At 38.3% G+C, this 72,089-nt stretch overlaps 4 protein-coding genes across 4 annotated transcripts in view; all 4 read left to right on the top strand.

The window, feature by feature from the left end:
* Nucleotides 1-42,388: 42,388 nt before the first annotated feature.
* LOC132284515 (profilin-3-like) lies at nucleotides 42,389-45,846 on the top strand. The gene is made up of 3 exons (XM_059786624.1): nucleotides 42,389-42,622; nucleotides 43,772-43,909; nucleotides 45,451-45,846. The coding sequence occupies exons 1-3, from the start codon at nucleotides 42,500-42,502 to the stop codon at nucleotides 45,583-45,585; spliced, it is 396 nt and encodes a 131-aa protein (XP_059642607.1). The 5' UTR covers nucleotides 42,389-42,499; the 3' UTR covers nucleotides 45,586-45,846.
* A 6,264-nt stretch (nucleotides 45,847-52,110) lies between these two features.
* Nucleotides 52,111-53,147, top strand: LOC132281245 (putative disease resistance RPP13-like protein 1). Its single transcript, XM_059782968.1, has 2 exons — nucleotides 52,111-52,821; nucleotides 52,920-53,147. The coding sequence occupies exons 1-2, from the start codon at nucleotides 52,111-52,113 to the stop codon at nucleotides 53,145-53,147; spliced, it is 939 nt and encodes a 312-aa protein (XP_059638951.1).
* A 4,825-nt stretch (nucleotides 53,148-57,972) lies between these two features.
* Nucleotides 57,973-60,204, top strand: LOC132281243 (putative disease resistance RPP13-like protein 1). Its single transcript, XM_059782967.1, has 2 exons — nucleotides 57,973-59,344; nucleotides 59,585-60,204. The coding sequence occupies exons 1-2, from the start codon at nucleotides 57,973-57,975 to the stop codon at nucleotides 60,202-60,204; spliced, it is 1,992 nt and encodes a 663-aa protein (XP_059638950.1).
* Nucleotides 60,205-69,679: 9,475 nt separating this feature from the next.
* The window catches only part of LOC132283581 (small ribosomal subunit protein bS6c), a 7,819-nt gene continuing 5,409 nt past the window's right edge, over nucleotides 69,680-72,089 (top strand). The window contains exon 1 of the mRNA XM_059785557.1: nucleotides 69,680-70,206. Coding sequence (XP_059641540.1) covers nucleotides 69,811-70,206 — 396 coding nt within the window. The 5' untranslated portion in view covers nucleotides 69,680-69,810. The remainder of the gene's footprint in view (nucleotides 70,207-72,089) is intronic.

Below are 72,089 nucleotides of genomic sequence, written 5' to 3'. Positions count from 1 at the left end.
CCAGGGGCAAAGGACTTGTTGACAATGTGCTTGTCATGAAAAGCTTTAGTCCTTGCCTTATAGATTTTGGCGCTTTCATACGCATCATTTTGAATTTCCTCAAGCTCATTGAGCTGTAAATTACGAGTAGAGCCGGCTTGTTTGAGATAAAAGTTGAGCCTTTTTATGGCCCACTAAGCACGATGCTCTAGTTCAACTGGGAGATGACAAGCTTTGCCAAAGACAAGTCGATATGGCGACATGCCAATGGGCATCTTGTACGCTGTCCGGTAGGCCCACAGCGCATCGTTCAGTCTTAATAACCAATCTTTGCAGTTTGGTTGAACTGTATTTTTCCAAAATATGCTTGATTTCCCGATTAGAAACTTCCACTTGACCACTCGTTTGAGGGTGGTAAGGTGTGGCAACCTTATGAATGACAGAGTATTTAGCAAGGACAGATTTGAGATAACGATTTCAAAAATGAGATCCGCCGTCACTGATGAGTGCTCGGGGCGTACCGAAACGACTGAAAATATTTGATTGACTGAATTTGACCACAACTTTATGATCATTGGTTTTGGTAGGCTCGGCCTCAATCCACTTAGACACATAATCCACCACTACAAGGGTATACTCGTAGCCAGAAGAATATGGAAATGGTCCAATGAAGTTAATCCCCCACACATCGAAAATTTCTGTGATTAAGATTGGAGTGAGGGGCATCATGTCTCTTCTAGACATGGATCCGAGCTTTTGGCAACGCTCACATGATTTACAGAAATTGTAAGCATCCCGAAATAGAGAAGGCCAATAGAATCCGCTTTGAAGGACTTTGTCAGTGGTCTTTTTGGCACAGAAGTGACCCCAATAAGCAAGGGTGTGGCAGAAATTTAAGACACTTGTGAATTCCTTTTCTGGAATACATCTCCGAATAATTTGGTCCAGGCAATATTTGAATAACTCCGGATCTTCCCAAAAGAAATGCTTAACTTGGGAGAAGAAATGATCTCTTTCTTGTTTTGACCAATTGGAGGGAATTTTTCCTACCGCAAGATAGTTAACAATATTCGCAAACCATGGAAGATTTGAATGAGAAATCTGAAACAGTTGCTCATCCAGAAAGAAATCACAAACTGCGGCAAATTAAGAAGATTTCTCAATGAGCAAACGAGAGAGATGGTCGGCGACAACATTGTCTGTCCCTTTTTTGTCCCGGATTTCAGTATCAAATTCTTGGAGTAAGAGTATCCATCGAATTAGGCAAGGTTTGGTCTCTTTTTTGGCGAGCAAATGCCTTAGAGCGGCATGGTCTGAGAAGACAATGACCTTGGATCCTAGAAGGTAAGAGCGGAATTTATCCAAGGCATACACCACAGCTAGCAATTCTTTTTCAGTGGTGGTGTAATTTAACTGAGCATCAGAGAGAGTCTTGCTAGCATAATAGATAACATGCGGAAGCTTGTCCACACGCTGGCCCAAAACCGCACCCAATGCATAATCGGATGCATCATACATGATCTCAAATGGAAGAGACCAATTGGGCGGTTTAATGATTGGGGCTGATGAGAGAAGAGAACGGAGCTTCTTGAAAGCTTCTAAACAGGTTCCATCAAATTGAACGGAACATCACTGGCAAGAAGATTGCACAAGGGCCGAGAGATTTTGCTAAAATCTTTAATGAAGCGACAGTAGAAGCCGGCATGTCCAAGGAAGGAACGGATTTGATGGACGGAATTGGGAGGAGGAAGGTTAGAGATTAACTCAACTTTAGCCTTGTCGACCTCAATTCCCCTTTTTGAAATGACATGTCCTAAGATAATGCTTTCTTGGACCATAAAATGGCTATTTTCCCAACTTAGAATCAAATTTGTCTCCTTGCATCTTTGAAGCACAAGGGATAGATTTTGGAGACAGGAGTCAAAGGAAGATCCAAAGACGGAAAAATCATCCATGAACACTTCCAAGAATTTTTCAACCATATCGGAAAATATGGACATCATGCACCTTTGGAAGGTTGCTGGTGCATTGCATAGCCCAAAGGGCATTCGCCTATAGGCAAATGTTCCAAAGGGACATGTGATGTGGTCTTCTCTTGATCTTGCAGATCAATTACCACTTGGTTATAGCCGAAATAACCATCAAGGAAACAATAGTAGCTTTGACCGGTTAACCTCTCTAGGATTTTATCAATGAATGGGAGTAGGAAATGATCCTTCCTAGTGGTAGAATTTAGCTTCCGGTAGTCAATGCACACACGCCACCCGGGGTGGTGCGTTGTGGCATGAGCTCTCCCGCAGAAGTTTCAACAACGGTGAAGCCAGATTTCTTAGGAACAACTTGAGTGGGGCTTTGTGATACCCCTCGGATCCGAGACATGGGTTGATCAGGCCCAGGCCCAAACCCGAGGGATATTAAACAATTAATATGTTATAATGAACACGGAATACAAAAAAAATGAATTAACAAATGAAATTAAAGCTGAAAGGAACTAAAAATAGAATCCGCAAAATATTATAATTATTAAAATCCATCAAACCCAAACTCCAAAACTCCATCAGTTTATAACTCGGGAATCCATCTCTAGTGGACCCCTATTAAACATCCAAACGAAAATAAAACAACTGTAATAAGTATCTAGGAATAAACTATGGAGAGAATCCTACATCGTCGGAAGAGTGAATAGCGACATCTGCTCAGCACGAACACGTCTAAGCCTGGAATTGTCGTGTACCTGAAAAATAGAAGTGGGTCAGGCCCACGCGCAAGTTCTATACTACTACAATCCAAACAGAGGCCCGATACGCATGTACATCCTAAACAATTCAACAATAGCTAATAGTCCGTAAATATATATATAGTCACACTAAAGGACTCTCACTGGACTACAGGCCGGTCAAAACCTGAATAGAGGTAACATGCTAAAACGCACAAAAAGTGGGCATATGTACCTATAACTAAACAGGGTACGCCTCTAACCATCGTATCCAGTTATGCATCCTAATGCATATACGCTCCCTAACCGTCGATCTTGAGACTCAAGCTCATATCGAGGTACCATAACAATATATTTAAAGTCCATCACGAATCCTAGTAGTGCCGCTCAACTAGTCGTTGCCATGACACTACAATTAATAGGACTTAACTTTTAGTTAATCCAATTCTTAATCCAGGGTAGGTAGGTTTTGGTATTTTAAAACCAAACCATCCCTAGCATACCACCATTCCATACAGGAGTATACTATCCAATCATCCAGCAGTTAATAATATCAACAATTAAAGTAAACATCAGCTAAATCCATATTTCCATTACTGATACTAACATACATAGTGTATGTATCAATAAAAAGAATCAGATATATACATAAATAGATTTAGTTTTATATCCAACACTGATACTAACAGACATAATGTAAGCATCAAGAATCGTAGTCACTGTATATACACAAACTTACTCAGTTTAGGTTGTTCCATTCAATCAGATATAATGATAATCTTGTTTTAAATTATCATTCAATACTCAGCAGTTGATATTACAGACATTTAAGATAACCGTTAACAAAGTTCATTCCTCCAACAGTTGATACTAATAGTATTAATGCAAGCATCAAGACAGAACCACAGTAGGTACATATACCTACTTAGTTTAGGTTGTTTTACAAAATCCCATTAGTGTTAATTTAAGAATTATTATTCTTCAACATAACCGTATTCTAAACAAGTGTAGTTCAGAGACATACTCATAATATAGAATTATACATGTTCCAATTATGTCATTCGTCTCAAAAAAATTTCAGAATTAAACACAGTGTACTTACAGAACTTAACACTATGGAACTACCTGTTTAGAACCCTACTGTCCAAACTTTTCTACGCAAGTGGACTTAGTTAACACCACCTTTGAAGCTTTAATTTATCTCTATACATTACTTAGACCTTCCACATTCAATTCTGCACTCAATTGAAAGCACCAAAATCAACCATTGCATGCAAAACTGACTGGAAACGAAGAAAATTACAAAAAATTGAGCAAGGAGACGTCTCCAAAAATTGGAGCCGCCTCCTTTAACCCTTGGAGCCGGCTCCAATTTCTTGGAGCCGCTTCCACACTAAGGGGAGCCGGATCCCTCCAAGGAAGAGCCGGCTCCTTCCCTCTCTGCTTCGTCATTCCCTCCTCCGATGAACTCTGTAGCCTCTACACCTCACCGTTATGACTTCTAAATCCTGTAACCTAACCCTAGTGTGTTCCCAGTCCGTGTTTAAGTCCTTATACCACTATTAATCATGAATTTAATTCAAGAATTATGCACACAACTATCAAGTTTTAACAGTTTAGTAACCATGCAACACAAACTGGTGTGTAACAAACTTTAGCACAAACATAAAAACTTTTTAAGTTACAATTAATCCTGGAACAGTTTAGGAATGCAAAGAACACGAAGCCTAAGGGAGAGAGTAAGGATAGAACTTGCCTTTGAGATCTTTGTTCAAAATCTCTACACCGTCTTCTAAGACCTCCGGCGAACACAATTGTTGTAAACCTCCTCTGTTTCCCTCTCTACTACTTCCACAGACGTGTGTTGGTTTTCTTTTCTTTGTGTTTTTTATTTGTTTGTATGAAAAACCCTAGGTAGCCTTATTACGTCTATTTATAAGGTTACACAAAACCTAAAGCTCACTGAAGCCCTAATGTGAAACCTATTCGGCCCATAACACCATCTAAGTGAATAAGCATGTCTACTACTTACCACCAATCCTACAGTAATGTGAATTTAGAAAAACAAGTAACTTTAATTTATTTTAATTACCAATTTACCAAAACTAAATAAAACAATTAACAAAGAATTAAAAAAAAAAAACACAATTAAGCAAACAAAATTAAACTAAGTAAAACAATTAAATAATTAAAGTCAATAAACAGGTCAACCAAACAACTAATTACAATTAAACCAATTAAAACATTAAATAAAACAATTAATGAAAAGAAAATAATTTATCAAAATATTGAGACTATCCTTTTGAAAATTAGGGGTATTACATTCTTCCCCCCTAACAAAAGGAATTCCGTCCTCGGAATTCGCTCTTACCTTCTTCCAAAATTTTAGGAAATTGCGAGCGAATGATATCCTCCCGTTCCCAAGTACACTCAGCCTCATTGTGATGACTCCACTGGACACGAACCAAAGGAATAACCTTATTACGAAGAATCTGATCTCGTCGGTCGACAATACAACACGGTGGCTCTAAATAAGTTGTATCCGGCTGCAACTCAATCTCCCCAACATCGATATGCTGATACCGATCCTCATCTCGCAGAAATTTTCGCAACATGGAAACATGAAACACGTTGTGGACGCGATCTAAAGTATCCAGAAGTGCTAACCGATAAGCAACAGCTCCAATACGATCCGTAATCATGAATGGACCGACAAATCGCGGTGACAACTTCCCTTTCTTCCCAAAGTGCATAACACCCTTCATAGGAGACACTTTGAGTAGAACCTGATCCCCAATCTGAAGCTCCAATGCCCGAGTACGACGATCAGCATAGCTCTTCTGCCTACTTTAGGCAGTACGCATGCGATCTCGAATAAGAGCTATCTTCTCAGAAGTATCCTTGATAAACTCAGGACCCAAGAATCTGCTCTCCCCAACCTCCATCCAACAAACAGGCGATCGACACGGTCGGCCGTATAACGCCTCAAATGGTGCCATCCCAATAGTCTTCTGGAAACTATTGTTATAAGCAAACTCTACAAGGGGTAAGTAATCCTCCCAGTGGCCTTTGAAATCAAGAACACACGATCAGAACATATCCTCCATAATCTGATTCACCCTCTCAGTCTGTCCGTCAGTCTGAGGATGATAAGCAGTACTAAGATGTAACTCCGTACCCAAAGCCTGCTGAAAGCTCTTCCAAAATCCAGATATAAAGCTCGAATCCCTGTCCGATATAACAGACAATAGAATGCCACGTAGCTTCACAATCTCCAAAATATATAGCCTTGCCAACTGCTCCGAAGTGTAGTCAGTGCAAATAGGCAAGAAGTGAGCTGACTTAGTCAACCTATCCACACTGACCCATTTGGAATTATGCCCCTTGAAAGAATTTGGCAAACCTTCTACAAAATCCATAGAAATGCTCTCCCATTTCCACTCCGGTATCGGTAGTGGCTGTAGAGCTCCTGGCGGCATCTGATGATCAATCTTGACCATCTGAAAAGTACTACATTACGAGACAAAAAGAGCAATGTCTCTCTTCATACCTGCCCACCAAAACTGCCGCTTCATATCCTGATACATCTTATCGCCTCCTGGATGAACAGAAAACTCAGAGTGGTGAGTCTCAGTCATCACATTTTTCCTCAAATCGTCAGCAGAAGGTACCAACAACCGTCCCTTGTACCTCAAACCTCCGTCAATCCCAACATGATAAAATGGAACCTCCTCAGAAGCTATCTCTGCAACTTTGTCGATACACTACTGATCGGTGAGTTGTGCTTGTAAAACCTTGCGAATGATGGAAGGTGTAACCACCATGCAAGCCATAAAAGCATCCGATAACTCATCTACATTCTTTAAAGCATTCCACTCAGTGGTGAATAAGGCAGAAAGACTACCAACAGGTCGGCGACTGAGTGCATCCGCCACCACATTCGCTTTCCCTGGATGGTACTGTATAGAAAAATGATAGTCTTTCACAAACTCCAACCACCTGCGCTGTCTCATATTCAGCTTCGGCTGAGTGAACAAGTACTGTAGACTTTTGTGATCACTAAATAACCTGAAGGACTCACCCAACAGATAATGCCTCCAAATACGTAAAGCAAATACCACAGCTGCCAACTCCAAATCATGTATTGGATAATTAAGCTCATGAGGCTTAAGCTTCCGAGATCCATAAGAAATTGGTCGCTCCTCCTGCATCAAAACACGTCCAAGACCCTGCAACGAATCATTCGTGTAAACAAGATACTCTATCCCGCTCTGCGGAGTAGCCAAAACTGGTGCAGAAGTTAACTTCCTTTTCAGCTTATCAAAAGTTCGCTGACAGTGTTCATCCCACATGAACTGTACACCCTTCTTAGTCAGATGAGTGAGTGCCCCTGCTATCTTGGAGAACCCCTGGATGAATCTCCTGTAATATCCTGCCAGACCGAGAAAACTCCGAATCTCAGTAGGTGATATAGGCTGTCCTCACTCAACCACCGCTGAAACCTTGGCTGGATCCACTGCTATCCCCTTTTCTGATACCACGTGGCCCAGAAATTTCACCTCCCGCTGCCAAAATTCACACTTCTCGAACTTGGCATGTAACTGGTGCTCACGAAGCGTCTGTAAGACTATGCAAAGATGTCTAGTATGGTCATCCTCAGACCTAGAATAGATCAAGATATCATCAATAAAGACGATGACAAACTGATCCAAATAAGCCCGAAAGACTCTGTTCATTAAATCCATGAACACCGCAGGTGCATTAGTCGTCCCAAACGGCATGACACGAAACTCATAAGAACCATATCTCGTGAGAAATGCTGTCTTAGGAACATCCTGCTCCCTAACCCTTAACTAATGATATCCAGAACGTAGATCAATCTTGGAGAAGTATGTGGCTCCCCTTAACTGATCAAACAAGTCATTAATCCTGGGCAAAAGATACTTGTTACGAATCGTAACCTTGTTCAACTCCCTGTAATCTATACACAGACGAAGCGAACCATCCTTCTTTTTTACAAACAGAACCGATGCTCCCCAAAGTGATGTACTCCTACGAATAAAACCCTGGCTGAGTAACTGCTAAATCTGATCCCTCAGCTCTCTCATCTCCACCGGTGCCATCCTATAGGGTGCCCTAGCAATAGGCGCAGTGCCTAGAGCTAAGTCTATCACAAAATCGATCTCACGACTAGGTGGCAACCCTGGAATCTCCTGAAATACATCCAAGAATTCCTGTATAATCGGTATGTTATCCAATGACACAGTAATCCCCTCCTCCTTTTCCTCCTCCACATGGAACAAATAGGTGCTACCGCCCCCTTTAGAACGTGGCATAGCTACTACATACATATCCTGACCAGGTATGGTAAAAATAATAGATCTATTAAAACAATCAACTTGGGCATGGTAATGAGACAACCAATCCATCCCAAGTATCACATCATAAGTGTGCATGTGCAGGACCAATAGATTGGCTAGAAATTTGAGTCTGCCAATATCTAGTGTCACAGGCCCATCACTCTCATGTATAATAGCTGTATCGCCCAATGGTGTAGAAATACCCTGAGGTCTAGTGCATACCCTCATCCCAGATAAAGCAACAAAAGTCTTAGCTACAAATGAGTGTGTAGCACCCGTATCAAATAAAACACGTCCATGAAAACCATGTATAGGAAACTTACCCTCAATAGCCTGAGGTGCCTGCATATCCTGTGGCTTAGGGTTGTACACCCTGTCATAATATAACTGCTGCGGTGCCTGTCCCTGAGGCTGCGGCGGTGCCGGTAAAGCCAGATGTGTCTGTCCCTGAATCCGTGGAACCTGTGGAGGTTGTAAAGGCACTGGCGCCCTCTGTCCCTGCAGCACATGTTGTCCCTGTCCTGTCTCTGTCCTTGTCCCTGTCTAACTGTAGGACACTGCCTGGAAGTGTGACCATACTCCCCACAAGTATAGCAACTACCCTGGAAAGTACCGAATGGCCTCCTCTGTCGGTTAGCCTGTGGCTGACCCTGTCCTGCCTGTGGTCCCCCATTCTGCTGTCGCTGAACAGGTGCCACATCCCTGGGAGCATCTGATCCACCCTTGTGCTTCTTCCAAGGCTGTTGTCCCTGGAACTTGCCCTTGTCATTCTGTCGGTGACCGTTCCCATTCCCTTTCTCAGCTGACTGATTAGCAGAGTCTCTGTCACCCCGCTTCTCACCCTTGGCCTGTCTGATATCCACAGTCAACTGATACTGCTGTAGCGCGGCGTCTACCACCTGAACATAGGTAGTATAAGCTGGACTACCTGTAATAGCTCTCTTGATAGACTACATCAGTTCCTTAATGAAACTGTTGCGCTTCTTTTCCTTTGTATCCACCTCCTCCGGTGCAAAGAGAGACAAGCGTGTGAACTGCTGCTCATACTCCGCCACTGTCATGTTTCCCTGCTGCAGATTTAGAAACTCAGTCTTCATAGCTGCCCTGACTGCATAAGGAAAGTACTTTTCATCAAAGTGTGCACTGAACTGATCATAAGTCAATGCCATCATTTCCTCTGCGGTGGTAACTGACTCCCACCACTGTAGTGCATCCCTAACTAGCTTGAATGTAGCAAGCATCTGCTTCTGAACCTCCGTGCACTGAACCAAACGAAGATGACGCTCAATATCCTGTTTCCACTGGTGAGCTGCTCTCGCATCGGTGGAGCCTATGAACTCAGGTGGGCTCCCCTTTGTGAAAGAACTCCTAGCCTTCTCCCAAGTATTAGTCTGAACAACCGATACTGGTAGCGGTGCCGGCTGTACTTGAGGCTGATTCCGAAGTACAGCTGTTACCCCAGTTTCTATAGCCCGAGCAACGAGGTTATTGAGGTGAGGAAGAATCTCTGGATCCCTGACCCGATCCTGAGCCTGTTGAACTTCCTCCTGTTCCTCCTGAAATTGACCCATGTTATCCTGAAACCCAAGCCTTTGCTGCTCTTCCTCCATTTGCTGACGCCATAGGAGATATTGTTGCCTACGTGCCACTCTCCTTTCCTTCCTAGTTCCTTGCATGTTCTGTCCATTTTTAGCGTTAACCATCTATTAACACGAAAAGACAGACATAAGTACCATTTCTATACGAACCGTAAAGAATACAACGAATCCAAACTTCAGCTCTAATCAAGAGAATGCTACGCAGAAGACTTAATACGAAAACATCCTAGAGACACTTGAACCTGGAGTGCTCTGATACCAACTGTGATACCCCTCGGATCCGAGACACGAGTTGATCAGGCCCAGGCCCAAACCCGAGGGATATCAAACAATTAATATGTTATAATGAACACGGAATACAAAAAAAATAAATTAAGAAATGAAATTAAAGCTGAAATGAACTAAAAATAGAATTCGCAAAATATTATAATTATTAAAATTCATCAAACCCAAACTCCAAAACTCCATCAGTTTACAACTCGGGAATCCATCTCTAGTGGACCCCTATTAAACATCCAAACAAAAATAAAACAACTGTAATAAGCATCTAGGAATAAACTATGGAGAGAATCCTACATCGTCGGAAGAGTGAATAGAGACCTCTGCTCAGCATGAATACATCTAAGCCTGGAACTATCGTGTACCTGAAAAATAGAAGTGGGTCAGGCCCACGCGCAAGTTCTATACTACTACAATCCAAACAGAGGCCCGATACGCATGTACATCCTAAACAATTCAACAATAGCTAATAGTCCGTAAATATATATATAGTCACACTAAAGGACTCTCACTGGACTACAGGCCGGTCTCAACCTGAATAGAGGTAACATGTTAAAACGCACAACAAGTGGGCATATATACCTATAACTAAACAACACCTCTAACTATCGTATCCAGCTATGCATCCTAATGCATATACGTTCCCTAACCATCGATCCTGAGACTCAAGCTCATATCGAGGTACCATAACAATATATTTAAAGTCCATCCCGAATCCTAGTAGTGCCGCTCAACTAGTTGTTGCCATGACACTACAATTAATAGGATTTAACTTTTAGTTAATCCAATTCTTAATCTAGGGTAGGTAGGTTTTGGTATTTTAAAACCAAACCATCCCTAGCATACCACCGTCCCATACTGGTGTATACTATCCAATCATCCAGCAGTTGATAATATCAACAATTAAAGTAAACATCAGCTAAATCCATATTTCCATTACTGATACTAACAGACATAGTGCATGCATCAATAAAAAGAATCAAATATATACACATAAACAAATTTAGTTTTATATCCAACACTGATACTAACAGACATAATGTAAGCATCAAGAATCGTAGTCACTGTATATACACAAACTTACTCAGTTTAGGTTGTTCCATTCAATCAGATATAATGATAAGATTGTTTTAAATTATCATTCAATACTCAGCAGTTGATATTACAGACATTTAAGATAACCGTTAACAAAGTCCATTCCTCCAACAGTTGATACTAATAGTATTAATGCAAGCATCAAGATAGAACCACAGTAGTACATATACCTACTTAGTTTAGGTTGTTTTACAAAATCCCATTAGTGTTAATTTGAGAATTATTATTCTTCAACACTACCGTATTCTAAACAAGTGTAGTTCAGATACATACTCATGATATAGAATTATACACGTTCCAATTATATCATTCGTCTCAAAAAATTTCAGAATTAAACACAGTGTACTTACAGAACTTAACACTATGGAACTACCTGTTTAGAACCCTACTGTCCAAACTTTTCTACGCAAGTAGACTTAGTTAACACCACCTCTGAAGCTTTAATTTATCTCTATACATTACTTAGACCTTCCACATTCAATTCTGCACTCAATTGAAAGCACCAAAATCAACCATTGCATGCAAAACTGACTGGAAACGAAGAAAATTACAAAAAATTGAGCAAAGAGACGTCTCCAAAAATTGGAGCCGCCTCCTTTAACCCTTGGAGCCGACTCTAATTTCTTAGAGCCGCCTCCACACTAAGGAGCCGACTCCCTCCAAGGAAGAGCCGGCTCCCTCTCTCTCTGCTTCGTCGTTCCTTCCTCCGATGAACTCTGCAACCTCTACACCTCACCGTTATGACTTCTAAATCCTGTAACCTAACCCTAGTGTGTTCCCAGTCCGTGTTTAAGTCGTTATACCACTATTAATCATGAATTCAATTCAAGAATTATGCACACAACTATCAAGTTTTAACAGTTTAGCAACCATGCAACACAAACTGGTGTGTAACAAACTTTAGCACGAACAGAGAAACTTTTTAAGTTACAATTAATCCTGGAACAGTTTAGGAATGCAAAGAACACGAAGCCTAAGGGAGAGAGTAAGGATAGAACTTGCCTTTGAGATCTTTGTTCAAAATCTCTACGCCGTCTTCTAAGACCTCTGGCGAACACAGTTGTTGTAAACCTCCTCTGTTTCTCTCTCTACTACTTCCACAAACGTGTGTTGGTTTTCTTTTCTTTGTGTTTTTTATTTGTTTGTATGAAAAACCCTAGGTAGCCTTCTTACGTCTATTTATAAGGTTACACAAAACCTAAAGCTCACTAAAGCCCTAATGTGAAACCTATTCGGCCCATAACACCATCTAAGGGAATAAGCATGTCTGATACTTACCACCAATCCTACAGTAACGTGAATTTAGAAAAACAAGTAACTTTAATTTATTTTAATTACCAATTTACCAAAAACTAAATAAAACAATTAACAAAGAATTAAAAAAAACACAATTAAGCAAACAAAATTAAACTAAGTAAAACAATTAAATAATTAAAGTCAATAAACAGGTCAACCAAACAACTAATTACAATTAAACCAATTAAAACATTAAATAAAACAATTAATGAAAAGAAAATAATTAATCAAAATACCGAGACTATCATTTTGAAAATTAGGGGTATTACAGGCTCACCCACTTGCTATCAAATATGGGGTAGATGATTTCCGCATCTAGTAGCTTGATCACCTCTTTCATGACCACTTCCTTCATGTTGGGATTCAAATGACGCTGCACCTCTCTAGATGGTTTGGCGTCGTCCTCCAAATGAATGCGGTGGATAGAAATAGAAGGGTCGATTCCTTTCAAATCAGCCACTGCCCAGCTAATAGCTTCTTCGTGCTCTTATAGCACCGCTAAAAGGCTATTTTCTTGATCCTTTAAAAGGTCCGAAGCAATAATGACAGGAAGAGTTTGACTTGCACCAAGAAACACATATTTGAGGTGGGCCAGGAGCGGCTTTAACTCAAGTTGTGGTGGAGATTTCAAGGAAGGGACCGGAGGAATAGTGGAAAGCTGAGGAAGTGGTTCTTTTGGCACCTTCCAAGGAGGACAATTCATGATAACATTAATGTCAACCAAAAAGTTTACTTCTTGGATGGATTGGTCAATATCAAAGTTGAAGAAGTCAAAGTGTGATATACAAGTTTCCAAAGGATCTTTGCTTAAAATAAAGGGAAGAGATTCTTCGACCACTTCATCTACCACATTAATAAGAAAACAATCATCCTCTTCGGAAGGATGTTGAGTGGCATAGAAAATGTGGAGTTTGACTTGCATATTTCCAAAGGCTATGTCCATCACCCTGGTTCGGTAATTAATTGAAGTGTTAGCCGTAGCTAAGAATGGCCTACCAAGGATCACGGGAATATGCTTCTTTGGATCATGGACCGGTTCCGTGTCAAGAACAACAAAATCTACCGGGAAGTAGAATTTATCCACTTTGTTTATGACATCTTCAAGAATGCCCCGTGGATGCTTGATTGATCTATTGGCAAGTTGCAAGACCACAGAGGTTGGCTTTAGATCTCCCAACCCAAGTTATAGATAAACTGAATATGGAATCAAATTTACACTAGCTCCCAAGTCAAGGAGGGCCCTCTTTATCTTGTTGTCGCCAATGACACATGAGATAGTTAGGGCGCCCGGATCCTTATACTTTAGAGGAGCACTGTGTTGATTGATTGCACTCACATTTTCAGTTAATCTTACCTTCTTTGGCAAATGATTTTTGGAAGTGCACTTTTGAGTGCACAAATCCTTGAGAAATTTTGCATAGGGAGGGATTTGCTTTATAGTATCCAAGAGAGGCAAGTTGATTTTTACTTGCTTGAAGACTTCCCACATGTCTTGAATTTTACAATTTTTGTTCCCAAAATGTGTCGACTCTTTGAGACATTGAGGAAACGGAGCCTTAGGCTCATAAGACGACTCCACATTTGGGTTGACAAGCTTGGAATTCTCAACATTAGACTTTGGATTTTCAGGAGTGAGATTTGGATTAGAAGAGTGGAGATTTGGATTTTTGGAAGGAAGGATTGTTCCATCTTTTCCTCCATCAACCTTATTATCCACAATTTGACCACTCCTAAGGGTGGTGATTGCTTGGACTTGTTCATGAGTAGGCCCGCTTGGAGGAAGGGCTTCGTCAATCGCATGCAAACCTCTAGGATTCTCAAATGGTTGAGCGGGAAGCTTTCCCTTATCTCTTTGAAGAAGTTGGTTCATTAAAGTAGCTATTTGTCTGACTTGATTTTCAAGCTTAGTTATGGACTGAGTATGAGAATGAACCATTTGGAAAGTGGGCTGCGATGATGTCAAGAGTTGCTTGTTGGATTCCAGCAATTGTTTGTTTAGAGATTCCATCATTTGCTTGTTTGCAGCGAGAATTTCATCCGTTGGGAACACAGGAGATGGAGTAGAAACATTTGGATTATACGAAAGACGGTAACTCGAAGAGGCCTGAAATTGTCTATTTTGAAATTGAGAAGAGGGCTGATTTTGCTGCCCTTGATTTTGGAATGGTGAATTGTGGGGCTTGTTGCTTCCACGAGAAAATCGGATGATCTCTCCATCCTGGATTATAGGTATTTGAATAAGGGTTGTTTCCGGGCCTGGAAAACATCGCATTTGCTTACTTTTGATTGGGATTAGGAAATTGCTCTAGTGTGGGGCAATCTTCCGAGAGATGGAAAGGACTCATGCATGATGCACATACCGCACTTGCAGAATTTTGAGACAATGAAGGAGAGAGGTATGATGCCATCAATTGATAGAATTTGTGAGCTATGGCATCCACTTGAGGGGATTCTTCTCGCATTGTTTTTGGTTGACAAGAGTTGGTGTTCTTTATACTGGTTGAGGTCGGAGCACTATGAGAATTATGTTGCAGTGAGTTTTCACTCAAGTTCTCAAGTAGGGTCCATGCCTCATCCGCACTTTTGGACATGAACATCCCTCCACATGATAAGTCAACCATAAATCTATGTGGGTCGGTTAACCCAGCATAGAACGCTTGCACCAATTGCCATTTTGGAATTATGTGGTGCGGGCATTTCCTAAGGAGGTCTTGAAGTCTTTCCCAAGTCTCATGGAGTTGTTCCCCCTCGCTTTATGAAAAGCTAAGAATGGAACGCCTCATTAGGTTGGTTTTACTCAGTGGATAGTACTTTTTTAAAAATTCTTGTTGCAATTGGGCCCATGTAGTGATGGAATTTGCAGTAAGGAAGTTCAACCAATATTTTGCCCTTTCTTTTAAGGAGAATGGGAAGAGATGCAAATGGAGAACATTGTCAGGGAAGCCCCTCAGCTTGATGGTAGAACATATTTTAAGGAATTCATCAAGGTACTTATAGGGGTCCTCATTTTTAAAGCCATCAAAAGATGGAAGCATTTGGATGGTGCTAGATTTGATCTCATATTGGGCTACCTCGATGTTTGGCATCACTATACAAGAGGGAGAGGCATAAGTTGTAGGGATAAAATGGTCCCTAAGAGTCATAGGAGCATTTAGAACTTCAGCCCTATCATTATGGATCCCCTCATTCCCGACATTTCCCTCATTGTTGGCCATTGTATTAATCTCAAGATCAAGTCCTCTTAAATTTTTTGATTCCCTAAGGTTTCTTCTAAGAGTTCTTTCAAGTGAATTTATATCAATTGGCACTTCAAGAGTAGGCAAGGATAGTGACTTACGACCCAACATCAACTACGCAATTCTCAATAAACATAATATCCCTTCACCATCACATCCACATACGATGTTCCCAATCTCCTCAATTATCAATCAAGACAGAAAAATAAATGGCCATGACAAGGACCGATACTTTGCAATATAGACAAACAATAAAATAGCCTCGACAAGGGCTCTACAAGTTAAGTATCTCCAAATTATACACATGCAAGATATTCACAACTTTAAAACTAGAACTTCGAAAACTTACCTGAAGTCGTCTAGACTTACAAATTTGCTAGCCTTCACTTAGTAAGCCTTGAGTACCTAAAATCTAACTAAAATACTTGAAACACAAATTAGTAGAAACCAACAAGAAAATATCCACAAGAACACAATATTCACAATCAAACCAAAGTTAATCCTAAAACCTCGGTTACAAAACCGTTTGCAATCCCCGGCAACGGCGCCAAAAATTGATCAGTTTGGGATTCGATCACTAATAAATCAACCATTTGCAATAGCACAAATCATTGTAAACTAGGGCTATTGGTCGAGTAAGTTGAACCACTAGGATTGCTAGTTTATGGCAACCAAGGTTTTTGAATTCACTTTTAGTTTGATGATAAGGGGTATATAGTTGTGTTTAGATTGTCACTTAAATTAAGAATTGAGAAATGCATAAAACAGTAATTGCAAGGAGTTTAGGAAAAGAAAATGAGTAAGGAGGACTAGGGAAGTGAATCCACTACCTATCTATAAGCATGCTAGAACATGATTTACTTGGGGAAACAACATATACATGTGACCATGGAATGCAACAACACAAAATTGCTACATTACCTTCAAGAAATTCATGAAATCAATAGGCAAGAATAACCTATCAAAGATTCAGATGCTTTGCCTACTTACACTAAGGTGTAACCTTAGACATGCTCACTAAGCTAGAGATTATCAAGCCCTCAATTAAATGATAAAAGCACATGAAATCAAGATTCAAGATTAATCCATCAAAGGGAGGCCCTAAGCCATGGACTAACAAGTTCTTATAAAACATGCCAATAAGAACATCTCCATAAACTCATCTCCATTGTCACTATGAAAATGCAAGCAATATAATCATAAGAGGAAACATTCTAAGACAAGATATTTAACTCAAAATGATCATTTATAGACATTGAAGTTCCTTACAACATGTAAGATGTTCTAGCTTATGGAAAAGCCACATATATATAGTATTACCCCAAAATTAAACCAAAACTAAGCCATACTTACACAATAGGGCTTCATCACCTCCCTAGAAAGGGAGTTAGTTACCCATGGAAGCAATGGGGGAAGGAGAAGAGATGAAGAAACTCCCCATTTTCGCTCCTAGAGGACCCAAAATACATAAACACCTCAAAACTCAATATTTCTCTCTCTAACCTTAGGTAAATGTGTGATCCTCTCTCCCCCTAGCCCCAAGCCCCTTATCTACACAAAATAATCTCCTTTTCCCTTCATTTTCGTGCCCCAACAACCCTAGGAGAAATCAGGAACACAGAAAAGGGTCAAGGGGACAATTTTCAGCACAAATTTAGGGGCAGTTGATCTGCTACCCGCAGATCGGCGGGCGCCCGCGGGTGCTTGAAATCCGAGGATGGCCACTGGAGTCTTTAGCGGGCGCCCGCGAATCTGCGACAGGCGCCCGCGGTGTTTGCTGGCGGGAGCCCGCGAGACACGGCGGGGCCCCGCTGTTGAAGGAATGCTACTGGAGTGATTAGTGGGCCCCCGCGGATCTGCAGCTGGCGGCCGCGGTGCTTGGCTTCAAAGCCTTCACTCCTCTCTTGAGCCACTCTGGATCGGTCTGTTTGACGCGGTCTTCATCCTGAGCGTTATGCCGTAAAAATCACACGCTTGATTGAATCAAACGGCTTGACCAAAACGACGGTCCCCAGCAATGGCATGCTTTGATTCTTCAAGAGTTTGTCAAGACCGTTCTTTTAACCATTTTTGGGGGAACCAACCTGAAAGAAGACGGAAATAAACAGATAAAGCTAAACTATAGATTATAATTAACTAATGTACTTAACCAATGCAAATATGGGCGTTTGAATATGCAATATTCGGCGCTTATTAATATCCATTTGGTTCTCCTCCTTATGTATAAGGAGTTCATTTCATCTCAGTGAGATTGGGTGTTCACAGTTGGACAATTGGTGAGTAGCGTGTGACGGGGTGTGTCAGGTGCATTCGGGTTCAAGTTGTTAGTCTCTGGTAAGTGCGGGGTTCATTACCCTTCCATTTATTCTGGTCCTAGCAAGGATATCGTTTGTTTTATGTCTCGTCCGCCATCTAGGAGTTATACGCGTCTGTGGATGGTCAGACCCGTGTGTGGTTTGTTATACTGTTAGAGTTCACCAGTAAAGGTTTAGTGGAATGGGTCAACTCACTCCCACAGAAGGAGGTGGTGTCTTTGATTTTTGTTGTGCTTATTTTGAGAATGGTCTTGATTAGTGGCGTGTAAGGCACGAGTTGTCTAATAGGGATTGTGTATTTCCAGTGTCTGGTACTATCGGTGATGGCTAGCGGATGTGTTGTGAACTGCAAGTTTGAGGATAATTAGGTGATGTGATGTGAGTCACACACTCGAATGTTTTTATAGACGTTTGATAGGAGCAATGTAATGTCGATGTCGCCTTAGAATACGTAATTAGAGAATGTGAAGGTGGGATTCTGTTTAGGAATAAAGGGAAAAATTGACTCTGGTTTTGAGATCTCAGGCATGAGATAGTCGAATTGTGTGTTTTGACGAGGTCAGAACTGAATTGAATGATGTTATGGAGTTGTCTACCTAGTATGGGTATTATGAGGAGATCGGAGAGCTCTTATGCTGGTCGATGATTATGGTAATTGGTGTTGTGTTGCTTTTCATTTGTTATGGGTTGTGTGTTCAAGGCATGGTTGGGATTTTAGAGTATGTATGTGACTGTATAGTCGTTAAGGTTACGTAGAGTGATGGATTGATAGTGAGTGGATCTCATGGTTGTCTTGTGGATTGTGTAAGAGTATGTTTTAGGTTGGACTTAAGAACAGGAACGACATCTGTGTTAAGACCGGATTGATGACGAGAATGGCCTGGCCAACCAATCCTCCTGAATCAATCCCTCTGTAGCACGATGTCGGGTCAAAGGTCAATGATTGTTTCAATTTGTCAAGGATAATGAGGGCACAGTATTGCGCGTTGTGTTGGTGTGACAGTGTGGATCCGGATGGTTTGTTTTGGGGTGACGGAGTGTGTTAGGTAGTACCAAGTGTCTGGTAAAGGGTTTGCGGTATGATCATTGATTATTGAAAATCTTGTTTTGAGGATTTGGGTTCTAGGTACAGGATAGTACGCTTTATTACTCTTGTGACTCATGATTATGCAGTCGTTGGGAGATTTTTTGTTTAGCCATCTTGAGGATGATAAGTTTGGTGATTGCTGTTTGGTGTGGTTGGTAGTCGTTGTACGGGTATGTAATGGTGTTGTTAAATGTTAGGTAGTGATTGTTCGGTCTGACAGAGATGTGTAGATTATAGTTAAGCTTGATTGTGAGATGGACAGGGTTCTTAGTTTGGAGTTTTGTGTGTCCTTTATAAGATGAGTTGAGATAGGATGTTGTTATGTTCAGGGGTCTTCTGACCATTTTTCTTTCAGGCTCCGAAGTTTTGCGTAGCAGTGTAGAGTGGACTAATGTCCATTGAGAGTTGGATGTAGGGCCTAGTTGGTCTCGTGTTCTGATGTCGTGAGTAATAAGTACCCTCATAGGGTGGTAAGCATTGTGTTTTTGTAGCAGTGGTGTGTGATTGCCTAGTGACGTCCGGTGTCAAAGGCAATAATGTTATTGAGTTCATGGTTTTGGGGTTTTGTGAGGTGTTCTCGGGAAGGTGTGTGGTTGTGGGTTTCCTTCTTTAAGGAGGGTAGATTTCGAGAACGAAATCTTTTAAAGAGGGTAGATTGTAATGTTTATGAAAAAAAAAAAAAAAAAGTTGGATATTTTGCATAGTGGTGGGACCCACTTCCCACTCACCTTTGAATTAGTGGACAAGAGACCAATTTGTGGTCTCATTCTACCCTCTCACCCGGCAATCTCTGTAATAACCCTAGTTTTCAAAATGATAAAATAGAAATTTAAATTTGATTTCTGGTGCATTTTTATTTGGTTATGTGACTGTTTATTTGCGTAATTGTCTAATTGGGTATTTATTTAAATTAATTGTTTAATTGTAATTGGTTATTTGTTTTGAATGATTTATTTAATTATAATTATTTATTTGCTATACTTTATTTATTTGTTGTAATTATTTAATTATTTATTTAATTGTAATTACAGATGTGCTTTATGGTGGACGTAATTGTTTAGTCCTTTATTTATTACATTGTTTGTGTTATACTTAAGTTTAGGGTTTATTTTATGTAAGTAGGTTAGCCGACTTATAATTAGAATGGAATTATGATTAGGGTTTTATGGGAGCCTATATATAACCTTTGGGTCTGCAAGGGTTTTAGAACCCTTTTCCCGTAACTGGAGGTAGAGAGAAAACAGAGAGGGAAAAACAGAGGGGAGCTTGAGAGGAAACTGTGAGAACCAGTTAGGATTTCGACCGTGGACTAAGGGTGTCAGATCAAGGAGGAAAGAATGGATGGCTTGTGGGACTGAACTTGAGCAGTAGAAGGTTTACCGTTAGTAGCAGTCGTTGGAGAATTTAGAGACGACGTTAAAAGGGTTTCAAACCGAAACCTAAAGGTAAGTTTCATTCTATCTCCTTCCTGTAAAATTGTATTCTGTGCATTCTTTATGGTCTCTAGGAAGTTAATTAAACTTTAAAATGGATGTTTATGCATAAAGAATCAAGCTGCAAACTGTTTTTACGTTTTGTGTAACTGTAATTGTTTTCTTGCATAAACTATTCCTATTCTGTTTTAATTTTTGTCATTCAATTTATAATTGAATTTGAGAAGTTTCTAGGACCGCTAAGACTTGAATTGAACTCTAGAATCTTAAAAAAAAAAATTAGAACAGACAACTGGAACTTCGCAGGAAGCAAAGAAGAAGACCAGAGGCGGAGGAGCAGGCTCTTAGGAAGAGAGAACCGGCTCCTTAAGTGAGGGAGCCGGCTCCCATGATGGGAGAGCCGACTCTCCATGAGGGAGAGCAGGCTCTAGAAGCCTTAGAGCGGGCTCCCATGGAAAAAAAAACCCCTATGGGGTGTTTTGCGACATTTTTCTTATCACAGGGGCTTAAATGTAGTTTCTGGAAAGTGAAGGGGGTTTTAAATGTTTAAAAATCAACGTATTAAAACCTTTAAATAGTTGGTTTATGCTAGGGTGCTAATCCTAAGGGGCATCATGAAACATAAGCGGATGATAGGCATGCTCTCAAGGAAAAAAGAAGGTTTAAATTGCTAGTTTGCTTTAGGAATTTAAACGGATTGGTGTTCAATTATTTATGGGATGTTATAAGAATAATATATATATATAATTTAATGAAGGCCAGGAAGGTTGGTTTACTTGGTTAATGGACTTCATGACATTTTATAATAGTTTGTATGTAGTCACGGAACATGGAAGTTATTTCTAGTGGTCGTTGTAATAAATTAAACGGAATAATAGAAATGTATTTTAGGATTGGAATGTAGGTGATCTGTATATACTTTTGAGCATCAATATATCTTGCTTTAGATTCATAATTGAGAATTTAATGAACATCATGAAAATTATATAATAAGTTGCATACTGTTAAGGATTGTGAAGAGTTTAAACTACTAGTCTTATTTAGTAAATTTAATGGACTGATATGAAAGTATCTTTGAGATTTTGCTTTGATATGCTTAGTTGATACCGCTGATTATCATTATAACATACTATGGATATTAATTGATGAACTGTTATATTTTCTGTTTTGTCAATTGGATGGATATGGATGGTTTAAATTGCTTATCAATACTTTAGCAATTTAAACGGAAGTTCTATAATTATAATCATATACTGGATGCATGATAGGATTTTAACTAAATCTGATTTTTATTATGTTGGTTTCTGGATGTATTTGATGTTCAATTGAGTGTGCATTATTTATGGATCATTTGCATTATATGCACCGGTATGGGACGGTGGCATATTAGGGATGGATTAGATAAAAACTCTAAGTCTAACCGATTTATACATACGGAATGGATTAACTAAAACAATTAAATCCTACATAGATACATGTCTTGTCAACTAAAACAGTTGAACGACATATTGAATGTATTGTTTTATATTCTGAACTTAGGAAATGGATTTAATTATAATATTTAAATCCTGATTAAATGTCGTGTCTTGGCAACGAACAGTTGAGCGGCACTTCATTGGTTTTGGATGGAATTTATATATATATTTATGTTACCACGATATGAGCTTGAGTCTCAGGATCGATGGTTAGGGAGTATATATGCATTGGGATGCATAACTGGCTATGATGGTTTGATGTGTTCCTTGCTAGGTCTAGGTACTTGTGCCCACTTCAGGTGCATTTTGCATGATGCCTATTAGTCAGGTTGAGACGGGCCTGTAGTCCAGTGAGAGTCCTGTAGTGTGGATATATTTATATTTATATTTATATTTATATTTACGGACTATTTAGTTATTACCGAGCTATCTAGGATGTATCTGCGTATCGGGTTTATGTATGGATTGTAGTAGGATGGAACTTGCATGTGGGCCTGACCCACTCTTATTTTTCAGGTGTTTGTCAGTACCAGGCTTAGAGCTTGATCGTGATGAAGCAGATACAGTCACTCACTCTTCCGACTACGTAGGACTTCCTTTCGTATTTAGTTTGGATTTTGGTTATGTGATTTATTTTCATTTGGAATTATTAGGGGTCCACTAGATGGATTCTCGAGTTGTATGGATTAGGAAGATTAAATAATATTAATTTATTATTTTGGAGGATTTTTATATTTAGAATTCTTTTCAGCGTATTATTTTATTTTTAAATTCTTTTGTACTCTTGCTTGTTTACATATTAATTGTCTGGTATCTCTCGGATCTGTGCTCGGACTTGATCACCCGTGACTCTAGAATCGAGGGGTATCACAGTCTCTCTCTCCCCTTGCTTTTCTTTTTCTTTTTCTTTTCTTCTTCAATTTTAAGGCTTGATTAAGCCTAGCAATTGTGGGAATTTGATAGCACTTCCTTGAACGAAGTTAGAGAGCTTATTGAGATCTTCATTTTGATAGGAACAATTCACACTTTTGGGCACCCTAGGAAGTTCAAATTTTAGGGCTTGGATTGGGCAAAATTGGGGGTTTTGCATCCTATGAGGTAGGTGTGCTCTAATCCACAATTTCTTAGATTTCTTGTGAATTTTTCCTTTAATTTGACTCTAAGCATGCTTAATTGTAATTATCTTGATTATGTTTGTTGTAGTTGTTGGTATTTAAAGTGATAAAGGTATGATATGTGTTAAGTGAGCTTATGAATATGATTAAATTCTTGTGGTGAAAAAGCATGCTTAGTGTTGATGTATTATATGTCCTATGATTTTAAATTGCTATGAAAAGTGATGTTGTAATTATGAAAAATAAATGACTTTACTTTATGCCTTATGTATTTAAGTTGTTGGATTTGCGAATTTAAAGTATGTAAAATGCCATGATTTAGAAATATGAGAATGTGATATTGTGTGGAAATTTATGTTTTAAATATGCTTGAATAATGTGAATGATATGTATGAAATTTCTATATTGTCATGGCATTGAAGGATTTGTACAATTCATGCATTACCATTAGGAAAGTAAAGGGAAAAGTTTGTTTTAAAAACAAATGAAATTGTTTTTGGAAAAAGTTTTTTTTTTTGAAAAGTGTTTGTGAAAACCGGACACCTAGGAGGCGCCTAGCGGTCCGTGTTGTTAGTGTAGTCTAGAAGGGAGTATTGTTGAGCTAGCTTGGCCGGATGCAATGCTTTGGAGGTGCCTTGTGGTCGTGAATAGTTAGTCAACCCTCCATTCGTGACGCCTTGGAGGTGCTTTGGGTTAGATTGCACTACGGTTTGGAAGTTGAAACGGTATTGTTTCGGAAATGGGGAGCGACATGGCATGGCAAGGCATTTCATTGGCATACATTGTACATTTGGTGGTTAAACGACTTACGTATATATATTTGTTGATATTATCGTTGTTTTACTTGTTTTCCTCAAGGTATGATCCTATTTACTTGTACTCTATTCCTTATGTGGATTCACGAGGTCCTAAGAAGTGTGTCTTAGACACTTCCTATTGAGCGTTTAGTTCACCCCATTATTTTAACATTTTTTAGGATACGGAAAGGAAGTGGCGGACGACGCTCCTCCACAGTTTTTAATAGGTTAGTGGACTGTTTTAATATACTTTGTAGCCATCATCTCATTTTATTATTGTTATTTATTTATTTTATTTTATTTATAACCCTTGGGATGACACGTATATTAAGTATTGACATAGGAAAGGACGGTAACGTCTTTAGTTGACCTCGGGTTCAGGTAAAGACCTGGTTAACGATTCAGACCCTCGGGTTCGGGTCGTTATAAGGTAAAAGAAAATGGCATCATAGCATAGGGGTACATGGCAACAACTACAGCGACAAGTATATAATAATTGCCACCCAAACACATATACACCATATATTCTAATGAAGTGCAATGTTATGCAAATGTCACTCCCCATATCCAAAACATTTTCGTTTCAACTTTCAAACCGTTAATGTATTCCGACCCAAGGCTCCTCCAAGGCGTCATGAAAGGAGGATTGGTTAACCATCCACGACTACAAGTCACCTCCAAGGCGTCACATCCGGCCTAGTTAGCTCAACCATAGTCCCCTCTAGACTACACTAACACCACGGACCACTAGGCGCCTCCTAGGCGTCCAGGTTTTCGCAAACACTTTTAGAAAACTTTTCCCAAAACAATTTTCACTTGTTTTAAAGACATTTTTCCCCTTTTTCTATCCCAATGAATGCATGGAATATTCTATACTTCAATTCATCAATTCCACCATAAAACTCTCACACATGCTAAATAAAGCAAATTTCTAAACTACATAACCAAAGTTCTCATTTAACATCAACTTTGCATAACAAGCATATAAGACATGGATTCAATTTCATGTAAGCATGTTTAAACACTATAAAACAACTAACAATTAGTCACATATATTCCATACTTATCATTTAAGCAATTTTTATAAGAATTTATACTAATTGAACATGCTAGACATCAATTCAAGTTAGAAAACTCACAAAAGTACAAAAAATCATGCATTAGAACACCCCTACCTCAATGGAGATGAAAACCCCCAAAACTCCAAATTAAAGCCCTAATTTTCAAAAATTCCTAGGATACACCAAAGTTGTAATTGCTTACATCAACTTGAAGATCTCGCCGAGCTCTTCGATTTGCCGCAAACGGCACCCAAAATTTCCAAGGGATAAGGGAGAAATCAAGGTTTGTAACTTGAAGCAAAGTGGGAAAAGAAAAAGAAAAAGAAAATGAGGGGAAGAGAGTTTTACGGGGAGAAAGAAAGTGGAGGCCAAAATGTGGCCTCTTGTTCACATAGATCATTAGTGGTGGGTCCCACCACACAATTTTCTTTTTGACTTTTCTTTTTCCCTTCTATTTTCCCACCACACACACATATATGCATACAGCTATACAAAATGGCACACAACCACATTAAATATGCATAAAATAATCACGTATGGTATGCAATGAACCCAAAATAAAATCTCTGTACACAACGATTTCGGTAGCGGGTCCCACCCAAGACTATCCGGCTCGAAAAACGGAGAAAAGTCAAAATGATAACTGGTGCATTTCTAAGAGTCCTAAACTCAAGGAAATGTCCCACCTAACTCTTGGACACAGCCGGCACTCCCCACAATGTTCGGCATGCAAAACGAGAAAAAGACGAATAGACCCTCGAAAATCAAAAAATTCCAGAAAATTTAAAAATGACAAAATTCAGGAACATTACAATCTCCCCAACTTAAAAGGATTTCCTCCCCGAAATCAAGCCATACCTGAGGGAGAAAACAACTCTAGATACTTGGAGCGAACCTCCTGTTCAAGCTCCCAAGTAACCTCCTCGACCCCATAATGTATCCAGAGAACCTTCACTAACAGTATCGTTTTATCCCTTAATACTTTCTGCCGTGTGTCAAGGATCTGAACTGGTCCTTCCTCGTAGGAAACATCCTCATCAATGTCCACATCAACCCAATCAAGAATATGGGACGGATCTGGCTCATATTTTCGCAACATTGATACGTGAAAGACGCTGTGGACTCTGTCCAACTGTAGTGGCAATGTAAATCTGTAGGTAACCTCTCCTACCCTGTCCAAGATCTCAAATGGTCCAATGAATCGTGGTGATAACTTGCCACTCTTTCTGAACCTTATCAACCCCTTCCGTGGAGAAACCCGAAGAAAAACGTGGTCTCCCACCTCAAAGGATAGCGGCCGTCTCCGTTTATCCGCATAACTCTTTTGTCGGCTTTGAGCCATGAGTATCTTCTATCTAATCAGCTTAATTTTCTCTGTAGTCTCAAGTACGATGTTGGGGCCTAAGACAGTTGTCTTGCCTACCTAAGTCCAACAAACAGGAGACCTGCAAGGCTTGCCATATAACGCTTCAAATGGAGCCATCTGAATGCTCGCTTGATAATTGTTGTTGTAGGCAAACTCAATGAGTAGAAGATGGTCCTCCCAACTACCTCCCAAATCAAGAATACAGGCTCAAAGCGTATCCTCCAGGATCTGGATGGTGTGCTCCGATTGGCCGTCCGTCTGTGGATGGAATGCCGTACTGAAGTGCAACGATGAACCAAACGCTGCTTGAATTCCTTCCCAGAACTTCGAGGTGAACTTGGCATCCCTATCCGTCATAATAGCCATTGGAACTCCATGTAAATTCACAATCTCTCTCACGTACAACACACCAAGTGCCTCCGCATCATCTGTTGCTTTAATAAGCAAAAAGTGAGCTGTCTTAGTCAATCTGTCAATAATGACCCATACCGCTTCATTTCTACGTTGTGACGTAGGAAGACCTATCACAAAATCCATGGCAATATGTTCCCATTTCCACTGCGCTACCAGCAATGGCTGCAATAAACCAGCTAGTCTCTGGTGCTCGGCCTTCACCTGCTAATAGGTGAGGCATTTGGCCACAAACTGTGCAACATCTTTCTTCATCCCACTCCACCAATACTGTCTTCTCAAATTGTGATACATCTTGGTACTACCTGGATGAACTGCAAAATGGGAAGTATGAAACTCCTGTAAAACGTCCTCACGGCAAACTGTGGGAACGATCAACAAACCCCTGAACCGTAAACCTCCATCTGCATGTAGGGTCCAATCTTTCACTGTCTCCCTACTGCAGATCAAAGTATGAATGGCATCCAAATCCGGATCCTGTCTCTGCAACCCAATCACTTGTCCCACAAGAGTAGGCTGAGCCACAAGACTGAACGAGAATGTTGATTCTCGTCGTCAAGGCAATACAATCCCATCTCTGCCAAATCCTCAAGCATCTTCCATTTCTGGATGGCTAATCCAGCCAAAATCCCACGTGATTTCTGACTTAAGGCATCAGCTACCACATTAGCCTTGCTCGAATGGTACTGTAATTCAAAGTTATAGTCTTCTAAGAAAAGGTATTTGAGACTCTTGTAGTCCGAGAACACCTTAAATTTCTCACCATACAAATAATGTCTCCAACACTTCAAAGCAAAGACGACTGCCGCTAACTCCAGGTCATGAGTAGGGTAGTTAAGCTCGTGAGTCTTCAACTGTCGAGACCTATAAGCCACCACTCTACCATCCTGCATCAGTACACAACCCAATCCATCACGTGATATGTCGCAATAAATCACATAACCCAAGCCACGCTCGGGTATCACCAACACTAGAGCTGAGGTCAACCTTGTCTTCAACTCCTAAAAGGAAGACTCACAGGCTTCATTCCATGTAAACTTAATCCATTTTCGGGTCAATTTGGTCATAGGAGCTACCAAACGGGAAAAATCCTTCACAAATCTTCGATAATAACCAGCTTGGATAAGGAAACTCCGGATCTTAAAGACATTCTTAGGTTGCTCCCAATTCAGAACTGCTTCGATCTTCGATGGATCAACCGACACTCCACCCTCTGAGACGACATGTCCCAAAAACTTCACCTCTTGTAGCCAAAATTCACACTTTTCATATTTGGCATACAAACGGTGCTCCCACAAAATCTGTAATATAGTACTCAAATGGACCTCATACTCCTTCCGAGTCCGTGAATACACAAGGATGTCATCCACGAAAACTACCGCAAACTTGTCCAGGTAATCATGGAAGACACAATTCATTAAATCTATGAATGCCGCTGGCGCATTAGTTAAACCAAAAAGCATAACAAGGAACTCATAATGTCCATAACGTGTATGGAGCGCTGTCTTTAGAATATCCTCATCCCTTACTCACAACTGATAATAGCCAGACCTCAAGTCAATTTAAAAAAAAAAAAAACGACTCCCTTCAATTGGTCAAACAGATCATCTATCATTGGCAAAGGATACTTGTTCTTGATAGTAACATGATTCAACTTCCGATAATCAATGGACAACCTCAAAGAACCATCCTTCTTCTTAGCGAACAAGACCGGTACGCCCCACGGTGACACACTCGGTCAGATGAAGCCTTTCACTCTCAAATCGTCAAGTTGTTTCTTCAATTCTTCTAATTCAATTGGTGTCATACGATACGGTGCCATGGAGATTGGCATGGTACCAGGCATCAAATCAATAGCAAACTCCACCTCTCAATGTGGAGGCAACTCTGTTAAGTGCTCCGAATACACATCCAGAAAATCCGCACAACCACTATATAATTGACCCTGCGAAACTCAACATCATTATTAGCAAAAAGACTAGCCAAAAAGAACCCCTATCGATCTCGACCTCTAACACCGTAAACTAAAGGAGTGAAAGAATCACACTGATCTCCCACAAAACAGAAACAATCCCCATCCGGGGTACACACTGACACTTTACCCCTGAAACAATCAATGACGGCTCTAAAAGATCACAACCAATCCATCCTAAGAATGACGTTAAACCCTGTCATCTCGAGAAAGATGAGATCAAACTCAAGAACATGCCCGACAATCGTAATGGAATAACCCCTATAAACTCTACTAAGAGTAACTGAACCCCGATATGTGTGTCAACACAAAGCGATCTGTCTAACTGACTGACCTCCAAACCCAATGCCCGTGCAAATAATGAAGCTATAAATGAACAAGAAACACCAGAATCAAACAACACCCAAGCCCAAGAATGGGACACAAGAAACATACCCCTAACAACTGAAGGACTGGATGATGGCTCAACTGGAGTGAGTGCAAACACACGACCCTGAGTCCTCTGACCCTGGGAACCAGCTATTTGATAATCGGACTGCTGAGTAAGTACACTCGAGGAAGCTCCTCTGCCTTGTCGAGAACTCTGAGCTGACATGGCTGGCTGAGACGGTTGAGGTGGTGGTGGCAGTCGAAACCCTGACTGAACTATGGTAGACTGCATCTGCTTCTGCTGTGAACTTCCACCTCTGCCTAAACCATTGCCCCGCTGTGGATAATCTTTTACCCTATGGCCCTGCTGGCTACACCTAAAATATCCACCAGACGCCACCTGAATCTGAGTACATTGAGACTTGTGGTGCCCTGACTGCCCACACTTGAAACAAATCACTTGAGCTACCTTAGCCTGAGTGCATTGGGATTTGTAATGTTCCGGCTGTCCGCATCTGAAACAAGTGACATTAGGTCTAAAAGACCCCATAGACACGGAAGCTGTGGGTACGAATCTGGCTGACTGTTGTCCCCTGAACCCTGACTGCTCATACTTCTGCTTCTTACTTGATTGACCCTCGGAGAAAGCACTCATACTCCTGTTGTGCTTATAGGACTCTTTGATAGCTTTGTTATCCTTGCTTTCAGCTTCAACTACTAAGGCCTTTCGCACTGTTTTCGCATAATCTATAGGTTCTGAATTGGCCACAATTGGCCTGATAATAAGATCGAGGCCATCAACAAACTTCTCTATTTTCCCTTCCTCATCATTGGCAATCCCTGGTGCAAACCTCAAAGCGATGTGAACTTGTTCTCATATTCAGTGACTGTCATATTCCCTTGTCTCAACCCATCAAACTCTTTCTTTAGCTCTCTCCGCTTGGGTACCAGGAAATACTTTTCATAGTACAACTTCATGAACGTGTCATACGTCGTGGTGTCCAAATTGTGGGTGTGAAAAACGGTCTTCCACCAAATCTCAGCGTCCCCAACAAAGTTATAAGTCGCTAATATAATCTTCAACTTATCCATCACCAAATTCATGGCGTTGATATGCTTCTCCACCCTATCTATGAAACTATCCGCAACAAGCGAATCTGGATGCCCTCAAACAGAGTTGGCATCAATTTCACAAACTTAGCAATGTGATAAAGAGTATCATTTAACTCATTTGTCTTTGGAAGTGGTGGTGGTGGTGGTGCCGGTGGTGGCACAACTTGTGATGAGGACGCACCTGCCGGTCGAAATGCATTAAAAAGAGCTGCATGAATGGCCACCCTCAACTACTCCTCATTTATCTGAAAAGGTGGATTAACGATCTCCTTCGCTTGTCTCCCCCTTGGTGGGACCAAATCACACAACAAAATATCATCTTCAACTTGCTCCTGATCCCTTTCTACAGGATTGGAGCTAGAACTTTCCCTGATATCCCTTCGTGGTGGCATAACACTATAAAATGAGAAAATAGATCAAAACAATGACACTTACACATGTACAACACTTTCCATACTCCCAGAAAAGAAATCCCACCAATGATAAGCATGATCATGCTAATAATATACAACAACGTTAAACACTTAGCATGTAATTATATAAGCAGTTAAATAATTAAGAATGCCTTTCAAATGATTAAGCACCTTAACACATAAGCATATAAGCATGCAATCACCTAAGCAATTAAGTAAGTAAACAAATAACTTAACTCCCCATGCAACCCTAGGTAAGCCTCTACCCGTCGTCCAAATGGTATTCGAACCATCGCTCTGATACCAAAATTGTAATGACCCAAATCCACTGGATCCGGGTCATTAAATGTGTCCTTACACGACCCAAAATCATCCAAGGGTATTATAGTTCTTTCACGTAAAATGTGCAAATTTAAGTCCAAAAAGGACAAGATGGTATTTTGCTTCAATTCAAATGGTTTGAAACTCAAAGGGGCACAATAGTTATTTACTTGTATCACATAAAAAAAATGAGATAAAGTCCGGGGCAATATAGTATTTTCTATGGTCAAAATATAATTATTGTATTTTACGGGGCCTTATAATGTGTGACAATACACTTGAGTAAGTGGTCAAGGGCAAAATAGGAAAAATAAGTCACAGACATTCATTACACAGGAACTGGTCGACGTATGGGGAGTTACACGTCAACTGGTTTGAGACGTGTATAGTGAAAAACTCACTGCCAAGATACCGGTCGACGTATTCCACGTCGACTGGTTCAAGTCATCGGTCGACGTGTGGGAATTTCACGTCGACTAGTTCTGGGATATCCACACTCGAAATTTTCACTGTTCCAGATACACTAACATTGGTAACCAATCACCCAACACACTATATGTGACGGCCCAAGTTTTTCAACCCGGTGCGCCAGTGATGAACCGAAAGATGATCCGATAACGGATCCGAAATGCGGAAGCAAAAGACAAACAACAGTCTCTAGAGATACAACATGACTCTAAGACACCATTGTGACCCTCAACGAGGTCACGGGACCCAAAGGAATCAAATGCGGAAACAACATTTCAAAAACGGATAAGAATGCACCTAGGGGCAAAGTCATCATTTCCAGCCTAAAAGTGGGTGCCACCGAGCACACCATTGGAAAGACAACGAAAAATCAATGAACTTAGACTCAAAAATCGCTTGATTCGGAGTCCGGATGAAGAAGATATGGCTAACGGAAGAAGAAGGGGCAAAACGGTCAAAAAGATAGCAACCGAGAACATCTAACCGGTTAGGAGACCTTTCTAACCGGTTAGGAAGCCAAAAATCATGAGAAACACACTGCCCATGCACATGTAACCGGTTACGAAACCCCTCGTAACCGTTTACATGTGAAGGAGGCAGAATGGGCAGCCCAAAAAACCTGGCAGCAGGGGTTTTCTGGGAAAAATGGAAATTTGAGGCCCAAGATGACATTTTCTGAAAAAAACTCAAAGAAGAAACCCCCCTCAAAATCGAGTTTCTTATGTAAATCTTGAGAAAAATAGAAAAATACGCAATGTAAAATGCCCAAAATGCCCTCCCAAGAAAACTGGTCCAGAGGGTCCAAAAAGCTGCTAAATTTAAAAACCAAAACCTGAACTTCGGATGCGATTTCCGATGCCAAGATAGCATTTTCTGAAAAAACACGAAAAAGAAATCCCCCCTAAAATCATATTTTCTATTCAACCATGTAAAGAACAGAATTTATTTCCCAAATTAAATTCCCAAAATACCCTTAGGTCAGAAAATGTAACAAAAGTGTAAAATGAGTCCATAGTAGGAGGCTCATTTCACCAAAGAAGAAGCTTTGCTCGGAAACGACCATGCACGCAAACGTAACTTACCTCGTAAGATGTGCTACAATGGTCCATGGCCTAAAATATGGCCGATGCAAAATATGACCCCCCAACGGCCAAAATGCCAAAAATGAAGTTTGGAACGAAAACTTGGAATTCAAAACTATGAAGTGGTTTCAAAATGCCGCTTGGCCCTTGGCCACACTTCATACATGGTGAATGAATGCTAATGGAAGAATCAAAATAGAATTCACACACCCAATGCAAACATGGTGAATCAAATACTCAATATTTTACAATACTTTCATAATATTCCATGAAGTCAAAATTTACATAGGATACAATTTACACGTCATTTGCCTCCGGCCTCATCTCATACATGTCAAATACATCGTAAAGAGTGTACTCATGTACACATTACATATAAGGAATCAAATGTACACATGTTGACATATAAGACTACAATTGGCATTCCAAGCCAACCTTCACAAAAGTGGAAGTCTCCAAGTCCACAAACCATCCCAGCATAATGAAGACCTCAACTTTGATTCTTGCACCTGAAATATGCCCCAGTATCGTAGGGGTGAGTAACATAAAGCTACTCATAGGAAATGAGCATGCATCGACCTACGTTTTACAAGTTGCATGATTTAATCATTGTGGTTCATTCCACCTAACGTCTATGTCAAAGGTGAGACTCAAGGAGCATCTTAGCTACCTAAGATCATTTCTAGCATCAATCACCTCATTCATGCAATTTTAGCAACATAGGTTCATGTTTACACAAAGCAACAACATAGGAGCATGTTTACACAAAACAACAACATAGGAGCATGCTTACATAAAGCAATAACATATAGATTCTCAAGATTATCAACTTGAAGTCTAAAATGCAACATCAACTAAATATAACAATTTAGCATAATTAGAATATCTAACACCACACATCAAGACATAGATTCTCTAGGTTATCAACTATAAATCTAAAAGTGTGAAATCAACTAAATATATCAATTTAGTATGGATGTACTTAACAACATCAAAATCGCCAATAGCTAAAACCACAAGTTAACAAGGTAAACATGATTGTCAACTTGGAATTGAATGCGAAAACAAACAGTGGAATACTTGGACATCACGCTCGGAATTCTGCCGAGACCTCAATGGTTATTCCGGGCACTAACTCATAGGGAAGACTACCCTAAGTGCGCACTATCTCAATGACTTAGAGGACTCACGTCCCCGTACTAAAGCCAAACCCTAGCCATCTTAACTCAACAATGTTCCAAGATTCCAAACTAAGCCAAATAAGTTCATAACTTATACATATTACTATTACATAGTAACAAGTTAGCAATATAACTCTCAATTGTGCATAATAAACATTTCATATCCATAATGCTACGAAATCACAGGCCAATAATATATTCATATTAGAAACATACTCACATGAATATAAACTTAACAACAATGCTCTTCAATGCATATAACACAATCTAGTGAATACATCACAAGTCTAAATCCATGCTCTTAAAATAGAAATAACTTCTAAAACATGATTAGATCCATGGATACACAAGATAGAATTTAATAACATCAAAATAATTAAACTCTCTAGATTTCAAATCATTTCCAATTGGCCCCAATTTAATATATGTTAATAGACATATCATGGTCATTACATATATTCACACACAAGCTTAATTAGGCCCATGAAACCACCAAAATAGATTTTAATTAATTCCCTTAATTAAAGTCTCTAGATTTCCAAACTCAACCAAATGCTCTCAGATTAAAGTATGTTAACAAACATGCCAAAACTCAATTTAGAAGCATAATACAACTCAATTTCATGCAATGTACAGCCATGAACTTTAATCTTTCACAAAAGATAAATATTAATTAAAAAGAGCAATTCTTTTTTAATTAATTTCAATTTAATATATGTTAACTAACATATTAAAACAAGATTTTCTACCATGCCACAATTCAAAACAAAGTTATATATCATCATGAATTTTAAATCTTATACAAAGAATTAAAAATTACTAACTTTTTAGATTTGATACAAGGCACATATATAAGTTGTATAATCATGCTAAACACTCAATACAACACACACAAAAGCCTAAAACATTCCCTACCTCCATTTGAGATGAAATCTCAAATCCCCACCAAAATAAATCGGCTCCGAATCTGACGAAACTCTTAGGTTTTGTCGGGGACAACACCACGAACATAAATCCCAAGGAAGCCCCATCAAAAACACAACTTGACTTCAAACCCGAACTCAAGAAACGGCCAAAACAAGATTCCATTCGGTTGGAATCGAAGGCCTCGCCGAGGGGAACAATAAACATAAAGGCATCACCACTTTTTAATGAAGGGAAGAAGTCCAAAAGAGGAGAGAGAAGATGGAAGCCATGGATGGAGCTTGGACCGGCCATGAGAGAGGAGAGAGAGAGAGAAAAATCTGATTTTTCTTTCTAAGACCTCCTATTTATAGAAAAACTCAAAAAGTGCCCCGAACGGGCCCCGCCGGGTCCAGAAAAGTGAAATTCACGCAGACGCGCTCAAATGGCAAAACTCTATGAATGAAAACGATTCCAAATGAGAAAATTTGAACAACGAAAGAAACGGTGTCGAAAACTGAGTCCCGAGCAGAGAGTTATGCCCAAAACAAGTTTGGCTCAAATTGGGGCCAAAAACCCTGAAACTGGAAAATATCGTCCAGGAGGAAATTCTAAGAGTCCACGACTCGATGAAATGTGAAAATAAATCCCGTACGAGGATCCAGGCTCAAAACAAGGCATTGAGCAATAACTTTCATTAATTACACAATGACCCCTCCAAAAAGTGAAAATTGCGAAACTGCCCCAGAATGAAAATATCTTCCAAAAGATATTTTCTTAAATACCCCTGAAATAAAATATCTTCAAAAGATATTTATGAAAAACACCCAAAGAATAAAAAAAAGTTTCCAAAGAACTTTGCATTTATGCCCCTATGGACACCGGGAGCAACCAGAGTACTTTCTCACGAAAGTAAAAATACGTATCTCATAGAAATCATTAGGAATGAAGATATGTGAAGTTAGAAACCAACTCCGAACACAAGAAGTGTGGTTATGCAAACAAAGTGCCAAACGAGGAAAAGACGAAATAGGGAAAAAGACGGAATAGGGAAAAGGACGAAAAGTGAATAGTGTCGAAAAACGAAAAATGTGGAAATGACTCGGTCCTCAAAGGAAGTTGTCAATTCAAAGAAAAGAGTCTTGAAAATCACTCCTGAGCACTCGAGACGACACTAATCGACAAGAAACCAAACTCAGAAGGGAAAAGACAACGAAAAAAATTTATCTGAAAAATCCGGGTCATTACAACCTTCCCACCTTAAAGGGATTTCATCCCCGAAATTCAGTCCAACGAAACAGAAAGCGAAACCAGAATAACTACAGAGTACATCTCTGAGTATCCCTCACAATGCGCTACACCAGCGACCTCGAAGCTGAAAGGAACACACAAACCACTGTCAATTGCACCCACATGCTCATGACAAGACAACCCCTCAAGGGAAAAAGTGACCACATGGCCACACGACAAGTCTGAACTCACACAGAGAACCCAAGGTCAGACAAAAGAACGAAAAACAACAACCGTAAGCGTCCCTCCTGACAAACCATCATAAGGAACCAAAAATAACCACCAAAAGAACTCCAAGATAACCACATATCAAATCAGGGTACAGAACAAACACAACGTGGCAGTACGAATAGCGACCAGAACTCGCCTACGACGTACTCGAATGTGTGGTAGCAATGACAGTATCTAGTGCCCACCCACACTTACTCGTTAGTAAGGTAGTATCGACGGCAACTATTACTCGCCTACAACACACAACTTGTACGGTAGCATGATAGTATAAGGTACTAATTCATAACCTGCCCCCCACTAGGTCTACCCAAGAAACTTCTCGATACAAATGACATCAATGTCAAAAATGATCATTGCCAAAAGCACTACGGAGACCAACATTTTGTGAGAGTTGAGATACGGTCCAAAGATGTCTGGCCAGACCATCCTGGCCAATCCCAAAACTCTGACAACAATGCTATAGGTACAGCTATGCTTAAGGCCACAAATCCTCAATACAGCAAAACCAACATCTCCAATGTCTCAAAATACCCCTATTAACAACATTAATCAGGAATCCAAAGCCTGACAAGCAAATCAACGCCTACAGAAATCAAAACGAACCTCACAATAAGACATTTCATCGAAAGTCCTTCATATCTCCTTGAAACAAATCAACTACAAGACTACACCGTAATTAAACATCAGATCATCATCCCTATCATGGATAACTAAATCCTCAAAATACAAATCCACCAAGTGGTACATACATCAAAATGCCAACAACCAAGGTCACAAGATGAATCTCTCAAAACCCTGCTTGGCAACACCAAGCTAAATCAAAATTCTTCAATTTCTATCGATCCATAAACAACCACTGGAACTACAATTCCTCAAAACTACGCCTAGCCATAACTAGGATGAGAAAACTCCACAAACAGTCATATCGATCAGCGATCCTTCAAAACCCCTCCTAAGAGTCAACAACATCAAGATTTCTAAAACTGAAACAAGTCTCCAAAAGACGTTCTCAAAAGAGCATCGAGCTCACCTCACGAATCAAACGAATCCTCAATAGTTGGATACAAGTCCCCACAAAATAATCTCACACCAATCAACTCACTCTGAGCACCACAGTCATCAACAACCATGGCAAAAACTCCCCAAGGGAAGACACGAAAGAAAGGGAACCACCAGTTCTAAAAAGGACAACTCTACGACTCCATCTCCGTAATGAAAGACAACAAAGTCAAAGACTTCACCCCCTACATGGAAGTAAGTCGACCAAAATCTATCAAATCCTCATCAAAAGATATTTATGAAAAACACCCCAAGAATAAAAAAAGTTTCCAAAGAACTTTGCATTTATGCCCCTATGGACACCGGGAGCAACCAGAGTACTTTCTCACGAAAGTAAAGATACGTATCTCATAGAAATCATTGGGAATGAAGATACGTGAAGTCAGAAACCAACTCCGAACACAAGAAGTGTGGTTATGCAAACAAAGTGCTAAACGAGGAAAAGACGAAATAGGGAAAAAGATGGAATAGGGAAAATGACGAAAAGTGAATAGTGTCGAAAAACAAAAAATGTGGAAATGACTCGGTCCTCAAAGGAAGTTGTCAATCTAAAGAAAAGAGTCTCGGAAATCACTCCTGAGCACTCGAGACGACACTAATCGACAAGAAACCAAACTCAGAAGGGAAAAGACAACGGGAAAAATTTATTCGAAAAATCCGGGTCATTACACTATACCCACGTACATATTTAAATACATTTCAACATCTAATACAATAACAACAACAACAATGTTAACATAATTTACAACACGTTACATAAAATACACTAAATGATTTAGTGTAATTAAACATAATTACATTTCTCCAATGGCCATATACAAAATGAATCTAAATATTTCACATGCTGCAAAATGATACATTTGGGTCAACACTTTACAAAATGAGGCCTAATACAAAAAGTAGCAAAAAGATACATTCTTCTAATCCAAACTAAGACTGTAGTGGATTGTCGCCCGCCACTTCTTTTCCCAAACCTGAAAATGTTAAAATAATGGGGTAAGTTAAACGCTTAGTAGGAAGTGTCTAAAACACACTTCTTATTATCCCGTGAATCCATGTAAGGAATAGGTAAAAGAAAACGGGATCATAACATAGGGGTACATGGCAACAACTACAGCGACAAGTATATAACAATTATCACCCAAACACATACACACCATATATTCTAATGAAGTGCAATGTCATGCAAATATCAATCCCCATATCCGAAACATTTCCGTTTCAACTTTCAAACTGTTAGTGTAATCCGACCCAATGCACCTCCAAGGCGTCACATCCGGCTTGGTTAGCTCAACCATATTTCCCTCTAGACTACACTAACACCACGGAACACTAGGCGCCTCCTAGCCATTCGGGTTTTCGCAAACACTTTTAAAAAACTTTTCCCAAAACAATTTTCACTTGTTTTAAAGACATTTTTACCCTTTTTCTATACCAATGAATGCATGGAATGTTTCATACTTCAATTCATCAATTCCACCATAAAACTCTTACACATGCTATATAAAGCAAATTTCTAAACTACATAACTAAAGTTCTCATTTAACATCAACTTTTCATAACAAACATATAAGACATGGATTCAACTTCATGTAAGCATGTTTAAATACTATAAAAACAACTAACAATTAGTAACATATATCCCATACCTATCATTTAAGCAATTTTTACAAGAATTTATACTAATTGAACATACTCGACATCAATTCAAGTTATAAAACTCACAAAAGTACAAGAAATCATGCATTAGAACACCCCTACTTCAATAGAGATGAAAACCCCCAAAACTCCAAATTAAAGCCCTAATTTTTGAAATTCCTAGGATGCACAAAAGTTGCAATTGCTTACATCAACTTGAAGATCTCGCTGAACTCTTCGATTTGCTGCAAACGGCACCCAAAATTTCTAAGGGATGAGGGAGAAATCAAGGTTTGTAACTTGAAGCAAAATGGGAAAAGAAAAAGAAAAAGAAAATGAGGGAAAGAGAGTTTTACGGGGAGAGAGAAAGTGGAGGCCAAAATGTGGCCTCTTGGTCACATAGATCAATAGTGGTATGTCCCACCACGTAATTTTCTTTTTGACTTTTCTTTTTTCCTTCTATTTTCCCACCACACACACATATATGCATATAACTATACAAAATGGCACACAACCACATTAAATATGCATAAAATAATCATGTATGGTATGCAATGAACTCAAAATAAAATCCCCGTACACAACGATTCCTGTAGCGGGTCTCACCCGAGACTATCTGGCCCGAAAAACGGAGAAAAGTCGAAATGACAACCGGTGCATTTCCAAGAGTCCTGAACTCAAGGAAATGTCCCACCCAACTCTCGGACACAGCCGGCACACCCCACGATGTTCGACACGCAAAATGAGAAAAAGACGAAAATACTCGCGAAAATCAGAAAATTCCAGAAACTGGAAAATGACAAAATTCAGGAACATTACACATGCCGTTGGCCAATTCAGTCCTGTTGAGTCCATGCTTCACCATCGGTCTATCTTATCGTCGACGTCCAGCTTTGTTTGCCGATTGATTCCTCCGGGGAGAGAAATAGAGGGAAGATAACATTTTGTTTATTTATTTATTTATTATTATTTTTTTCTTTTATGGAGCTATTTTAGAAATTTCAATAGCAAAATTGACAATAATATCTTTATTTGCATAAATTAGAATAATAGAGGATTTTTTTGCACATCTTGTATACGAAAAATGATTTAATTGACTCCTATAAAACCCCAATAAAAATTGACTCTTATAAAAATCTAAAGCATCTCTAACAGTCTGTTAAAATATTCTTTTGTGTAAAATATACATTGTCACGTATGATGTGTAATTTTATTATTTATTTATTTATTTTTCTCTAGCAGTCTGTTAAGATACATTACCACATCATCAATGTGTAAAATTGTTGTGTATTTTAAGCAACCTTTTTACACAGTTACATCAACATATTTCCGTTCTCCTCACTTTTTTTTTCATTCCATTAAAGAATCAACCCTGTATTAAGTAGGTTTGTAAAAATTATGTGAGTCGTTGTATAACATATAATGGGATGTTATTGGGGGATATATTTTTACACAAAAGGTGTAAAACAACTACTAAAGCTAAAAATAAATAATCCAATTTTATTTATTTATTTATTTTTTATTTTTTATTTTTTTTTGTAAATCTATCACGACACATCATATTTACACAACAAATTATATACAACGGTTCGGTTAAAATACTCTTTTGTGTAAAATATATTTTTATTTTTTATTTTTTTATTTTTATCTCCAAAAGTTTATCAAGATACGCTATTAAGTCACCAATGTATAAAATTGTTATGTATTTTATATAACTTTTTTTACACTGCCACATCAGCATATTTCCTTTCTCCTCCATCTTTCTCATTCCATTAACGAAAGCATCCCTACCGTGTAAAATATACACTGCCATGTATGATTTGCAATTTTTTTTTTTTTATCTCCAGCAGTCTGTTAAAATATATTACTACATTACCAAGGTGTAAAATTATTGTGTATTTTACATAACTTTTTTACGTAACCACATCAACATATTTCCTTTTTCCTCCCTCTTTCTCATTCCACTAACGAGTCAGGTTTGTAAAAATTATATGGGGTCCAGATATGATATTGACACAAAAGGTATAAAATAACTGCTGGAACTAAAAATAAATAATGCAATTTTTTTGTGTAAGTCTATTATGACAGATGAGATTTACAAAAAATATATATATATACACCGTGGTTGGAGATATTCTAAAAATAAATAATCTAAATATTTTGTACAAATCTATGACACATTAAATTTACACAAAAAAAAAAAAAAAAAAAAAAAAAAACGGTTGGAGATGGTCTAACGTGGCTATTCTAAAATTTCAACTCAAACAAGATTTTTTCTATAATGTTATTATCCTAAAATTCCAACTCATACATTATTCTTTCCATCACTTTATTTATTTATTTTTATGTAGTTTCATTTGGGTAAGTAAAGAGAGTTAGTTTTGTTAACTTATTTTGGATAGTTTTTGTTTTGAAAGACTTTTTATATTTTAATTTTAAATTATCTATTTTTTCACTGCCACATAAAGTTAGTAAAGTACCAGTTTTGTATTTGTCAGGATTAAATAACATCACTCCTAGGATTTTTTTTTACACCGAACCCATATAAATAATCAAAATACGCAGTTATATGCAGTGGGTGGGGCGGGCCGGGGACCTGCCCCATCTGCGCCTTAATTGGCTCCCCCGGTTCCATGTCTATTTGGATCTGCATATCTTATTGCTTCCGTTTGATACATTGTTACCCATCCATATTTGTATCAGTATTCCACGCGAGACACCCAAAAATGGTGCAACCGTGCAATATATATAACACAGACTCTACTTATCATATTTGTGTATTAAACTACTACAATATCACTAATTAATAATTAATAATTAATATATTAGTAAATATTTTTTATGATAATTTTAAATTTAACAAATTTTTTGTCATTATAATTGTTAATTATTGAACTATATTAAAAAAGAAAATTTAATAAAATTTATCTTAAATTTATTCAAAAGTGAATTATTTTTCTTAAAAATTAGAGGTGCTCCAAACACACTCCTACTATAATGCAGTGCAGGGCTTTTCCAGGGATGGAGCCATACTGTACACTAAATATATATTTATAATATATATATATATATATATATATATATGAATTAGTGTTTATGGAGTATAATATATATAGTGAGAGAGACATAGGTGGATATATATAGAGATATTTATATTTTTGGGATAAAGTAAATAATAAATTACAATTTAAGAAGAAAAAAAAAATTTAAGGAGACATATATTGTATACAAGGGAAGAATAAATTTTAGGGGGTATTTTTATACTTAGAAGGACATTTTTTACATATTTCCAAAAAAATGTATACATATTATAGAAAATTAGATATAAAAAATAAGAGATAAAAAAAAAATCCAAGAGATCACGTGCCCTCGAAAAGAAATTATTACTGAAACGAGTTTTGTTGAACAATCAAAGGTCGGCAAGATCGGGTCTAGGTTAGCAAAACCGTAACCCGGGTCGGCCTATGTTTGGTGATCCACTCCATAATAATTTTATGTAAATACGTGTGGACCCACCATTGAATCCAATGCTGAGGTGGCAAGATCTAGATTGGCAATTTGCGGCAAACCAAAAGAGAAATCGCATGTGAACGGCAATGATTCAATCACGTAAAATGATCGGCTGATGTATCACTAGGACCCCACCCAGTTCTTTTTTTCCAAAAAGTGGGCACACCTAATCACTTCTCCCACATTTCAGAACTTTCCAGACAATTATTTATGTCGTCTTCGATACACAGAATGCCACACAGAGAAAAATCGTGCAGCAGGGGATACAAACACACACATACACAATACACATAGAGGGAGAAATAGTAGAGAGAGAAACCGGGTTTGAAAATGTCGTGGCAAACCTACGTCGACGATCACCTGATGTGCGACATCGACGGTAACCATCTCACCTCGTCTGCTATCATCGGCCTCGACGGTAGCGTCTGGGCTCAGAGCGCTTCTTTCCCTAAGGTTCTCTTTCTCTCTCTGCATATATCTTATTTTATATGTTTGTATGTTACTTATATGGGTCTGTTAAATAATTTTGGTGGTGATATTTAATCAATTAGTTATGTAATTTATCTTATCATTTGTGGTATCTCTTCAATTTCATGCTCTTTGGTTATAATTGCTCTTCTTTGGATCTGTATTTATACAAAATGTTGACTCTCGTGATCAATGTCCTGGAGTTTGATTAGATCTGTATGTTCAACTGATTCTCCTTCAATCTGTTGATTTATCATTACCGCACACACGTGTGTATATATATACATATATTTATAAATGCGCATGTGGGTTTTTTTTATTTTATATTTTTTATCTTGGAATTTCTCTGTTGTGTTATCTCTTAATTAAATTGTATTAAGAGAGTGCAATTTCGGTTCACTGTGGTTCAATAAGTTCTGAAAAAAGTTTTTTTTTTTCTTCCTCCATTCCCAGTATGTATGCTCTCAATCAGCCTGACCTATTGGAGATCTCGGACTAGATCTATTTGTTCTGTTTTTCAATTTATGGATCGAATCTTGCTCTTTTTTTTCCAATTGTATGACTGATGATTCACTTCTTTCACTATTGCTATGTTACCAATCAGGACTTTGGATTTAGAATTGGAGGAAATTCAGTTTAACTTTGAACTAAATTTTTGTCAATTCCAAATCCCAAGGTGCCGATTCGGTGCTCCCAAATGCAACATATATATATTTTAGAATATTTACTTTGATAGATTGTTGAGCTTAGATTATTTAATCCATTTTATTAGAATTGATCAAAACCCTAACTTTAGATTGGAAAATAAAGAGATTATAGCATCATTTTCATACCCTTTGCAAGCATCAACTTTGATGTTCCTTTGGTTGTTAGTATTAGTACTGATGGCAATGTGCAATTTTGTTTGATACCTTGAAAAATATAACATATGATTTTTTTTTCTCTCTCTCTTGTTTGTTGCAGCCTTATAATATCTTAATATTGCTTAAGATTATTAAGATTTTAAAATATTATATAAAGCTGTTCCATTTTCATGCTACATACTGTGTTATGCACTTTCTTTTGCCATACACCTCTGTAAATTTTCCGATTTGATTTCCCCTCATGTTGATGTTGATTAATATAATTTTGCAGTTCAAGCCTGAAGAGATGACTGGCATCAATAAAGATTTTGATGAACCTGGCTTTCTTGCTCCTACCGGGCTACACCTTGGCGGCACAAAGTACATGGTAATCCAAGGAGAGGCTGGCGCTGTGATCCGTGGGAAGAAGGTATTTAATCTGTCTCATTGAAGCCTCTTTTCCCATCATTTCTTGTGCAAGACAGACAACATGATTGATGGTTCTGATATTACTTTGTTTCTTAGTTCCCTTTTGTTCCACTTGGATTAAGCGCGTGTTATGCTTCAATTCTGAAATCCATTACCTATTTATCAGTGCCATGCTATAATCCTACTGTGATCTTCATGCGATCACCACATAAAATGAGAGCCCTGTTCTAAATCTCCTCTTCCTTTTTTCTTTTTAATTTTCCTAGGTCATAAATTGAACAAGATTCTCTACTTGTAGTCTTTCGTTGAATTTTTGATACTTAATAATGTTGTTTCTATTATGAAATCTTAATTGAGAACATCACTCTCTTTCCTCTTTTCTAATTGATACCATCTATGTAAATAGTTTGTTTTGTTTCCCACCACCACCTTCAGATATCGGTAACTGATATCGGTAACAGTATTGTTCCGATAGATAACTATCGATAAGACTATAAGAGTATTTAATTCATTGTATTTGAATTTTAAACATTTTTAATCGTCTACTGAATTTTCAAAGATGCACTACAGAAGCCAAGCCACACTTGTATACTTCAATAATCAATTCAACTTTTGACTTTTAAAACTTAATGTGGAGCGTTTTCCAGTAGATCTGTATTTCATTCGTTGTATTTAAATTTTACGCCTACTGATTTTTCAAAGATGCGGTATAGAAGCAAAGCCTCAGTTGTATACTTCAATAACCACTTCACCTTTTGGCTTTTAAAACTTAATGTGGAGCCTATTCCAGTGGACTTGTATTTCATTCGTTATTATCTTTATCTAGTAAAGGTCAGTTTGCATTATTGTTTAGCGCATGATAGTAACCCTGTTACCTGGTATGCTGTGATGGTAAGCATCCATGCGCTTACATAAGAGACCCACCTCTAATAGGACTTGAAAGCATCACTTGCTATTTGCCACTACATGATCACTTGAGGGTTTTTGTTGCTTTTTCTACACCCTTTCTTTATTATATAATTAAAGTGCCCTTATTGATGAGATTTCTTTCTGTACCATGCTATCCATCATCATCAGGCACATAAATATGCCCTGGCTAATCTTGTTTGTGCTCTTATGATACTAGACGGTCCATGTTTGATGGCAGGATTAAGTAGTGAAAATTAAACCCTTTACCCGTTTCCAAAGTACACTTCTCATTCCACATCTAATCTAAATTGATAGAGCATGTTGAGGTAGTAAGAAAGGCACTCTTCTGAACAATACTATTGAGAATTGGGAGTTCAGAATCCAATTTCATTTCATATGATTTCGAAAGTGAACTCTTTCTGTTTGGTTGTTTGCTTGCGGGACTTTTTACTGCTACCATATGCTTGCATTTAAATTCTGAATTTGAATGACCGTTGATCCAATTGTTTGATCAGTAAGAAAGTAATTTATAACCATCCTACAATTTGAATTCTTAAGGTACAGTTCTATGAGTAGAGGACATTAAAACAAAGTAGTTGCATTTGTGATCATGTTGCATTATTTATCCCGCAGGGCGCTGGTGGCATCACTATTAAGAAGACTGGCCAAGCTCTTATCATCGGTATCTATGACGAGCCCATGACTCCTGGACAGTGTAACATGGTTGTTGAAAGGATGGGTGATTACCTTATTGAGCAAGGGCTTTAGGTCTTTTTTCATATGATATCCTGTTTTAAAATTTTGTGTTCTGGGCTTTGCATCTTCTGCCTCCTATGGATGTGAACTAGTAGTGGTGTTACTGCATAATTAGTTTTTTTTTTTTTTTTTTCAAATATATTGATCTTTTTGGTGTTTTAGGGACTTTATTATCGGTCCTATTGCTTCCAAGTTTTTTTTTTTTTAAATTTATTTGTATCCATCATCTCTACTGTTCCGCGACAATTGAGTCTGGATTTTTGATGTTTTGCATCTTTGGATGTTTTTCTATACATGATTATATTCTTTTAACAGGAGAATTAATCTATTATTCTAGTATCTGACCAGAATATATATACTTTTGAGCTCAATTATGTAGCAGCAGCAGTTTTTATTCTCTAAGGAACCTGTCTTTAGAGAACCTGTCTACTTAGTGAACTGAGACGTGAGGCAGCTAGCCATTTCCCGTGCCACTTCAACTTGGGACTCACACCCTTGTTTCCCATTTCCATGGTGAGATTAGGATAGTTGTGTTGTCGTTGATATGCCCAACAAATCCCCCATTTTAGGTTTTTGAGGGCAGTTTTTCTTTGTAGGTAGGAGTCGTAGGACTTAAGTCACATACTTCTTTTAAACAAGTGTCGCTCGCACGTTTAGCGCATTCTTCACAGCTCTTGCTCCTGACTCCACTATATGTGACTTAGATTTTGCCCTTTTTGTGCGTCCTCGCATACACGCCCGTTGTGTGACCTAGGATAGGAGAACTTTCATGGTTTGTGGATTTTAATTGGTTGGGTAATACCAATGATTTAGTATGCCTAGCTCACTCTATATTTATCGTATGTGGATGTGATTTATCTTCTACAGTAAAGGTCACTTACTTCAATACGAAAATGGATTAATTGTACTGACATCCTCTCATGTTTAGGTCAATGCCGTTCAGATGACGATCAACGATTTTTTGGACAATGACACCCCTTTAGGTTTCAAAAGTCATATTTGTCCCTTATTATTTAATTCAATTATATTCACTAACTATTGGTCATGTTAAATGACAGAAATACCCCTCACCAGCCTGCCATCTCTCTCTCTCTCTTAACATAGAATCAGACCTTCAACAACACCACCACACCAATGCCAGCGCTACCTAACCAAAGCTTACACCTCAACCTCCGGCGATATCCATATCCATAATAAATTTTTGTCCAGAACAAATCCAAACGGACAACTAGTTTTGCATCGGCAGCTATCACCACGCGTTTCCACAATCGCAACATTAGACCGAACCAAACCATTGGCGAGTATTGTATGTATCCATCGCTGTGAAGCTCTTCACCTCCCACTCTGAATCGGCAACATTCCGAATTGGCAAACATTCCCATCATCTTGCCCAGACAACTCCAGCATGATTGCCAACCTCTTATTGCCCCGATCTGTCAAGTTCTTCAATTCAGTCGTCCCAATTTGCAACTGAGTTATCAAATTACGAGCCTTGGCTCGTGCTGATACCCTCTGCGAGGATGACGACGAAGAACTCAGAACGTCGTTGTCATGGAGGTCAACCTTTTCTTTAATCAAAACATTAACGTCCTTGAGACTGAATCGACATCGTTTGGGGTTTTGAGCTTGTCTTCTGAAAGGGTGGGATTGTGACAGGCTTCTGAGAGAGTGCATTGGAGACGGAATGGAGGAGTTCTAAAGAGATTCCGATTAAAAAATTCACCACAAATTTCGACGGATGGTGATGGTGTTGGGTTTCGATTAGGTTCTGAATCGATGATGGTAGTTGCATTGGGTTCAATTTGGGCCTCGATTTCCAATTTGGGTCATCGATTTAAGGCTTATAAATCCCCAAATCGTCATCTGATCAGTTGGTGACCTTGAGCTTTTGATGCAGAGGTAACCAAAACCACCCATTGGTTGCAATCGATCACTTACACTCAGTTGTTATCACACCATGGCGCCGGTGTGTTAGGGATTGTGGTGGTGGTGGTGGTTGTTACTGGTTATGGTGATAATGGTGTTGCCAACTGTGGTGGTGGTGGTGGTGGTGTTGGTGGTGTTGGTGTGTTGTGGTTATGCGATGGAGATTGTGGTAGTGGTGGTGGTGGGTTTGTAAGTAGAGAGAGCGAGATATTGGTTAGGAAGGTTAAATGGGTCATTTCACGAATACTTGTTAACAAGTTAAATGGTAAATTGGTCATTTTTTATACTACAATAGTTTAAAAGGATGTGTTTGCAAACTTTTCAAACTTGAGGGAGCGATTAGACAACACTTTGACCGTCATCTAAGTGACATTGACCTAAACCTCAAGGGATGTTAGTGCAATTAACCTGTACACTAAGAAAATTAACAAAAGGAGGTTGTTTAGGTTTGCAAGGTTTTTATGTATCATGCATTAGGTTTTATCTTAGTTAGACGTTCATTTATTTAATAGAAAAATGCAAAAAACCCCCCTGTACTATTGCGAAACTTGCAACTAACTCCCTAAACTATCAAAATTGCATAAAACCTTCTGAACTATACAAATTTGTTGCATATCACTCCATCCGGTCACCGGCCGTCCAAAAATGAGCGCGTGATTCTCACGCGATAGACAAATTGAATATTTTGGACAATAATGCCCTTCCACCATCTGCGACATCCCCTCCTCCACCTCAACCCTGTCGCCTCAACACCACCGCCACCCATCTCTGCAAACCCATAACCACCCCCAGCTATCACCTAATTCCAAATCCGTAACCAAATAACACATCAAACCCATAACCACCGGTCCACCACCACCTTCAACCAAAACCATCATCGCTCTCCACCCAAAACCTCCAGAGCCACCATTCTGCCCAACCAATCCACCCTAGCTGGGAAAATGAAATTCATCATGACAAATACAGAGACTGATACTCCTGTCGTTGTTTTACCCTTTGCCGGACCTCTCATCTCCATCCGAGAAACCCCCCTGCCGCTGCTCTACCCTTTGCCGAATCACTGCTGCTCTACCTTCTGCTCCATCGATCTTATCTGCCGCTGCTCTACCCATGACATCATGAATCATTTGGCGATCGCTTCTCGGCTCACTTCCAAGTTCTCAACCCGGTCCGATCTGTAAATCCAAGACCCGGATCTGTCTCGCTGGATCTCCAAGACCCAATCATCTCCCTCTTCGCAGAGCTCATCACAGCCATAACCGAACCAGTCGTCTCCGCTGGATCTACCGCCGCCGGATCTGTCTCGCTGGCACCATCAACATTCTCACAGCCTTCTTCGCTCTCTATCTCCAAGCTCGCCGCTGCCGCTACTCCATCGTCGAGCCGAGTTCTTCACTGCCGAATTGGAGTTGCTGTTTTTTTTCTTCTTTATCCTTTTTCGCTTCTCTTTCTCCCCATCTCAATCCCTAAACTTGTTTTTTAGTTGAATCTCAATCCCTAAACTTGTTCCTTCCTCAACTACACAAATTTTCTTCTTTGTACCCACCGATCAAACCATGAAAGGCGCAAAAAAGCTACCCCAAATCATAACCTACCGCCGACCTCATCTGGTTCGCCCTTGCCGTCGCCGTCGTCAAGCTTCTTCTCATCCCTGTGTGCCGCAGCACAGACTTTGAGGTCCACTGCCACCGGCTCTCCGTCACCCATACCTTCCCTCTCTCTCTCTCACTAGTACTCCGACGAAACCATTCCATTAACCCTCGAACATCGCCGTTCGTCGTCGCCGATCCTTGAACATCGGCGTGTGATGCCATCTTTGCTCACAGCCGATCCGAGCCCCTGCTGTTTCATCTCACTGTCATTCCTTGCTCAGCTCGCTCTCTCCCTCTCTGCAGAAAAATGAGGGCCGAATACAGGTCGCTATGGTTAATTGAGGGTAATGTTGTCTTTTTGCTTTTTCGGCACCCTATTGTTAGTTCAAGGGGGTTAAATGCAACAATTTGTTAGTTTTATTGGGTTTTATGTAGTTCAAGAGGGTTAGTTACAAAATCCCAATAATACAGGGGTTTTTTTGCACTTTTTCCTTTATTTAATTAGTTGGGATGCAGTTTGGTTAGAGGGAATCTCAAGTTTGTACCGAAAAACTTGATTCAATTTTTTTTTTTTTTGTTTTTTTGGTATTTCAAAGGCACAAAATCCTAAAGCCAAGATGGCATTACAGAGATATAAAGCTGAGCCAGAAAAGGTATACAAATCTTGAAACAAAGCAAATAAATGAAGAACAAGTTCCAAATTTATGAAGGAAACCGAGTCTAACACTTTGCATGCATGAGTAGACCATTCAAATTTAAATGTGCCTTAATTTGAGTTCTTTTGATTCTTTTTTATTTTTTATTGACAACAAACATATTCATACTCATTTTTTTGTTCTTATGGAACTCAAACCCTCAAATATTTACTTTTAAAATGTGAAAAATACCACTAAGCTATTGATCCCTTGGGTCTCTTTCTCTTTATTGTCTTGTCGGCCAAAATATATACGGAGTATATAATATTATAATAATAATAATAATAATAAAAAGAATAATAATAATAAATATTTTCTCCTACTTTTACTTTATGAATTATTTCCACACTTTATAGTAGACCCCTCCTTTTTTTCTTTTTCTTTCTTCCAAAAGCTGAATTCAATCAGTTTTACCCACCACGGCACTTCCACTCTGAATAGTGTAGTAGCTACTTTTCCATAATTTTATGTAATCGATGTGACAGTGCATGACTTTAAAGATTGTAATTAATTTAGAGTTAAAATTTGAATTAAATTTCTTTCAAACCGTTGCTTTAAAATATATACTGTAACCACTTTATCTCTTATTTATCACAATTAACAACTTAATAAAAAGTTAATTGTGATATATTCAGATCTTTGAGACATGCATTGTGTGTGTGTTTTTTTTTTTTGCACTCAAATGTAAAGATGCATGTCTGCAAATAATACCCGAGATAGAAAATTTTAATTTTAAGAAGAAAGTAATATAAATTAAAAAAATTGTTCGTTATTCCATGCCTGGCTCATGATCTAAAAAATATGTACAATTCACTTATTCTCCAACAAATTAAATTATTTATCTTAGTTAGACATTCATTTATTTAATTGGTTGGGATGTAATTTGGTTTGAGGGAATTTTGAGTTTGTATTGAAAAACTCAATTCAAATTAAATTAGTTATTAGTGCAAGAGTAGACTATTCAAATTTAAATGCGCTTAAAGTTAAACACTAACTTTTTATTTTAAAATGTGAAAAAATACTTAAGTCACATAGAGGGGAAGCAAAAACGAATTCGAAAGCAGGAGCGGAAAAGCGGCAAAATTATGTCATAAATAGTGAGAATTTGAGTTAGAGCGCGCGCAGAGCGTAAGAGTGGGAGCGCGCTTGGAGCGTGAGAGCGACACCTGTTGAGAAGAATTGTGTGACTTAAGAAAATACCACTAAACTACAAAATTATTAATTTAAAGTTGATTATGGATCAATCCGACTAAAATCGCATTGCCTAGGCCATCCAAATTTAAATACGCTTTAAGTTAAACTCTCAATTTTTTTTTATAAAATGTGAGACAATACCGCTAAACTACAAATGTCTTGATTTTAAGCTACTGATGATAATATAGTGAACATTATGAATCAATCCGAGTAAAACCACACCGCCAATTAGCAGTGTTTGAACCCTTGGGTCTCTTTCTCTTTGTTGTCTTGTTTACCAAAGTATAATAATAATAATAAATAAATAATACTTTTTCCTTTTACTTTATGAATTATTTCTCCGTTTTTTATTGTTTTATGTAACCGATGTGACTGTGAAACGCTTTAGAGAATGTAATTAAGTTAAGAGTTAAAATTTGAATTAAATTTCTTTCCAACATTGATTTAAAAGAAATACTGTAATCACCTCATCACTTATTTATCACAATTAACAATTTAATAAAATGTTAGATAATATGAAATAGAGGAAGTATATAAATATATTTTTTATCTTTCAAATAATTATCATGTTAACTATCTGTTGCACACCCAATTAATAAACTCATTTAAACAAGAGATTGTGATTTATTAAAAGCAAAATATACAAAATCATAAATCTTAAATGTAATTTTAGATTTTAAAGTAAAGGGATGCAAGTGAAGGTAATAATAATAACAAAAAACACTAAAGTAAGTTATTGTAATAAAAGATAACAAGCGCACACAAACATGCTTTTGTCAGAGAAAATAACGCTTTAAACAAAAATCATCATAGCAGGGCATATACAGTAAAGTTAAATTGGCATATATCAAAGGTTTTTGTTTTGTTTAATTTGATAGGATAGATTGAGATAAAAGATTCCAAATTGAATGATGCTTTGGTTGTCTGATTTTTTTATCAACTACTTTTTCAAGTGCCATGAATTATTTTCTCCCACGGTAGTGCATTCCAGCAGCAACTCTATCCTTTGGTAAAGTAATGTCCAAAGACTATTGAAGCTTCCAGTCAACCAACCCCCTCTTGCTCTTGCTCTTCCTCTTGGTTTGAATCTGATTAGGTGCAAGCATATTTATCTCTTTTCGTTCTGATCGATGGAGGTTGCGGGGATCTTTCTGGGGCCGATCATTCAGGCGCTGCTTGACAAGTTGGTCTCTCCGGCGGTGTCAAACTATGCCCGTCGTGAGGGAATGGATGCTCAGTTGAAGAAGCTGGAGAAAATGGTGCCAGCTATTCGTGCTGTTCTGGCTAACGCAGAGGACAAGCAATTGGAAAATGATGCTGCTGTCAAATTGTGGATGGACGATCTCACCGACTTGGCTTACGATTTGGATGATTTGCTGGACGACTTCGCCACTCAAACTTTGGGACGAGAGCTGATCAAGCCACAATCTCATGCTAGCACCAGTACAACTAGTAAGGTACGACAACTCAACCCTGTCAAGCTTTATTATAATATGAGGTCCAAAAAAGATATGAGGTCTAAGGTAAAGGACATCACTAAAAGATTTGAAGATATTAAAATACGAAAGAATTTCCTCAATTTGAAAGAGAATGCTGAAGGGATTGGGTCCAAGACAATAAGAGAAGGTCGTGAAACGTCTTCTTTGGTCTACAAATCTGAAGTTTATGGCAGAGAACAAGATCGAGAGGCTATAGTTGAGGAGTTGTTGAGGGATGAAGTTAGTGCTGACAATGTCTCCGTCATTCCCATTGTGGGCATGGGAGGTATTGGTAAGACAACTCTTGCTCAGCTCCTCTATAATCATGAACGTGTAGAGGGTCATTTTGATCTCAAGGCATGGGTTTGTGTTTCTGATGATTTTCATGCATAATGTTCATAGAGTGACAAAGGCAATTTTTCAGGAAGTCACTTCAGGAACTCACGATTCCATGTCCCTAGGCAATTCTTCAGGAAGTCACTTCAGGAACTCACGATTCCATGTACCTGAATATGCTTCAACAGAAACTGAAGGAGAACTTGTCAGGGAAGAAGTTTCTTCTTGTTTTGGATGATGTTTGGAACGACAAGTATGATGACTGGAAGCTCCCGAGACTTCCTCTCGAGGTCGGGGCACCTGGGAGCAAAATTATTGTCACAACCCGCAATGAAACCGTTGTTAGAAATTAAACTTTATTTTATTTGGTGTTTTATATTTATGTGAGTTTTTTTATTGGAGTTAGTAGGGGGCATGAGAGTTACAACTAGTAAATGGTCATGTTAGTGGGTTAGTGGGAGTTTTGCCTACTAAATGGTCATGTTAGTGGGTTAGTGGAAGTTTTGCCTACTAAATGATATGTTAGTGGGGTTTTAAGTTTCATTTACATTTATGTTTTGAAGCCTATATAAATCCATGCATTGTACTCATTTTCTATAAAGTGAAATAAAAAGTATTTTCCTCCATTTCTATTCTCTTCCAAATAGTATAGTGTTGTGTGTGTAACTAGGCCACTATTTCCAATAAAGTGGTATCAGAGCTAGTTTGTGAGAGAGAGAAGAAATGGCAAACAATTCGGTTCCATTTCAAATGCCTCGATTCACCAAAGATAACTATGAAAATTGGTGTATCCGTATGAAGGCAATTTTGGGAGCACAAGATGTGTGGGAAGTTGTTTCCAAAGGTTATGATGAGCCAGAAGATGAGGCAACTTTGTCTCAAGCCGAAAAAGATGTTTTACAAGCCATGAGAAAGAAGGACCAAAAGGCGGTGATGACCATCCATCAATGTTTGGATGATGGAATGCTACAAAGAGTTGCTAGTGCAGAAAATGCAAAGCAACTATGGGAGATTCTTCAAAATTCCTTCCAAGGAGTTGATAAAGTGAAGAAGGTTCGCCTCCAAACGTTACGGGGTGAATTTGAAGCATTGCATATGAAGGAATCTGAATCAATTTCAGATTATTTTTCGAGGGTCCTGGCTATTGTAAATCAACTAAGGAGATATGGCGAAACAACCATGACTGATACAAGGGTCGTTGAAAAGATCCTTCGGTCGTTGGATTCCAAATTCAACTACATTGTTGTAGCCATTGAAGAGTCAAATGATTTGGATTCCATGACTGTTGATCAACTCATGGGTTCGTTGCAAGCTCATGAAGAAAAGGTGGTAAAGAAACAAGAAGCATTGGAGCAAGTGCTACAAACAAAGTTTTCGTTGAACGAAAGAGACGAAAAACATGGAGGAAATCAAAGGGGCCGAGGACGTGGAAATGCACGTGGCCGAGGAAGAGGAAGAGGCCGTGGAAGAGGAGAAAGAAGCGGTCAACACACAACCAACAATGAAGAAAAAATCCATGACTCACAACAAATAAGAGGTCGTGGTAGAGGAAATTACTCAAGGTCATATGGAAGGAGGTATGATAAGTCTCAAATTCAATGTTATAATTGTCAAAAGTATGGTCATTATGCTTCGGAATGTAGAAATGTTGCTAACGATGTTGAAGAAAAGGCAAATTATGTTGATAAAGAAGTGGAGCCTACTTTGTTGTTAGCATACAAATGTGAAAGGAGTGATCAAGAAGATGTGTGGTATCTTGACACCGGTGCTAGCAACCATATGTGTGGTAGCAAAGAGAAGTTCGTTGATATTGATGAATCAATAAATGGCAAGGTAACATTTGGAGACTTATCACAAATTCCGGTAAGAGGGAAAGGTAAAATATTGATTCGTTTGAGGAATAGGCATCATCAATTCATCTTTAATGTTTATTATGTGCCTAATATGAAGAACAATATTTTGAGTTTGGGACAACTCTTAGAAAAAGGCTACAATATTTCCATGAAGGATTGTAGTCTTTCGATAAGAGACCCATTGGGTAATTTGATTGCCAAGGTTCCAATGATAAAGAACCGGATGTTTTTGCTAAATATTCAAGCCGACGAGGCTAAATGTTTGAAGGCTTGTGTTAATGATTTAACTTGGCTTTGGCACTTGAGACTTGGGCACTTGAATTTTGGAGGATTAGAATTGTTGGCCAAAAAGAAGATGGTGAAGGGATTGCCTTTCATTGGCAATCCAAATCAATTATGTGAAGGATGTCTCGTTGGAAAGCAATCAAGGAAAAGTTTTCCTAAAGAAGCTACCACAAGAGCTACGGCGCCACTACAACTTATCCATTCGGATGTTTGTGGTCCAATTTCTCTATCATCATTTGGTAAGAATAATTATTTTTTATTATTCATTGATGATTTTAGCCGAAAAACATGGGTGTATTTTCTTAAACAAAAATCGGAGGTGTGTGAAATTTTTAAAAAATTTAGAGCACTTGTTGAAAAACAAAGTGGCTATGATGTAAAGGCTCTTCGATCTGATAGAGGTGGTGAATTCACATCAAATAATTTCAAAAAATTTTGTGAAGAAAATGGAATTCACCATCCTTTAACGGTTCCGAGATCGCCCCAACAAAATGGAGTTGCAGAAAGGACGAACAGAACCATTCTCAATATGGCTCGAAGCATGTTGAAAAGTAAGGAAATGCCTAAAGAATTTTGGGCTGAAGCGGTTGATTGTGCAGTGTACTTGTCCAATCGGTGTCCTACTAGAAGTGTGCAAAACAAAACACCACAAGAAACATGGAGCGGAAGAAAGCCAAGTGTCTCTCATTTGCGGGTTTTTGGGAGCATTGCCTATGTGCACGTGCCGGATGAAAGGAGGACCAAGTTAGACAACAAAAGTGAAAAAATGGTGTTCATTGGCTATGATGCAAATTCCAAAGGCTACAAGTTGTACAATCCAAGCAATGGGAAGATTGTCATTAGTAGAGATGTTGAATTCGAAGAGGGAGCCACATGGGATTGGAACACTCCAAATGAAGATTATAATATTTTTTCAATTTCTGATGAGGAGTAAGAAAATGAAGGCATGGAGCAGCCCATTTCTCCACCAACATCACCTCCACCGCCATCAATTCAAGATCAATCAACTCCATCATCATCAAGTTCAAGTGACACACCACCACTTCGCATGAGGAGTCTTCGTGACATATATGACGAAACAGATGAGGTAACGGAAAGGTTAGGTGATCTAACACTTTTTTGTCTCTTTGGGGATTGTGAACCCGTAGGATTTGAAGAGGCGGCACAAGACAAAAAATGGAGAAATGCTATGGATGAAGAAATTAAATCCATAGAGAAGAATGACACATGGGAGCTTGCTACACTTCCAAAAGAGCAAAAGGCAATTGGTGTTAAGTGGGTGTATAAAGCAAAGCATAATGCAAATGGTGAAGTTGAAAAATATAAAGCAAGATTGGTCGCCAAGGGGTATAACCAAAAGCCCGGAATTGACTATGATGAGGTATTTGCACCCGTAGCTCGTTTGGAAACAATTAGATTGTTAATTTCTTTGGCAGCCCAGAACAATTGGAGAATCCACCAAGTGGATGTGAAATCGGCTTTCTTGAATGGGTTTCTTGAAGAAGAGGTGTATGTTCAACAACCCATGGGCTATGTTGTAAAGGGGCAAGAAAACAGAGTCTTGAAATTGAAGAAGGCTTTATATGGCTTGAAGCAAGCACCAAGAGCGTGGAATAAGCGAATTGACAAATATTTTCAAGACAATAATTTTTCAAAGTGCCCATATGAACATGCTCTTTACTCCAAAGTAAGTGAGAATGGAGATGTATTTTTTGTTTGCTTGTATGTGGATGATTTAATCTTCACAGGTAACAATCCAAAAATGTTTGAAGATTTCAAGAAGGTTATGGCTCGAGAGTTCGAGATGACAGATATTGGCATCATGGCTTATTATCTTGGCATTGAGGTCAAGCAAATGAAGGATGGAATTTTCATTCACCAAGAAGGCTATGCTAAGAAAATTCTTAAGAAATTCAAGATGGAAGATTGTAAATTGGTGAACACGCCCATGGAAGTTGGAATTAAATTGTCAAGAGATGAAGATGGAGAGACGGTGGATCCAACATTTTTCAAAAGTCTTGTTGGAAGCTTGAGATACTTAACATGCACAAGGCCGGACATATTATTTGCGGTTGAGCTTGTTAGTCGGTTTATGGAAAGACCCACCATAACTCATTTCAAGGCGGCTAAGAGGATTCTTCGTTACATCAAAGGTACCCTTGATTTTGGGTTATTCTATTCATTTTCTAATGATTTCAAGCTTGTGGGTTATTGTGATAGCGATTGGGCCGGAATTGGATGATAGAAAAAGTACTTCGGGCTATTGTTTTTTCATGGGAAATACTGCTTTTACATGGTGTTCAAAGAAGCAACCCATTGTCACCCTCTCAACTTGTGAAGCAGAATATGTTGCAGCCACTTCATGTGTTTGTCAAGTAATTTGGTTGAGGAATTTGTTGAAAGAATTACACATGCTACAAGAAGAGTCAACGGAGATTTTTGTGGACAACAAATCAGCAATTGCTTTGGCCAAGAATCCGGTGTTTCATGAACTAAGCAAGCATATTGATACAAGATTTCATTTCATTAGAGAATGTATAACTAAGAAGAAGGTGGAGCTCAAGTTCATCAAGTCACAAGATCAAGTTGCGGATATTTTCACCAAGCCCCTCAAGTTTGCAGATTTTCACAAGTTTAGGAGTTTGCTTGGAGTTGAAAAAAAATCAAGTTTAAGAGGGGGTGTTAGAAATTAAACTTTATTTTATTTGGTGTTTTATATTTATGTGAGTTTTTTATTGGAGTTAGTGGGGGGCATGAGAGTTACAACTAGTAAATGGTTATGTTAGTGGGTTAGTGGGAGTTTTGCCTACTAAATGGTCATGTTAGTGGGTTAGTGGGAGTTTTGCCTACTAAATGATATGTTAGTGGGGTTTTAAGTTTCATTTACATTTATGTTTTGAAGCCTATATAAACCCATGCATTGTACTCATTTTCTATAAAGTGAAATAAAAAGTATTTTCCTCCATTTCTATTCTCTTCCAAATAGTATAGTGTTGTGTGTGTAACTAGGCCACTATTTCCAATAACCGTTGCATCAACCATGACTCTGTCTCGGTCGGCTTGCCATCTAAAAGGCCTGTCAGAAGATGAATGCCTATCTTTATTTGCCCATCATGCACTTGGGAAAGAAAACTTTGATGCAGATCCAACTCTGAAAGGTATTGGTATGGAAATAGTGAATAAATGTAAAGGCTTGCCCTTGGCTGTAAAAACACTTGCAGGCCTCTTGCGGACTAAACGCCAAAATGAGTGGGTAGACATATTGAATAGCAAGATATGGAATTTACCCGAACAAAGTGGTATTCTTCCAGTCCTTCAATTGAGCTATCATCATATCCCATCTCATTTGAAGCAATGCTTTGCCTACTGTGCAACATTTCCAAAAGACTATAAATTTGACAAAGCTGAGCTAGTTCTATTGTGGATGGGGGTAGGTCTTTCGCAGCTATCAAAAGAAAAGGATCGAATGGAGGATTTTGGCAATAAGTGCTTTGATGATCTATTATTAAGGTCATTTTTCCAACAATCAGGTGGTAGTAAATCATTGTTTGTAATGCATGACCTTCTACATGATCTAGCTATACATGTTGCTGGAAAAATATTCATTCGGTTGGATAAGTTAGAGGGTAATGAGCAATTTGAACGAGCTCGACACTTGTCATTTGTTCGTAAAAAATTTGAAGTCTTTCAAAAGTTTAGGCCTCTTTGCAAAGTTCAACATCTGCAAACTCTATTAACGTTACCAGTTCAGACATATGCTTCGGCAGAATGTTACTTAGCAAAAAGGGTTTTATTTGATTTATTGCCAAATTTGCAATGCTTAAGGGTGCTATCATTGTCTGGTTATTCCATAACTGAGTTATCAGACTCAATTGGCCATATGAAGCATCTCAGGTATCTTAATTTAAATAAGACTTCAATTCGATCATTACCTGAATCAGTTAGTGCCCTCTACAATTTACAAACATTGTTATTGCGTAGTTGTGAAAATCTTTGTATGTTTCCTCCAAACACTGAGAATTTAATTAATCTACGCCATATTGACATTGTTGATACTGTGGAATTACGAGAGATGTCCTCAGGTATTGGTAGGCTGGAGAATTTGCAAACACTACCAAAGTTTGTTGTGGGCAGCAAAAATAATGGAGCAAGTCTGAAAGAGTTGGGGAATCTGAGCCTTTTACGGGAGAGTATTTCTATTGAAGACTTGCAAAACATAACAGATGTTCGAGATGCAAATGACACAAATTTAAGGAACAAGGAGTGCCTTAATGAAGTAGAGTTGGCATGGTGTAGTGGGTTCAATGATTCTCGAGATGAAGACCTTGAATTGGATGTGCTTGACATGCTGCAACCTCATGTAAACTTGAAAAGGCTCAAAATTAAGTTCTTCGGGGGCAGGGAATTCCCGAGTTAGATAGGCAATCCATCCTTTTATGAAATGGTGAACTTCAGTCTTATAGGCTGTAGGAAATGTAGATCTTTACCACCACTCCAGCAACTACCGAAGCTCAGAGAGTTATACATTAAAGGCATGCATGAAGTGCAAAATTTGGGGGATGGACTTCCTTTTCCCTCACCGGTGACGCTAAAATTTGAGGACATGCCAACATGGAAATAATGGTCTTTTTCTATTTCCATTGGTGTTGAAGAATCTCGAAGTCAATTCCCTTGCCTCCGTGAGTTCAGTTTGCATGGTTGTCCCAATTTGATTACGGTTTCCCCTCTAAGGCTTCCCTCTCTTCAAAAATTATACTTGGAAGAGTGTGAGGAGGTGGTGCTAAAAAGTATAGTTGGTGTGACCTCTCTAACTAGTTTGGAAGTTATGGATAATAGAGGGTTGTCTCAGCTGGAGGAAGCATTGGTGCAGTCTTTGGTAGCACTTGAAAGTCTAGTGTTTGAAAATTGCAACCAGCTGATGGCTTTGTGGCAAAATGGCGGCGGAGTTGCACAGAAAAATAATCTTGTCCGTTTACAGAGACTGAGAGTTGAGTCGTGCCCCCAACTTGTTTCCTTTGGAGAAGAATTAGATGATGGAGGGCTGCCTTGCATTGATCTTCAGGAATTGTATATAAGAAATTGTGTGAATTTTGAGAAGATGCCAAATGAGCTGAATAAGCTCACGTCTCTCACATCTTTAGAGATTAATTGGTGTTCGAAACTTGTGTGCTTTCCGAAGGCAGGTGTCCCGCACATGCTTAGAAGACTTGAGATAAGCGATTGCAATGCATTGAAGTCCGTGTCCCGCACATGCTTAGAAGACTTGAGATAAGCGATTGCAATGCATTGAAGTCCGTGCCTGAAGGCATATCTGGTCTTAAAGAGTTGAAGATCGCGAGATGTTTATCATTGAGTTCCTGGCCCACTGAAAATATGTTACCCACCACTCTCAAGGATCTTAGTATTGTTGATTGCGTGGATTTGGAGGACTTTAACATAAATAATAATATTATGTCATCCCTTGAAACATTAAGGATCGAGAAATGGCCAAAAGTTGGAATGTTAGTTGGGGTTGCGTAAATAATAAAAATTTTGCTAGTCTCCGTGATCTAAATATATCTGATTGCGATGTTGTGGAGTCCTTGTCGTTCTCAGAAAGAGGCTTACCCAACCTCAGAGAACTTGAAGTCTGGAATTGCGTGAATCTGAGATCCTTGCCTACAACCAACCAGATTCTTCAAAACCTTGAATCCCTTGTAATAATAGGATGTCCAAGTCTCGAGGCCTTTCCGGAAAGAGGCTGCTGCTTGTCCACCCCCAACTTGAGATCGCTTTGGATCAAGGGCTGCAATAATCTGAGGTGGTTGCCAATTGATCAGATTCAAAGCCTCGCATCACTTGAATTCATAGAAATATATGATTGTCCATGTCTTGGGGAGCCTTTTAATCAAGGCAATGGGAACGGGAATTTGCCCCCCAACCTTATTCATCTTACTATTTGGAGTTGCGGCAAACTGCAGCCCTTGTCAGAGTGGAGTATGCACAGACTCACCTCTCTTAAACAATTTGAAATTCGAGGTGGATATCCAGAGCTGGTCTCCTTTCCTCGTGATCGTGACAATGATGAGTACCGTCTATTTCCTACAACTCTAACCGATTTACGCATCATCGATATGCCGAATCTGAAATCCATATCATTAAAGGGCCTCCAAAATCTCACCTCTCTTCAATCTCTATGCATCCAAGACTGCCCGAATCTGAAATCCATATCACCATCATCATCATCATCCAAGGGCAAGGGCAAGGGCGGTGGCCTCCAAAATTTCACCTCTCTTCAACGTCTCGAAATCTACAATTGCCCTAAGCTTCGATCCTTACCAAAGGAAGGCCTGCCTGCCACGCTTCAAGTTTTAGATATCACTGCTTCTTGAAAAACAGTGCTCAGGTGACTACTGGCCCAAGATTGCCCATATCCCCTGCGTTCGAATAAATTTGAATTTGCTCAGCTAGACTGAACCCCCTACTATTCTATATTCTTCTGTCAGGTAAGCTCATGTTCTTCACACACACTCTCTCATGCCTCTCATTTTAATCTTTCATAACCACCTTCATTAGGTCCACAATTTTCGACTTAACCAAAATGCTTTTTCTCCATTGCAGAATAATGGTCCACAATTTTACATTTATGAGTGCTTGTGTTGGCTAATGAACTCTTCTTTGGAGCAGAACAAGTACCATTAATTAATTCACGACTTTTTCGGACTCAGGTAATACTTCTTCTTATTCTTTCACAGCCTCTTCATTTTCATATCATGTTTAGCCTTTTAAATATTTTGTTCATGACGTCCTCCTACACAAAGATTTATTGCTATTTATCTATCTGTTCATCTAGCAAAAGAGAAACAAAATAAAAATAGTATGAAATAAATCTGACACTTTGTTCAGTAATATGAATCACTTTTCAACAGCCTGTTGGGCAAATTTTTGTGAACATTAAACTGCTGTCACGAATTTTATAAGAATAACAAGTGAATTTTACATCTTGTTAAGGCATTGTCTAAATGTCTTTACATCTTGGAGTTTCAGATAATTTCCACATGTTGCATAAAATTATTGTTGACAGAGTTAAGAGTCTATTGTCACAAAGTTATGCTTTTTATTTGAAAGATTAGATTGCTTTGTACTACAGGGGATAACAGGCCAAAGATTTGAGCATCAGATTGTCATTCCATGGTGATGTTAAAAGCTCCAACCCCTTTTGTTGAAGACATAAGAAAAGTTTTGGTAATCGAAGATGATTACATTCCATTTTGAGGTATTTTCTTCAACATCAATCTGAGCCATACTTACTTTTTTCTTCTTGTTGGTTTTTGTCTTATTCTTTTTGAAGATTACCCTCCCCTACAATTGATGAGAGAATATTAGCGGTTGGTAAACATAATAAAAACATTTTACTTTTCTACTAAGAAGTGATTGGTTTTTTATGATTCTATTGAAAATAAAAGGTGATATGACTACTTTTACGACAAACAACCATGAACCAAGCAACAACCACGACACACGACAAATACAAGCACCATACAAGAACAAAAATATTTTGTGTGGTTCAAAACGAGGTATGTCTATGTCCACAATGGAGATCTGGCGAAAGATTTCACTATGCGAGAAACAAGATATTAATAGTGAACTTTGGTGATGTTCTGCATACTAAGGTTATATAGGTCTAAGCTTAACTGATTCTGAAATTTTTCACTAAATTAATTCTGAAATTTCTCAAAATTAGTTTTTGGGCGTAACAGTTCCAAAGTGGTTATTTTTATTGTTGAATGCAACTTTTTGTATTTGCAGGCATTTATGAAAGAACTTGAAGCAAGTCAACCAGCAGCTTCCTCAAGCTCTATTGTTGGCCCTTCCTCAAATGATTTGTATGCTCAAGTGATGGGAGAGGAGAGAAGGGGTCATGTTCGAATGTGTGGTTTGGGACCTACACCAAATGTCGTTTGTGGGCCACTTCCCACTAAAGTGGGGCTGATGAGGAGGGCCATCGAATACAAGGAAGAAGTGTGTGTTGTATGTGCACAGTTGGAAGGTGTTGAACAGACCACGACTACTATGCAGGTATAGTACACTCAGAAAATTCAAAACTTACAGCAACAAATGGCCATACTTCTGCACTAAGTGCAAAATTCTAGTAGACAGGTAAATACAAATTCTATGATGACTAGCTAATTAAATGAAACTAAGAGATTGTTTCTGAACAATTAAAGTTAAACAAATAAATAATGTTGAATATGAATAAACAAGACACATTTTTTTTTGGTTAAGTGAATAAACAAGACACATTAGACATCATTTTTTATGAGATGAGAGTAGAATAATTAATTCACACTCATTGCCAAGGAGTGCTGCGAATAGTTCTGTGGCAGTTGTACATGAAGTAGGATACCGTACCAGTATATGCAAGGCACATTAATTAAGATTAAGACTAAACTAAGTTATGAACTGAATTACCACTAAGATTACTCGAAGTTATGTTAGAAAATTGAAGATAGAAATTAGTACATTGCAAAAATAAAAAATGTAAAATATTGTCTCTGTGAATTGTCTCTCTATAGAAGACTATACCTTCTATAATTCAGTTAGGATGATTGCTGGTTTGAAGTGTTATCTTCACTTAGAGCCAGAAACATATATGCAAAATAATCTTCTAATTAAGCAAAATTTAGGAAGTTTGATCACGTTCAGCAGCCAAAGCAACAAAACACAATGCTAGGTCAAACCATTCAAGTAACTGAAGACAATACCCATAAATCGAGCTGAAATAAACATATCATTTGTGAATCAATGATGTCAATCTTCTAATTAACTTACTCACTTCAGTGTTTTAGGATTCCAACTTCTCTCTGTGATTCCATTTCCAGTATGCTTGCCAATTTTATATGGAGTGGTAAAGAGAGATCTCCAAATTTTATAGAATCGAGAAATAATGTGAAGCTATAAAAATATTGTTCTGTCACTGGCTTGGACTTGTGAATCTCAAATAATAATAAAGTGTATTAAGATAATCTCATCTACCTTAAATTAAATTGTGAACATTAGTAACCATACCTTCTAATTGGTTATAATGTAGGAAAAGGAAAAGAACTTCCAGTTTGAATCTCACTCAATCAATGGAGGGTAATACAACAACTTTATTTGGGGTTAGCAAGTGCTTCACTTAATTCTCCAACCAAATCAACAAGAAGAAACATAAGAATGCGTATTTTTGTTTTCCTTTTCCTTCATTTTCTCAACCACCAAACACCTCCTAATAGAATTCTGTGACTAAATACTTTTATGTCAGAATTGCAGGTTGGGATGCTAAATTGGTGAATGAGTCGCACCCATGGATTGAGAAGCAAATTGTTTACCGGCCAAAGCTTGGGCCATTGCAGAGAGCGGTAAGGAACAGTCTTTTGGAAGTTGGGATCTTACCCTTCAATGGATTCACCTATGATCACATAAGTGGACCCAAGGTTGGTGGAACCATTTTTGACAAGTTTGGTCGCCATCACACAGATGCAGAGCTTCTTGCTTCCGTAATTTCTGAGAACCGTCATGTTTTGATTCATGCTACAGGACAAAAGATCATATTCAATGTAACAGGTTTGCTAGTTACTCAGATTCAATATAGCATTTTAGTCCCAAAAGTCGTAAATGAACCAGAAAGATTGACAACTAACTATACAGTGTGACCGTACTTGTTAACAGGCAGTAATGTGTTTATAATGTCCAATACAGGGAAGAAACCAATGGCCGTTGGAGTGATCTTCATGGATGAAAATAGTAAACAACATTGATAATTTCTTGCAAAGAGGCCGAGCAGTGAGATAATAGTGTCGTGTGGAGCAATTGGAAGCCCTCAGTTGCTGCCACTCAGTGGCGTTGGACCAAAGGCTGACCTCAAGCAGACGAACATGTCTGTTGGGAAAGGCATGTCTGATATCCCTTGAACACTGTTTTTATTCCTGCCAATCGATCTGTGGAGCAGACATTGATACAAACCGTAGGGATTACCAAGATGGGTGTGTACATTGAAGCTAGCAATGGATTTGAGCAGTCTTCGGATAGCATTCAGCACCGTCATGGTTTTGTATCGGCTGAGGTTAGTAGCTAACTAATGATCCACTTATTGGAACTATTTGAACTACAAATTCGGGTGTCTTGGCTAATTTGTTAAAATTTGGGTTGGGAAAGTACTTTGATGGTAGTTCTTGTTACCATCAAGGGATGTCCATGGATTCGAAAGGAATTAATGCATAGGCTGAGTACTACAAGGCTAATGTCTCTAATCTTACGAGTTTACCAAAAATATGTGTTTGAAAGAAGCTTCGGAGAAGAATGAGTTCTAAGGAACACAACTAGAATGGTTGCACATGGCAATTGATATAAATTTTCTCGTAATTCCCCCTATCATCTCTGTTTAATTTCTTTAAAGCAAGTCTACATGCATATCTAAAAATCACTTTTGACATAAAAATTGATAGACTATATGGAACTATGTATGTATGTAACTGCATATTATGTGTAACTAATAGAATACTTAATGAGCTATACATGCACACACGTGCAAGTAACTGCATGTTGTGTGTAATGAACCAGATTGAGCAGCTCTCTAGTCTCTACTATACCTCCAAGACAGAAAACGCAAGAAGCCATTCAAGCCTCTGCAAAAACAAGAGAGACCTTCCCCATGAAGCATTCATGGGAGGCTTCATTCTAGAAAAGATTGTCTACCCCATTTCAACAGGCCACCTCAGCCTGAACAACACCAATGTCAACGACAACCCCCCTGTCACCTTCAACTACTTCAGCCATCCCATGATCTACAGTGATGTATTGAAGGTATTCATATCGTGGAGAAGCTTGTGAGCTCCAAACACTTCACAAACTTCACACTGTTTGATAGACAATCTGTGGACAAGCTGCTCAACATGAGTGTGATGGCTAATGTTAACCTTATACCAAAGAACACTAATGGCAGTCTCATTTGAGCGGTTTTGCAAAGACGCTGTGATCACAATTTGTCACTACCATGATGGGTGCCTAGTGGGCAAGGTGGTGAGCCCGGAATACAAGGTACTCGGCGTCCATGGGCTCTGTGTCATTGATGGCTCGAGATTAGCAATTCGCCAGGCATTAATATTCCACAAGCCACTGTCATGATGATGAGCAGGTAAGATCTTAATACAATGTATAGATTTATCTTATAAAAGATTGTCCAAGTTCTTATTTTTCTGTTCTGCCTCTGTGAATTTAGGGGAGAGAGTAGTAAGCACAAATGGTTTGATCTGATGATTTGGACTTGTACAGGTACATGGGAGTGAAGATTTTAAGAGAGAGATTAGGAAGAGCAGCTGGTTTATAAAGACTGATCAAGACCAACTAAGGGCAGATGCATGTGTATGTTGTGATAGGGAAAATGTAATTTTGTTAGTCTAATTCTTAGTGCAATTATATGTAGAGATACGCATGTCAACAATCAATATAGGTGTTCAGTTCTTTTGTATCTATGGTTTGTATAAGAACCAAATTTTATTTATGACGTCACCTGTTGGTCTTTTTGCTGATTCACTTCCATTTTTTCAAAGTTTCATGTTAGTTTACAGTTTAATCTGAGCAGTTACATTGTTTGATGTTGAACAGGTAGTGTTGAACTATCTGGAGTAGTTACACTGTCAAAAGCCTAATCTAGAACTGTAAAAAAAAATTAGTCAGCCATAACTTTCAATACAAGAGGAGTTACAACGCAGCTAAAAATGATTTGGGAGGGTCAGCCTTAAAAAGTAGTAATAAGATTGAAAAAAATATACTCCTATTATTGTAACAAATAAAAGAACTTTAACATAAAAGATATTTTCATTTAAAGTTGTGCATACTTCATTTTCAATCCTTTTTTTTTTTTTTTTTTGGGGGGGTATATAGTCTCATTTCAATTATTTTTCAATCTAACATATTAAAAACAATTCCAATTAAATGAATTCTATGGGTCTATTTACTAACGCTTTTACTTTCTGTTTTTTATTATCAATTTCTAAAAATGTGAAATATAAATTACGTTTAATAATATATTTTTGCTTTTTCACTTTCAAATTTAATGAAGGAAAGGGAAAGTGAGAAAATGATGCTTTATGTGATTTCTCTACTTTCCTTACTGTAGTAGTATTACTGTAGCACTATTTATCCAAATAAATTAATAAATAAAAAATCCCAAAATCCACCCATTGCCCATCCGCCTCCTCCCCGCCGCGGCCTCCTGCTACCTCCTCCCACTGCCCACTGCCCACAACTATCTCTCTCCTCTCTAAACCCATCAACAATATACCCATCCCTATGCCATGTATGAAACTCACTCCTCCTCTTACACACACACACACATACTCTGTACTCATAGGGCTTCGATTTCTTTCTACTAATTCACATGGTATCTCTAGTGATCATAATCGCAGACCTAGGGCTTCAAAGCCAAATGGCAAGAACACTTCTGAAGAGATCTCATTATCCGTTTTTAACAGAGATGGTGCGTCTAGCTGTGGGGTTCATTTTGATCTGTACAATCATCCAGATTTTGTCATAAATTACGAGAATGCAAAGTTTTTCATCATCAAGTCTTTCAGCGAAGACAAAGTTCACAAAAAGTATTAAATACAACATTTGGGCTAGCACAACACTTGGAAACAGAAAGTTAGATGCTGCTTATCGTGAAGCAAAGGGGATGAAGGGTCGTTGTCCAGTCCTTCTCTTCTTTTCGGTGTTACAGAATTCCGAAACTCACAATTTCTTTGCCCTACTTGTCATAGCTGTTGGAACAACTTGGATGACTTGGGATTTATTGAAACTATTCTAAGCAATCAGATTCTTATCGGATGAAAAAAGATAAAAACAAAGGAGACTCTAAATTATAGTTGTTGGATAGAATACCAGCTAAGTAGTGAGAAGCTATTACATCAAACCCAGATAAAAAAAAAATTTAGAGGGAGGAAGATAACAATGAGAGAGAGAGAGAGAGAGAGAGAGAGAGAGAGAGGGGAAGATAACAGGAAAGTAAAATTAAAATCAAAATTATTAAACTTACTTTCTATTTTTTATTTTTAAAATATTAAAAATAAAATTTGCTTATTAAACATCATTTTACTTTTTATTTCATCGAAAAAAAAGTAAAATCTTTAAGAAAGTAAAAGTAAGAAAGTGAAAACGTTAGTAAACAGGAAGAAAAATAGAAATTCTTCCCTCGGTTGCTCCCTTCCAAGGGTCTTTGGAGATTGTTTTGGTAACTCCTTGATGGGCAAATTCTTGTCCAACAAAAAAAAGTGTAAATGCAAAAATTTGTCGACCAAGAATAGTCAACGAAATCTCTAAAATTAATACAGTCAAACAAATTTAATATAGAAAATACAAAGAAAGAGAGAAGAAAAATTGTTCTAAGGAGAATTGTGTGTTGGGGACTTTGCCCTCAGGTAAAAACCTTAAGGACTTCATGGACTCTTTTCTTGCTATACAAGTTTTTCTCACTTTCATACTAATTGGTTCCCATTGTGCTGCATCCTTGTTCTTCAAGGAGAAAGGCTCTGATTGGGTTGGACTAACCATTATTGTCCACTTTCTTTGGGCTTGACTCGTGAGAGCGACCGGCCCACTTTTTCAGAATGAGCCTTGTCAAGTACGTCATTAATGCAGTCTTCAGATGCTCCACTCTCATTTTCTTTTAAAATGAAATTATACAAAAGTCCTTACAATCATTTTTATATTTTTTAATGTCATAATTACCCTTAAACGCTTGTAAAATTCATCTTCTCTTGGACTCTCATCCATCAAAAACCAAACTATCCCTAATTTTTTTAACCCTTTGAAAGACCCGAATCAATTTCACGAGCTTCCACGACTCTCTTCCCCAGGAGTCCAAGTATCATAGATCGGTTGCCGAAGGTGGTGCTATCAAAAACTGATTCATGCTTTGTTGGAGGAGATGGTTCTCAACGGTAAAGCTATTTTTTTTTTTTTGTGAGAGAAGATGGATAGATTTTTATAGAAAGAAACCTATGGAGTTGTCATCAGACGCCATATCTAGTATGATGAGAAGTGTGAGAAAAGGTGAGGTGGAGAAGATAGGGCAATTGTAGTATTAAAAATTGTAAAAACAAGGCATTGTGTGTAAGAACTTTTGTGTAATTTTATATAAGGAAAAACCAAAAAAAAAGAAAAAGAAAAAAGAAAACTCCTAAGTACATTGGTGGAAGGCCACTATCAGTTGCCAAAATAAAACCATAACATAAACATTGTTTATATTTATCCTAAAGTCATACATAAGAAACAAAAACAGTTATCAAACAAGCCTTTAATCATTTGTGGTGGTTATATATATCTTGAAAAAAATTCATCATTGTCATCTTTGCGTTTTTAACCATATGTGAGTGGGATGAATCAATGTCTGCTTGATTTGTAATTACAAAACAATTATCAAGAAATAAGAAAGAAAACTATTTTTAAATAGCTATAAAAATAATTTTGATTGGCCTTTTTATAATTGACTTTTCGTAAAACAATTTTAAAAAATTAAATCAAGTAGAATTTTTATACAATTTTTAAAATTTTAATTTTTTTAAAATAAAAAAAATTATTTTTATAATTACAAACCAAACAGAATTTAAGATTATATTAAAAAAACCTTTTATAACGCACAAGAAATTTGTAGGGAATTGAGCAAAATTCCAACGTTTCACGTTTTAAAGTATTTCTTAACATTTAAGTGGGCGTTATGCAAAATAAGCAAAACCTACGCCCGGTGCGTAGTGCGCATCCCCCTTATCCACTTTACCCTTTCCTCCATCAACGATCACTTTCCGAAGCAGAGCCCTCTGGTCTGGTAGAGTATAATCTTAGGGAAAGAAAGAGCTCAACAATGGCGTCTTTTTCAGTCGCCTCCACACTCACCTCCTCTTCTTCATCCTCTTCTCTATCTTCCCTCGCCAACTCTCACTCCGCATCGTTGATCTCTTTCGGTAGTAGCTTCAGAGCAGCTTGTCCCCAAAGAGCCACCGCTTTACCCAATCGAAGGACCAAAAGAGGAGGCTTCTGTATCAGAGCTCAAACCCTAGGTTTCTCGGGTTCATTCTTCGAAGGAGGATTTGGAGGAGAGGACGACCCGCCCAGCCCGTCCGGGTCGGTCATTTCGGCCGTTGAGGACAAGGAGGAGCCCCAATGCCCACCGGGTCTCCGTCAGTATGAAACCATGGCTGTTTTGAGGCCGGACATGTCCGAGGACGAGCGACTCTCTCTTACCCAGAAGTACGAAGAGGTATACATTTACATGTTCTAAATTCACCAATTTAATTTCTTGCATTTTAGTTCTGTTCTTGATTAATCAATTGATAGTGCAACTATAGAGCTTATATTCTGTTTTTCTCCAAATGTTCATGCTTTATTAATTGGAAACCATGAAATTATCTTCTGTAAAATTACACTGATTGAGGAAACAGATTGGGTTTTGTTTGGATGTAAAATTTAAATTAACCAAATTGATGATCATCCGAGTATTGAGAAGCTTTGTTACATGGACTCTCGGAAAGTAGTGAAGTACTCATGTGGGACACACATTACTTGGACATGGTATGAATATGTGTCTGACACTTTCGGTTCGATATGTACCTAAAAAGCATATACAATAATTCAACTTTATTATATTATTACTTCAAAATGAGTAAAATGCACATATTAAACACTATGTTACATAAAAGACATTATTTTACTCATAGTTATTAAAGGCCCAAGGTGCAACTAAGGCGCTAGAGGTCCTTTGGAGCCTAGGCGCGAGGCACACGGCGAGGCACGCGCCTGAGTGAAGTGAGGCGCACAATTGAAAATTTAACTACCATAATAACATTCATATCTCATAAGTCATATTCTAAAAATTACTGTTAAATATAAAAAAGTAAATCCATTAACTATACAAGTATCCAACAACCATAAAACAGAACACAAATTTGTTTTCTTGAAAGGCAAAGCAAAATGTGTTTTTTGAATGGCAAAACAAAGCACAAAAAGAAATAAATATGTTTTAAAAAAAAAAGAAATTTGTTAAGAAGAAAAAAAGAAAGAAAGAAAAAACAGAGCAAAAAAAAAAAACAGACAGATGAGAGAACTAGACGAAGAGAGAGATGTAAACAAAGATAATAAGAGAGGAGAGATCTAGAGGATAAGAGAGAAGAAAAGAAAAGAAAGAACTGACGTGGCTTCGTCGTTCATCTCTGCAATTAGGGCTTCATTTTTGTCTCACAATCTCATTCTATCGTTGTTCGGTTAATACTTTGACTCTTGGGCTTTCTTATTTTTTAATTCTTTTGAACAAAAGTTCCTTATATCATATGATTCAGCTTTTTATTTTTTTATTTTTTATTAAGTGGCCAAAAGTACCCTTTTTGGCTTAAGAAATAGAACAATCGTATTTTTTTAAACAAATATCAGTGAGGCACGCCTAGGCACACCTCACAAACAGGACGAGGCGCAATTGAGGCGCGTGCCTAGTAAACATCAGTGAGCCTGGGATGACAACAGGCGCTAAACCTGAGCCTCGAGCCTAGGCGCGCCTTTAACAACACTGATTTTACTCTACAAAATAAAATAAAAATAGTAAATAAAATGAATGTTTAGCAGTGTCCATATTTCCTTCAGTTAGGGGAAGGGGATTTGACACATCTGACTCATGGATATATATACCCATACCCGACATATGTACCCGAGTCCATGTAACATAGTTGATTCGTATTCACAGAAGTTAGGGGATTAGAAATTGTTAGAAGTGCCCATTCTTTAAAACTTAATATTTTATTTATATGGGTGATATTAGATTTTTCTTAAAATTAAGTACCTACAAGTACACCTACCATAAAATAAGGTTTTGAAGAAATTTTCCATTGCCCTGCTGCCTTACTTCAAAACTCAAATACAACACTTTATTTGCGGGTCATGTTGTAATTATTTTAAAACTAAGTTCTACCCCTTTCCAGAGACATGTTGAAAGAAAGAATAAAAGGAGTTTTGAACTTGTAGCTGATGGCCTTAGTTTTATATACATAGTCAATTGTCACAACACCAAGGACAAATACCGTAGAAAAGTAGTATATGTCAAATTGTATCTAATTAGAGACCAAAACTTTGTATTTTCAAGCAAATATTTTGTGG

Source organism: Cornus florida, unplaced genomic scaffold (assembly GCF_030987335.1).
Source record: "Cornus florida cultivar Cherokee Brave unplaced genomic scaffold, ASM3098733v1 CherokeeBrave_3.0.0_Hap2_Chr11, whole genome shotgun sequence".
Taxonomy (NCBI): domain Eukaryota; kingdom Viridiplantae; phylum Streptophyta; class Magnoliopsida; order Cornales; family Cornaceae; genus Cornus; species Cornus florida.
Note: the sequence above shows the minus strand (reverse complement) of the source record. Positions and strands in the feature narration are given on the sequence as shown.

Coding starts and splice junctions, on each gene's coding strand:
- LOC132281243 (XM_059782967.1), top strand. CDS start 57,973: ATGACTCTGTCTCGGTCGGCTTGCCATCTAAAAGGCCTGTCAGAAGAT. Junction 59,345..59,584: donor CGGGGGCAGGGAATTCCCGA/GTTAGATAGGCA, acceptor TTGGTGTTGAAG/AATCTCGAAGTCAATTCCCT.
- LOC132281245 (XM_059782968.1), top strand. CDS start 52,111: ATGGAGGTTGCGGGGATCTTTCTGGGGCCGATCATTCAGGCGCTGCTT. Junction 52,822..52,919: donor ATTTTGATCTCAAGGCATGG/GTTTGTGTTTCT, acceptor CCATGTCCCTAG/GCAATTCTTCAGGAAGTCAC.
- LOC132284515 (XM_059786624.1), top strand. CDS start 42,500: ATGTCGTGGCAAACCTACGTCGACGATCACCTGATGTGCGACATCGAC. Junction 42,623..43,771: donor AGAGCGCTTCTTTCCCTAAG/GTTCTCTTTCTC, acceptor ATAATTTTGCAG/TTCAAGCCTGAAGAGATGAC. Junction 43,910..45,450: donor CTGTGATCCGTGGGAAGAAG/GTATTTAATCTG, acceptor TTTATCCCGCAG/GGCGCTGGTGGCATCACTAT.